Genomic DNA, 69,789 nt, shown 5'->3' with positions numbered 1-69,789 from the left:
TTTATAGATCTCTTATAAGTTATATACTTCAGCTTGGATTTTTAGCACTTTTTGAGATGTGTCCATATTTATATCTTTAGCTCAAGTTCATTCATTTTAACTGCTTTTATCAGATATTGTGCAACTTTCAGTGAACTATGTAACATAGAAATAAATTCTTCATTTTGTCTGGGTGCACACTTAAGCTCTTTTTGACTTTTCACTATTACGTACAGTGCTATAATGAACTTTCTTATGCTGTAATAAAAGTTACACTCACCAGATGTGGTGGCACAGGTCTGTAATCCCAGCACGTGGGAGGCTAAGGCAGGAGGTTCTCCATGAGTTTGAGGCCAGCCTGAACTACATAGTGAGACTGTCTAAAAAAACTAAGAAAAAGTTATGCTGAAAAGTGGCATTGCTGGGTTGAAATGGGTGCCTTGATATTATTCTTAGCTTACTTGCCCTTTTTAATTCTGAAAATGTTCCCTAGGTTATTATGTAGGTTTTAATAAATAAATAAATAAATATCATGTTGAGAAGACTATTTCTTGGTAGTAGAAAAGATTTGAATGCTAGTGCCACTATAAATGAATGAAGTGATTGCTGTAGTATAAGTGTAAGTAGATGACAGCCCTCCAAAATAACAGGCAGGCAAGAAAAGCATAACAAGCCTTTCGCAGGTTGGGGATATAGCTCAGTGGCAGCATACTTGCCTAGAGTATGTGAGGTCCTGGGTTTAATCCCCAGTACTGCCAAAAAAAAAAAAAAGACCCTTTAGTTTGATTTTTCTTTGATGCCACTGAGGAAATACTGCTTTTAAGCCAAATAAACCTTTCATTAAGCCAGGCGTGGTGGCGTACATCTATAATCCCAGCACTTGGGAGGCTGAGGCAGGAAGATTGCTGCAAATTTGAGGCAAGTGTGGGTTATATATTAGTTAGTTCAGGGGCAGCCTGAACTATACAGCAAGACCCCATCCCCAAAAAACAAAACAACAACAAAAGCCTTTCACTAGAATGACATAGAACATGGGGTGAGGGAAGAACTTTGGCTTTATACTTTGCTTTCAGTTATTACATTAAAATAACGTAAGTATTAGCAGAGTAAAGCTAACTCCCTTAAGTCAGTATGGAATGAAAGCTTTTGAATGCTTGAAGAGCTCCTAAATAAGTAAAAGAATCCTCCCACATTACCTAGGGATCTATGTGAGAGTGTGTGTACAAAATATACAAAGGGAAATACATATGTATATATATATATAGAGAGAGAGAGTCATAAAATATATTTCTTGCTATGAGTATCAAAGGTTTAAAAAACAATGTTTTATATGACAAAGGTAACTAATAATTTTAGTCTTGCTAGTAAGAACATGATACTATCAACTATTACAGAGCTAGAGAAAATTATGTTCTAGATTTGAGTATAGGGTAGACTTTTTTTTTTTGTCTTTTTTGAGACAGTCTCACTATCCAGGTCAGGCTGGCCTCGAGCTCACTTTGTAGCCTAGGCTGGCCTCGAACTCGAAACAATCCTTCTGCCTCAGGCTCCTGAGTGCTGGGATTACAGCCGTGCGCCACCGCACCCGACTGGATAGACTTCTTATTTTGCTTTTTTATCAGAATGTGGACACTAAAGGAATGCGAGACCAGAGATTGGATCTTCAAAGAAGAGCTGTAGAAACCAGTGATGATGACCTTATCCCATTTGGAGACCGACCAACAGTGTCTCGGTTTGGTGCCATCTCTCGAACTTCCAAAACAATATATCAGGGTGCTGGCCCAGTGCAGGCTATGGCCCCTCCGGGAGCTCCCACAAAGTCTGTTAACATTTCAGGTAAGACTCAGAGGAAATCTGATCTGGAAGGTTCATATTCTGGAATCCTGGAATCACCCCTCCCTATTTTCTATCCGTGCGACAGTAATCTTCAGGGCAGTCATTTTCCCTATAGAATTATCCCTGTAAGAAAGGTAATTGTAACCCAAGGAATTTAAGTGGGTAGATGAAAATTAAATGTCTGTATATTAAGATTCCCTATGCTTTTTTCTTTAAATAGCTTCATTAATTTTTAGTTATTATTAAAAAAGCAGGAAATATAAAAGCTGAACATTCAGCAGGAAGCAAATATCAGCACTACTATTTCAGTAGGTATTTTTCTGGAAAGCTGTACACAATATGCCTGTGCCTTCAGATGATGAGTACCTGAGGAGAAGACTCAAAACGTGAATTGCGTCACACCACAGTAACTCATTCCTTTACAGATTATAGTCCGTATGGAACCCATGGTGGCTGGGGAGGCTCTCCATATTCAGCGCATCAAAGCATACCTTCTCAGGGACACTTAAGTGAGAGGTATGAGTCATTTTTTACTTGTACAGATCCTTTAAAATTACTCAACTTCTCTTACCTTGTTTTTCTAATCAGTAATATTTCCACAAAAATTCATTTTGTGCTGTCTTTCTTATGAAAGGGAGAGAATATCCATGGCAGAAGTGGCCAGTCATGGAAAGCCCCTTCCATCTGCTGAGAGAGAACAGCTACGACTAGAATTACAACAGCTGAACCATCAGATTAGCCAGCAGACCCAGCTGCGTGGATTGGAGGTACTGGCCAGTGGATGCTACTTCATTCCAGTTTTTTAAGGGTTCTTGGAGATTTTAAACAAAGGAACTTCTGAGGTACTCCTAGAGCTCAGGAAGCTGAGCCCAGAGGAGGATCACTGCAAATTCAAGGCCAGCCTCAACTACATAATGAGACCCTGTCTCCAAAAAAAGAAAAAGAAAAAATTAAATAGTTAATATTAAAAAAAGAGTTCATATAAATATCCATGTCCATTCTTCAAATAATTCAGTGCTAGGTTTAGTTCTGGGATAATGGAAAACAGAATTACTACTACCTAAGGATAGAAAACAGATTCCCATTAGAAGTTTATTTTATATTTCCTGATAGCATATTTAAGATTAAAGTAAACAATCTTTATCAGTTGATTCTTTCAGCTTTTGCGAGATTGGCTTTTGTTTTTCTTTTTCCCTTTTCTTGTTTCCTTGTTGACATTTAGAACTTTGGCTTAGCCACACATAGTGGCATACACCTGTAATCCTAGTACTCTGGAAAGCTCAGGCAAGAGGATTGCAAGTTCAAGGAGTTCTAGGGAGTTTAGTGGCTTAGTAAAATTCAACATAAAAAAGGAGTGATCATGAACTTTAAAAATAAAAGCCCTTTTATAATATGAATAGTTATACCTTTCATTTAATAGTTCTTGACAGTTTGTAAGTTACTGTCACAGATCTTATTTGACCCTTACTGTATTCTGACTAGTATGTTAAGTAGGTGGTATTGTACTCCTTTTTGATTGAATGGTACAAGTGGTTTTTGTTTTGTTTTGTTTCTGTCTTTTGAGCTAGGGTCTCACTATACAGTTCAGGCTTGCCTTGAGCTCACTTTGTAGCCCAGGCTGGTCCCAAACTTGCAACAGTCCTCCTGCCTCAGCCTCCCCAGTATAGTTTTTGTTGTTTTTTTTTTTTTTAATCATAACAGAATGCTGAGCCAGGTGTGGTGGTGCACAAGGAAAGCTGAGGCAAGAGGATTGCCGTGAGTTCAAGCCCAGCCTGGGCTACTTAGTTCAAGGCCAGCGTGTACTACAGAGCAAGACCCTGTTTCATAAGGAAAATAAATAAATAAAACAGTGTTATGGGGGGCTGGGGATTTAGCTCAACGGCAAAAGCGCCTTCCTGGCAAGCGCAAGGTCGTAAGTTCGGTTCCCGGTTCCAGAGAAAAAAAAAAAAAAAAAAAACAAAACCATAAAACAGTGTTATGTTTGCTTATGTTGGTCTTCAGTTCATTAACTTTTAAAATATTTAGATCTTCATTCCCATAAGGTGCATTACTCCTTTCCCTCAAATTAAGGCTTTTTATCTTAGTTGAAGTAGGGTAATTTTGGTTTGGTTTGGTTTTGTTGAGACAGGGTCTTGCGGCGTACTCAGACTGGCCTTGAATTCACTGTGTACCCTGGGCTGGCCTGAAACTGGCAGCAAATCATCCTGCCTCAGGCTCCTGAGTGCTGGGGCTACAGACATGTGCTTTATCTGGCTTTATCTTAGTTGAAGTTTTGAAATTCATTTTCTCTCTTCAATAGAGTATTGGCATTACAAACAAAAGAATATCAGTATTATTTGGAAGTTCACTACAAATTCTATATTAAAAATCCTTGCCATTATTGAAATTTTATTAAAATAAGTTGCAGGATTTACTTCAGAGAAAATTAACCAAAACAGGAGAAAGATGCCTATGTATAATTGACTTCTCTTTCACATAAGAAAATAACAATAGCAATATATATCTAAGATGTTTTTTGTTTGGTTTTTTATTTTGAGAGAGGGTCTCACTGTGTCGTTCAGGCTGGCCTTGAACTCACTATGTAGGCCAGGATGGATTTGAATTTACAGCAATCCTTCTGCCTCAGCTTGCCAAGTGCTGAGATTACAGGTGTGTGCCACCACACCTGGCATTGTATGTCTAAGATGAAATAGCTAGTCATCAAATTTAAATCCTCTATATTTTGTTGTTTTTTATTCAAATGATCCCCAGAGATTGTGTGTTATAGTTGCATTATTTTTATTGTGACTACTTGGGTGATAAGCATAAGTAGCTGTAGTCTGCAGTGGGCCTGGTTTTCTGCATGATGTGATGTGTTGAGTTGTGTATGTGCTTGGCTTTATGTACTAGGCTGTTAGTAACAGGCTGGTGTTGCAGAGGGAGCCAAACACCCTGGCAGGCCCACCGCAGCCGCCTCCACCACCTCCAAAATGGCCTGCAATGATCTCCAGTGAGCAGCTGAGCTTGGAACTGCACCAAGTAGAAAGGGAAATCGGGAAGAGAACCCGGGAACTAAGTATGGTAAGTGTTATGGTGCGAAAAAGGAAAGGTGAAATGAAATCTAGGGTTATGTCGCTGCTCTAGAATTGTAGAATCATCTGGAGCTCATTCTAGGCTCTCTGATGAGTGATTAAAATTTAAAATAGTTCTCACCAGGCATGGTGGGTTCAAGGCCAACCTGCGCTATATAACATGACCCTCTGTCCAAGAAAAATCCTCATAAAAATGAGCTCCCTCCCTGTTCCTTTCATTTGCATTTGGTTTGAATGTGTTTCTCTCATAGAATTCTTCATTAGCTTTTAAGGAAAACAAGGTGGTTAATTGAAAATTTTTCAATTTCTCTTTCTCCTGATTAAGAAAGCAGGTAGGATAATGCTTACTATTTTTGCAATATTACCATATATAAAAATATATTTACCAAATAACATTCTTGCTTTAATAGCCTTTAAATGATTGATGATGTATTTATATGAATTTCATACCCTGCACATTTTTTTTCTGTAATAGTTTGAGGCATTCTCCCCGTATTGTCCAGTTTAGGTAGTGAACAGGTGGGTTATACTCTGTTGTATTTTTGTGTAAGTCTCTCTTCTAGTCTGCCTGTTTCTTTAGTTTTATTATAAAATTGATTGTGATTTCTGGATCAAGATGTTTGTGTGATTTAATTATTTGGTAATACCATTAGCTCTATTAAATAAAAGATAACTGACTTTATTTCCTTGTCTTTTCAAAGGAGAACCAGTGTTCTCTGGACATGAAAAACAAATTGAATGCAAGTAAGCAACCAGAAAATGGACAACCAGAACCACAAAACAAGGTTCCAGCTGAGGACCTTACATTGACATTCAGGTAATGACATTCAGGTAAATAAAGAACAAAATAAAATAGGCAGTAAGGAGAGAGATTGTTCCTAGTGAGGGAGGAGATGAAGAGATGGAGATGGGGAGGGAAGGGATAAGGGATGAAACAGAGAAATTGAATGTGTTATGTACAGGTACCAATTCCACACAAGGAATGTAAGCATGATGTACTATACACGTGTACTAATAGACTAAAAAACAAAAAATATATCTTGCTGGTGTGATGGTTCATGCCTGTAATCCCAAGCTGTCTGGGAGGCTGAGGCAAGAGAAATGCAAGTTCAAAGGCCAGCCTGAGAAGCCATACCAACTTTGCAAGACCCTTTCTCAAAGTAAAAATTAAGGGCTGGTGTGTGTGAGGCTCTGAGTTTGATCTGAGTGTGCACACCTTGCTCCAAAAACAAAACAAAACATTATCTCAGAATAGTCCTAGGTTTGAATTATGTGTTAATTCCTAACAAAATTTTCTTACTGTATTTTCTTTTTGCTTTTAAATTTATTTTAAGTACAGCCTTATGTTTTTAAATTATAAAAATAGCCAGGTGTGGTAGCACACACCTGTAATCCCAGTACTCAGGAGGCTGAGGCAGGAGGATTGCCACAAGTTGGAGGCTAGGTTGGGCTACATCGTGAGTTCAAAGCCATCCTAAAGTACATAGTGAGAACCCTGCCTCAAAAAAAACAAAAAACAAAAAATTACGAAGTAATATATGCTTAATGTAAAAACAGTATTAAAATTTAAAAAAAAGAAAATCAGAGGACAACCCCACCACTAACTTTATTTTTTCATGCTGAGGTTGAGCCCAAGGCCCTCATACACACTTGCTGTACCACTGAGCTATGTCCTCAGTACCCCTTTTATTTTAAATATTTTATAAAAAAAAATAAGTTGGAAGAAATTGAAAATTTTCGAAGTAGACAAATTTTAAAACCCCATGTAATTCCAACACCCAGAGAATAGTCATTATCAGTATCTTTCCCGTTTTTTAAAGTGTGGGGACATTTAGCCAAAATTCCAACTCTGTTTTTGTTTTTTTTTTAATGTTAACAGTGATGTACCGAATGGATCAGCCTTGACACAAGAGGAGATCAGCCTCCTGTCAAACAAGACCAGCTCTCTGACCTTGTCAGAGGAATCCGAGGGAGGAGGGGAGAACAGTGACTCCCAGAGATCAGGAGTCACTCCCAGCTCTGCTCCCTAAAATATGAGGAGTTCTGCTTTGATCTTCTGCTCCTAATCAATTTATGGGGCACGAGTGAAAGAACAGATAACTTCTAAACTTTTTCTCTAAGAGCAGTCAGCGAAATCCAGGATAAGCACGGAAGGCAATGTGCACCAACACCACTACTAAAAACAAACCCTGCACATAGTTCACATTAATGCATTTTTTAATTTAAAGAAAAAGAAAATTAGCAGTATCTGCAAGCAATTCAGATTAAATTTGTTTTTGTTCTGTGAATGAACTTTATTTTAATAACTTTGGACGCCTTGGATCCAGGGCTTTAAAAAAAAGAAGAAGATATTATATATACACTCTGTTTGATTAATTGTATGATCTTAATGAAGTAGGTTTCTCTTGTACTTTGGTATTATTACATACCCAGTGTATAATTCCTTACCTCCAGTCCTTCCCAACTCTCGCCACCACATAAACTAAACCAGACAAAAAATGCACTGGCATTTCTGAGACTTCTGTGGTGCTTAGAGACAGTGATAGACCAAGTTATTAGAAAATGTGCAGCAAACTAAATTTTCTCAGAGCTGTTCTGTGGAATTCTTTCCTTTCTGGACCACTAGTTTGAGTAGATTATGTTTTCCTTAAAACATTGAAACTTTGAGTTCCTCATTTGCATGTTAAAGATCTTCTGCATTTTCTTAATGTAATCAAAAAGTTGATACATTGTTTGATTAGATTTATGGGAAGGTTACTTTAGGAATGAACTGGAACTTGCTAGCTTTGAAAATCTACAGCTGGTGTATTGCCTATTGAACTCATGGTTATAATTGGAATTTGGAGTTGTGCTTTCTAACTTGCTGAACTCATAGGACAGTCAACCGTGTTTTAAAAACCAATTTTGATTTGATTTGAGTACAAATTTGATTTGAACTTAAAATGAATAGAAAGGAATATATTATTTCAGTGGATGTTTTTGTCTTTACTTTCAAAACCAAAAAGCACAAAATAAAATTCCTGTGTACTGGAGCCCCAGGCTTTCAAAGAGACTTGGCAAATATCAGCTGAATCTTGATAGTTTATCAGAATTACTGGCATAAGTAGGTAGTAAATAACTTACAGTCATAGAGTTGGCTTTCTACTATTAAAAAACGCGCTTCATAGCTGGGTGTGGTTGTACCCACTTGTGATCTCAGCACTGAGGGCGGCTGAAGCAGAAGGACTGTGTGTTGGAGCCCAGCCTGAATGACTTACTATTTTATTTTTCAAAATAAAAATGAAAAGGACTGAAAGATGTAGCTCAGTACAGAAGTCCTAGGTTCAGCCCCTAGTATCTAAAAAAGAAAAAATTTCTTCATGAGAATGTTGAAAAGAGGAAGATTTTTTTTTTTATTACTTAGTTATGCTGCACATATTCTGATGCCACGAGTCTATACTTAGCCCCTAGAAAATATTTACTGGGGATCGTTTTTTATAGTCACTCTCTCTCTCCATCCCTGTATTTGCCTTATATTTTCAGTTCCCTTTCTGGATTATACTATTAAATCAGAAAGCACTGGTTATGTAATAAGTTACTGCATTGCTTTGGTTGGGTAAAGCAAAAGTTTATATTTTTCTTGTTTCTTATATTCCTAACCCTTAACTCCTGCTGAGGTCGTAACAACCTCAGTCTAAGCTCTGTGTCCATCATATTAACTGAAACAAATAGGGGGTGGGTGGGAAGGGTAATACAGTCCTGCCATTGCCTACCAGTAGGAGAGTCCAAACAGAACACTCTTTTGAGTAGCAATTATTTAATTTGCCCAGTCAAGGCACCGTGTTTATATACTATTTCACATTGAATTTGATTATGCCCTACAGACCTGGCTGGTCAAGGATTTGATATACACATATTGGCTTGGGATTCGAGCTTTCTTTTTTATTTAAATAAAAATTTATATATATATTATATATACATATATACATAGCTATATCTGTATATATATTGGGTATGTTTTACGGATTTCTTCGCATGAGCGCAGCTGTAGCGATAAAATGACCGATTGGGAGGTAGAAGCACTGAATGAAGGTGAGGCGGTTTTTTTTGTTTTGTCTTACTTTATTTTCAGTTGAAACATACATTTTCCTTTCTTTCTCACATCTATACATTCACTTTTTTGGCCTTTTTTTTACTTAAACCCTCTTAATTTATACTTTAAGTACTTCATTGGGAGAAGGAAAAAAACTTTCGTTGTGTGTGACAGTGTCTTAAGAGTTTTCATTTCTTTCTGTAACTATAAAAGACAACATTATTATCCTCTTACCTTTAATAGGCAGATTGGGGCAGATCTTATTTCTTCTTTGGATGTGTCAGATAATTTCTAGGTTTTATAAGCAGTTCGTTTACTTTGGAAGTTAGAGTGATTGATTTTGGCATTGGGAAAGAATTTGTGGGTTTTGGGTTGGTTGAGAATCAGAAAAAAATGAAGTTTCATTTTGAGTATGTATTGATTGAGACTCCTAATAACTCAAATTCTGTTTTTTTGTTCTTCTTCCTGCAAATATGCTAATATCTTTTCAAAGTAATTTCATTTGGGGGCAAAATAATTTTTAAATTTTAATTTAAACTTTAGCTATACTCTTCAAAGACCTGTACTGTAAATGCAGTCTGGCTGGATAGAAAGAGTGGTATACTCTCCCATTGTGCCTAATTCAGCTGTTTTAGGTTGGTCATTCTGCCTGATGCCTAATGAAAATTTTTACAGCTTTCCTAGTACCCTCCAGCAGGTGTATGAAGTGAATAAAACCCCCAAGCTTTGGGATTTGTTTTGGTTGGTTTTGAGTTTTTCCTTTTACTTTTTTCTGATATACTCTGTGCTGTGAGGAGCTAGTAAGGGTAAATGGCCTGTTGAGGCATAACTACTTGACTCTTCACCTGCTTTTAAAATCCAAATTCACAAAGCATTCATTGTTCTTCTGGTGTTTAAATTTCATTCATGCCTATAGAAACATTAAGATATGAAACCAATTAGGTAATACAGTTTTTATGCTTTCTTATTTAAATATTAATATCTTCTTAATAAGACTATTTGCTTTTTCCTGAATTCAAAAGCAAGACTTGGACATCTCAGATGAACATGAATACTTCTGAAAGGATTAACGTAGGAGATAGTAATGAGCATTATGGTCACTCTTACTTAGGTAACAAAGCCGGGGGGTTTATCATAGTGAGAAAGTACTCTGGCTTACTCTGTTTTGAAAAGATATCTAGACAGGAGTAGAACTGCATTAATAAGACATCTAGAGTCTCTTTCCTGTCTTACATGTAGTCTCTTGACTAATTTATAGATACTGATGTAAGATAAGTATAATAATTGCCCTGTGCTGGGTAGTATAAAGAGCGCGAAGTGACCAAAGATCTATTCTTTATTAATTTTCTAATTAGTTATAACATAGGTTTGTAGTAATATTACTCATATGATAAGCACTATTCTTAATGTCAAGTACAACTACTCAGCTACTCAAAATATATAAAAAATTTGTTGGGTACAACATTATTGTGGGTGATTTCTTTCTCCCATCTTACTTCCCTCCCCTTTACCTATTCTTTCCCATGTATGTGTTCTTTTGCCTAAACTCAGAAAATTGCTAATGTTCCCATTTGCTACTTTGGGTGCACAACTCCATCAGACTTTCCCTGGGTCTTCAGTTTGGAGCTCAAAATTTAATTTCTTAGTTTTCCCATAAACAGCTTTTTTTTCCTGATCCTTTTCCATTCCAGTTTCCCTTTGACCTACCCACTGCCCTTCCCAATCTGTAACAGTGACAGTTTGCTGCCTCAAATCAGAGCATTCAAATGAATTCGCTTAGCCAATAACTTCTGTGAAGTTGCCTTTTCTAATGGTGTTATTACTCAGTGATGCACAAATGTGGTATTTGCCCTACTGGTAGGCAAAAAGGTCTGGTTAAGAATGGTAACCTGCTGTTTTCTTTAAAGGAGAGCCAAAGACTTGTGCTTTACTCTGTTTTTGTTTGGGGGGAAGTAGTAGCCATTTTGATTGTGAAACTTTTTAGTGTCTGTGAGTTCATTGTATCGTTTAGAATTATCTAAAATCAGCTGTTATATAGTTGGCCTTATAAAATGAAAGAGTAATGAAAATTCATTTGTTTTTCTAAACTAGTAAATGTCATCTTTTACAGTATTGTAAGCAATTCCCCCCACCTCCACTTTTTTTGTTCATTTGCGATTACATTGTTGTGATGGTATCTTTTGTGTTTTTACGTTTTTTTCACGTGTGCCTAAAGGATGATATACCATGAGTATGGTTAGGTGATGAGACTGGGTAATCTTGAGCATGTGGCCAGGGAGAACATAGTAAACTGTAGTCAGTTTACGTGGAGAGTCCAAAAAAATGAGAGTCTCTGCACTGAAGAAGATTCAGGTACACTTACCTATATACGCAACGGTGATGGGTAGAAGTCTCATTATCTTCCACTTTCTTTTTGCTTGTTTTAAATGACTGAGTAGTGGTTTCACAGATAAAATCTCTCAGTGGGGCTGGGGGTTTAGCTCGGTGGCTCAATGCCTGCCTGGCAAGCCTGAGGTCCTGAGTTCAATTCCTGGTATCCCCCCAAAAATCTTATCTGTAAAACCCACCTGTAATGATTGTTTCATAAACAGTCCAACTGCTTTCTGTTTAAAAATTAACTGCAGTGTTTATTTGCATTTTTTACCCTAAAGAGTCCAACTGTGTTGGAATTTTAACTCTTAGTACATGGTTACAGTGTTACAAACTGATCTCTTCCTCAAAAAATAAAAATTAGAGCTGCTAAACTAAAAACAAATTTTACTGTCTGCCTTAGGCATTGAACAAACAAGTATTGTGAGAGAATTGCAACTAATACATTTTTTGATTTCTTAGTTCAGCTTTTCTTTGTCGTTTTCAGACAGAGTCTCACTGTGTAATTCAGGCTAGCCTTAAACTCAACTTTCTAGCCCAGGCTGGCCTCAAACTTGCAGCGATCTTCCTGCCTCAGCCTCCCGAGTGCTGGGATTACAGGTGTGCACCACCATGCCTGGCCTCAGTTCAGTTTTTCTGAGCCATTTCAAAAAGAAAGCTATTTTTTGTCAAAGGGCACTTACTATTAATTATAGTGAATAACAAGATTGGAATTTTTAGATTTTATTTCTGGTTGCTAAAGGTGTTTTCATAAATCATAGATTCTAGTTGACAATAGTAGCCATGATGTTAATAAAAAATAAGGAACTGCCAACACCAGGAATAAGTGAAATGCCTTTTAATAATAAATGTGTTCCCAGTAGGTGTGTTTTTAATACTGCACTGAACAAAGTGCGTAGAAGAGCCCTTTGAAATCCTGTTGCGATAAAGGCACTTAAGCTCACCACTGGAATCCTTGATTTCATAGCCTCTGGATTTTCAGCCAAACACTGAATTTCCCCTAAACTTTGTCCCTGAGCAAAATATCCTTAAGGTAACCTTTCACAAGAAAGTAAGGTACACTAACCCAAGGTAGAGAACTTAACCTCAAGACAATATTATATCCAGAAATGTATATTTTAAAAAAATAAAATCCTGTGGAATTTATTATCCTAAGGCATCTACTAGATAAGGTGACTTGTTTTCCTATATTAAAGTCCTTGTATCTGGATGGTTTTTCTGCTTGGTTTGTGGTGGTGGTTCTGCTGCTGCTGCTTAAACAGAGCTCACAAGTCTTTGGCATCCACTTCCGGTTGTACACGCAGAGTCATCTTATACCTGGAAACTGTCAGGTGGTGCCCCGCCCCAGTGAGTATAAGGTCGAGAAAAGGATGGAGTAAACGTTGGGTAAATAATTGGTTGGGTTAGGGGAGGGGGTTTTTCTGCACTGGTTTATGCCTGATTTTTAAAAGTCACTGTTTGTTAATGTAATGTCTCTTCATTGATTGGTTGCCATTCTTACCTGAACCATCTCATAAAATATTCTTCTGATTTAAAGACATTTAAAGCTTTTGCTTTTCTTTGTTACATTATCTGTTCAACTCAGAGACTGTCCTCAGAGCAGTTTTTTCCCATGCCTGTTTTCACCCACCCTTTTTCATCCTTTATCTTCTTCCCACCTTCCGGGAATGAAAGGAACTTGAAATTTTTTTCCATTTTATTCATTGCTAATGGACCTCATTATCTTACTTTATGATGAATCCATGACTTTTTGAAACAGGAGCAATGGCAAATGTGAATTAAGGTAATGAATAAAACCTGTCATCCACTTAAACATTTTCCAGTTGTGGGACTCCTCTCTGGGTGTGTGGTCTCTTTCCCTTGTGGTCTGCTGCTGCCCTTTTCCCTGACAATGGTCAATTGGTCTTAGGCTCATGCCGGTCTGTCCGAGACATGCTGCAGTCATATCACCTTTTTGGGTGGATTTTATTTTTACTTTTTTTTTTAAATAACTTTTCAACATTGATGCATATTTGCTTGGGATAGAGCTTCTGTAATTTACCAATCGTATTGATTGTATGTGATTGTGCCCTGCAGAGGTATACATAACAAAACAAAAATAATCTAGGTTAGTAAAGGAGCCCATGAGATTTGAGTCAGTTTTACATGACTTAGGGAAATACAGTTTTGAATAGTGACAGTTCTGTCTCCTCTTCTTCTAAATTAGTGACTGACAAAATACATTTTTAAAGGTTTTCTTGCATTCCTGTTTTTATTTTTTCATTGCTTCAACTCTGTTCTTTTCTTACCTGTCCCTACCCACCTCTTCAGAAATAAAAAAGAAATATTGAGCCTTAGAGTGACAACTAATTTTTAAATTGCTGAGCTTTGTGAAATTTTACTTTTTCCACATGTTCTAGTTTTTTTTTTTTAAGTGAAGACTAAAATAGTGGTTTGGAATTTCACACACTGAATAATTTCTCAGCATCTGACAGACTCTGAAATCTTACTAAAAGACTATCTTCTGAAAGTTCGTTTGAATGGAGGGGGGGACTGTGTTTGAAATGGACCATTTTTTCCTCTTTTTGGATGTTTAATATTTCCAGTTTTTAACCAGCCTTCAAAACAAATGTTCTGGGAAAAAATAGTAATTAGGAGTGTGTTTAGGGCAGCAGAATTCTGGGTGTAAGTTTTGTTTCACCTGTTGCAGATTTTTGAGAGGATTAAGGCCATTGTTTTCAGTTTTGTATTACCTGTGTGCATGTTGTTTGTATCAAAAATGCCACATTTTGTTAAAATGCTATTTCTTTCTTTATTATCTTGGAATCTGACTCAGCCTCTTGTTGCTCCTACTTAGTGTTTAAGGCTCCTGTGAGTTGCAGATAAAAGGATTTACTTTAACAAGTAGAAGAGGTGATTCACCTTTTGGACTGTAAATATGTGAAAGTATCTATAAGGTCTTTATCTGCTTTCTGTCAGCATTTATATTAAATGATAAATTAATGAGGAAAAATGTACAGTCTTTTTTGATTCTGCGCCATCTTAGTCTAACTTTTGGGTTATTTTCACACCTTTTTATGGAAGTTTTCTTTCTCAGATGAAAAATAAGTGCCTGCTTTCCACAAGCAAACACACAGTAAGCAGCTCTATGTAGACATCGTGGTATTAGTCCATGCAGTCTAGATCCCACCACTGTACAGCAATCGTACACGTAGGAGTAAAGGTAGTGGTTCTGAGGTAGGTGAGTTAGTGTTCATGGAGACACCTGGCTAATAGCCAACATCTCTTTTGTGGCTTCTCTTTTAAGTCAAGACCATCTTCATGCTAAGCAAAATGGTCTTGCTCTGGGTACCTTCATAAGGCAAAATATTTGTCTTTCTACTCTTACTGACTTGTAATTGTTTTGAATTCCCTGGCAGTTGGAGGGTAAATGTAAGTTTATTGTCTTGTAGAAACCATACATCAGTCAAAGGAAGGAAGAGGATTTTTAGAGGATTTTATTCAAAAATTTTAGGGGAATTTATACAAAAATCAAATGTAACATTTGTTGGGATTGTGATTGTAACAAATACACGAAGACATTTTGTATATAATTAAATAAGTAGCCGGATGTGGTGGTGCATGCCTATAATCCCAGCACTTGGGAGGCTGAGGCAGGAGGATAGTTGCGAGTTCAAGGCCAGCCTGGGCTGCATAGCAAGACCCTGTCTCAAAAAGACCAAAAAAAAAAAAAATATATATATATATATAAAATTAAGTAAATGTATAAGCATTATTAGTAATACCAAAGAGTGACGTTTTTGTGCAGTGTGATAGCAACATAAGGAAATTGCATATTTTGAAAGATGCGCCAAAACTGACAATGTCTAGAATTTTGTTTAATATTTCATTAATATAACGGAAATGAGACATCATAGTGAAGATTGTAAATCTCTCCTCCCAACAGTCATCAATTAGGTGTCCATTGGTATCATCTGACTTTAATATATAAAGAAGCCACAGTAAAGTTCAGAGATTAAATGTAGCCAACTCTGAATGATTGTACTATCTATAGTCGGAATTCCAAAACCAGACTGCTGTCTTTACCACTTGCCTAGACATGTACATGTACCAGCTACCCTCAGTGTGACCTTTACGTGTCACATACATGAACTAGAAGCAGTAATAATGGGGGAAAGGGATCTAGAGAGGGAAGGGGGAGACAGGTAGGGAGAGAAAGGGAATAAAAAATGTTTCATACATGTACTGTATAAGAAGAATTAAAACATCATGTATTCCAAAGAGAATGGAAAAAACCCACAGTGGGCATTTTTTTTTTTTTTTTTTTTTTTTTGAGACAGGGTCTCACTGCAGTTCATGCTGACCTTGAACTCACTGTGTAGGCAAGGCTGGCCTCGAACTCAGTGATCCTCCTGCCTCGGTCTCCCAAGTACTGGGATTACAGGCGTGTGCCACCATGTGTAGCCTGGGAATTTCAAAACTATTTATACTTGCTGTTTTTACCACTTGGCCTAGGCCATTCCTGCTCATAAGTACAAGAGATGATCAAAATACAGTGGATGTTGCTTCTGGGTGCCATCCCCGGGAAAGGCAGGCTTGTAAAAACATTGTGTTAACTCATCCACCAAATTCAGTACATCTGGCACCGTGCAATTCTGGCTCTTCTCCAAAATGACCGTGAAAGGTAAAAGTTTTTAATACATTCAGGACTTTAAGGCAGCCATAACAGCACAACTAAAAGCACTCACGAAAAAGGATTTCCAGAACTGCTCAGAAAGTGCAAGAACACAGGGCATGGTGCATGCTTGTAATCCCAGCACTTAGGAGACTGAGGCAGGAGGATCCCTGCAAGTTCAAGGCCAATTTGAAGTACATAGTGAGACCCTGTCTCAAAAAAAATGTAAGGGTCTGGGGATATAGCTCAGCTGCACAAACGCCCACCTGGCAAGTACAAGGTCCTGAGTTCAATTCCCAGTACCAAAACAAAACAAAAAAAAACAATGAAATGTGCTCAAAGTGGGAGGGGCAGAGAGAACTATTTTGAAGGGGACTGATGGCACTGCCTTCTACTGTAATAAAATTTTAAGCATTCACTATATTTTGGTCAAACTCTAGTACATTACTTTATGACCTCATCTGAAACTCTGACTAATAGGAATTTGGTTTTTGTGTTTCAGTCCAATCTGCAGTGATCAGTTAGTAAGTCTCTGGTTTCTGTGTGATGGTTTATCAATAAATGAGTACCACCATTTTTTGGAAAACCTAACATTAAAAAACTGAGCAACTACTTACTGAATAACCACTACAGTGTGCACAATAATAAAGACAGAAAACACTGTCTCTGCCCTCAAGGAGCCCTAATTATGGATCTTGGCAAGTACCTAATTTTAAAATGGTAAAACAGTGGCAACACTATACAGAATTACCAGTTATTTAACCCCATTATCCTCAAAGGAAGCCAGGTGAGGAGGTGCCGCTCGTCTGTAGTCCCAGCACTCTCGAGCCGAGCGGGAGGGTAACGGGTTTGAGCCCACGTGGGAAAGCTTGCCTTTGCGTGACAGGTCGCTTGCCTGAGGAAGTTGCCTCGAAGGTAGGAACAGAGGTAGGAGAGGGGTGGGAGGGACCGAGGGGTGTTGGAGACCAGTGTCTCCTAGGAAGAGAAGGAGAGGGCCCGGCCACGGTGCAGTGGCTGAGCTGGCCTGGCATGTGCAGAGCCTTGGGCTCAATCCCCGGTGACGTGTGTACACACACACAGTTTATCACTGTAATCCCAGCGCTTTAGGAGGTTGAAGCAGAAGGCTCACAAGTTCAAGGCCAGCCTGGACAACAATAATTTAGTAAGGTCCTATTTTAAAATACAACGTAAAATGAAAAAATACTGGGGTACGTGTAGTTTAGCACGTCGGCTGAGTTAAATACCCATTACTGCCAAACGAAAGACCCTGACGGGTGCACCCTGTAATCTCAGCCACTTGAGAGCTGGAGCAGTTTGGTGAGACCACATCTCAAAAAAAGTACAGGTTGGGGATGGAGCTCACTGGCAGAGCTACTCACCCAACATGCAGGTGGCCCTTGACTTCGATCCCTGATTTAAAAAAAGAGAAAAGGACCCACAAGAATCAGGAGACTAGACCTGTGCCTGTGCACGGTGGAGTGCGGCCAGCCCAGCGTCTCGCGCTCCCGGCAGGCCTTGCGGTCTGACGAAGAGCACACTTGGCGTGTAAGCTTCACCAGGGGAAGTTGTTTTTTGAAGACCGCGTTCAGCCTGTCAGAGACCTTACTGTGAGTGAGTGAGGTGGCGACCTAGTTAACCCTCTCTGGAGGCAAAAGGGAACGTGGTGGCAAAGCCTGGGCTTCAGCGCCGAGCACTCCACTGAGGCCCGAGGAGCGCTGCAAGTCCGAGGCCGACCTGAGCGACACAGCAAGACCGTCTCAAAGTAAAAAGGTTGAAATCTTTACATGCCGTTTTGAGTCAGTTGCCAGTTCCTTAGCCTTAAAAGCCAGGAAAGATCTGAAGCTGGAGTGGGAGTGATAGGAGTATCCCAATCCGAAGGCGCATAGGGCCCGAGACAGAAAGTCCAATTAGTAATTTGTTGCTGTAGACTTAGAATGATGACACCCTGCACCGCGGAGATGGGGAGAGGAGGGCGGAATCCCTGCGACTCTAATTGTGTGCTAACGGGAGGACAGGCGCGAGCACGACTGCTGCCGAACACGCACAGAATTGGTTGGTGACAGCTGCTTCTCTTTGTCTCCTTAGCCAAGCACTACATCCGTTCCTGTATGATCAGTTTAAAGGAGGAAAATGACTTTGACAGTATCAAAGCACTGGAAAATGCTCAGTTGCAAGGAAAACTTAGTTATTTTAGTTTAGCAATAACTTCTTATCCTCCCAAATCCAACACTGCTCAAGTTGTCACCTGCAGGTGCCCTCTGCTTTTCCTTAGTCTCTGCACTTGCCCCTGGTCTGCGCCTGGGCTTTCTGCTCTGCTCTCACGGTCAGGGAAGAGCACCTTGCCCTGCAGACTGGCCTGTTTCTCTGGCAGCCGTGAGCCACATGGGGGTTTTGCCTCTAGCACCTTCCCCAGGGAGCCGAGCCACCATAGCCACGCAAGCTGTCAGCACTGAAGCCAGTGTTTCCGTGGAGTCAGAGCTTATCCCCAGGCAGCACCTGTGTTCAGCACATACCATTTGGGAAGGGGAAGATTGGTTTGCTGCATTCATTCCCAGGCCCGCCCTCCTCACCCCGAAGATGGACTAGACCAATTTGCTAGAATCAGCCTCGGTAGACCGGGCAAGAAGCACCAGACATCACACTGATCTGCTAAAGCATATCAACTCTTAGCTGAGTATGATGGCATGTGCCTCCTGTAATATCAGCTCTTGGGAGGCTGAGGCAGGAGGATTTTAAGTTCAGGACCAGCTACATAGCAAGATCCTGTCTCAAAAACAAAACAAAACACTCTTAGTCCTAGCTTTGCCAAAAGTTTCTTTCTGTTGGTTCTAGTTTTGTCTGAACTGTTTTTTGTCTCTCCAGGCAACTATTTAAATGTGTTTTTCCTCCCAGAGAACTTTCTTCCACGTCTGCTCTCTGGTTTCCCACTCTTATTTTTCTTTCACCCCCTACAGCTTCTGAACTAATGTACAAGCAATGAGCTTTGACCTCCACGCAATTCAGTCTTGCTCAACCTGCCAGGGGGACCCTCCCCCAGCATTTGTGTTCAGAGGGGGTACAGGTCCTCTGGATAAATGAGCAGTTGGCTCAACTCACTCCATAATCTTAACTTCCCACCTGGGAGACATTTGCAATATGTCCTATTCAAGCATGTGGCACGCTCCAGTCCCGGCCCTTGGGAGCCTGAGGTGAGAGGGTCACTTGAGCCCAGGAGTTCAGAACCAACTCTGGCCACATAACGGGACCTTGTCTCAAAAAAATAGTGACACAGCAGTATTGGCAGGGCTCAGCGAGAACAACTTGAGGGGACAAGCAGGTAACTGAACTTCACAGTGAGAGGAAAAAGGTAGCCAGGCATGGTGTCGCACGCTTGGGAGACTGAGGCAGGAGAACTGAATGAAGTTTGGGGCAAGTCTGGGCTATATAGTTCAAGGCCAGCCTGAGCTACAGAGAGACCCTGTCTCAAAAACCAAAAACAAAGAGGAGAAAGGTAAACGAAGCTGTGAATTAAGAGGGCAAGCTGCTGCATGTGGGTGTGGTGGCAAATGCCTATAATCTCCACACTCAGGACGATGGTGAATTTGAGGCCAGCCTGGGAGATCCTGGGGGCAAGGAGGGAATGTTGGGGAGAGAGTCACTGCAGTTCTGGGATAGAGTGGAATGTAGCTGGGAGTGGTGGCACATGTGGGTAACCCCAGCACTCTGGGAGGCTGAGGCAGGCGGATCACAAGTTAAAGCCCAGCCTGGGCAACCCAGTGACTCCATGGGAGGCCCTGTCTCAAAATAGAAAAGGGCTGAGGATGTAGCTCAGCGTGAAGGCCCTGAGTTCAATTCTAAGTACTGCGGAAGGGAAAGGAGGGTGAGAAGGCGGGGCGTGCAGCAAACTGGACGATTCCGGGAAAGCAGGCGGCGATGGGCAGAGAATGACCCCGCGCACCCCGCACTGTCGTCACAGGGTGGCTCCTGAAGGGTCTCCCACAGGGGACAACATGTTCTAAATCAAACCCACTCCTGCACAGTAGCTAAGCTCCACCTGCCAGAGACACCTGCCCTTCCTGGGGTGGGCAGAAGGAAGAGAAGGAGGGTGGGAGGGAAGACCCTGCCTGTCAGTAGTGAGCTTCTCTGGGGCCGAATTTCTTCAAACACAAATGTTTATTGAGTGCCTGGGACATTCAAGGCCCAGAGCTGTGTGCACTGGACATGTTCAATAAATATTTGCTGTTTTGATTTCCCTGAAACCAAACTGAACTTTCTAACTGTTGTAAGGATTAGGGCAAATTCCAGTGTGACACTTTCTGAGTCTCAACTAAAAGCTGCCGAATAATCATGCAGGATTTATTTTGATAAACTTTATCTCACCTTAATGAAGACATTATCATCGCCTAATAAACTGGAAACCCAGGGGAGGCGGAGACTCTTTGTTTTTGTGCTAGATTTCTTGCCAGATTTCCAAGGAAGGGTTCATCCTTGAGTTACTCAGTAGCCATGGGAAGAGTTGGATCCTACTGCAGCGTTATGCTGGGAAGTAAGGAAGAGAACGGACACCAGGATGCCAGGCACTGGGCGGGGCCCGCTGACTGCCCTGTGCCAGGCTGGAGGCGGGGCTGGGGGAAGGAGCTGCTGAGTTTGGAAGTCCTAAGATCCAGAGGGTGAGCTGGGTGTGGTGGTGCACGCCTGTAATCCCAGCAGGAAGATCGCCATGGGTAGTGTAGGCTACATAGTAAGTTCAAGGCCAGCCTGAACTACATAGTGAGACCCTGCCTCAAAAAACCAAAACCAAAAGCAAAATTTGGCCAGGTGTGGTGGCGCACGCCTGTAATCCCAGCACTCGGGAGGCTGAGGCAGGAGGATTGTTGCCAGTTCAAGACCAGCCTGGGCTACACAGTGAGCTCAAGGCCAGCCTGAACTGCATAGCGAGACCCTGTCTCAAAAAGACAAAAAACAGAAACAAAAACCAAAAGCAAAATAATAATAAATAAAATCAAGAGGGTGATCTCTCCTCTCCATGATTCCTCAGCCCACCCCCATCAGCAAAGCACAAGGACCTAGTGCCCCTTCCAATCCTGTTCCCACTCACAGTGGGGAGAAATAGGGCCACACAGAAGTAGAGACTCCTGCAAAAATCAATTTTTACCTGAGAAAAGCTCTCGTTTGCTGCACATTCCAGAAATGATTAGAAGTTTCTATAAAGAACTTAATTTGGAATGCTTTTACTATATTTAAATATGCACAATTATGCCAAGTGTGGTGGCACACCTGATACTACAACACTCAGGAGGCTGAGGTAAGAGGATCTCCATAAGTTCAAGGCCACCCTGGGTCATGTAGCTCAAAGCCAACCTGAACTACATAGGTATGAAGAAAAAAAAAAAAAAAAAAATAGAACAAGGCAGCTGGGTATATAGCTCAGTGGCATAAGCGCCTGCTTGGCAAGCGCAAGGTCGTGAGTTCAATCCCCAGTACCGCAAAAAAAAAAAAAGAACTATATAAGTATGACCCTGTCTCAAAAAAAAAAACAAAACACAAAAAACCCACAATTATTAAAACACTATATAGGAGCACATGCCTGTAATCCCCACACTCCAAGAGGGTAGGGCAGGAGGATCCCAAATTCAAACCCAGCCAGCAACTTTCAGATTTAGAGACCCTACCTCAAAATGAAAAACAAAATTAAAAGGTGGGGGTATAACTCAGCACAAAAGCCCTGCATTCAAACCCCACTACCCCAAACAAAACCGTACTTTACAGAGTATCAAAAACATGGGTGTATTTATAACATATGCTGCTGTGGTGGATTAGCTAATGGGTGTAGCAAATTAGCTAATTTGTAACACCCAGCTGAACGGAATCAGCCTGGTGCTGGGTGTGGGAGGCCCACCTGAGGATTGCTGCCAACAGGGTAAAAAGAGAACAGGAGGGAAAGGTGGTGCGCTGTTCGTTCTCCTGGAGAAGCTTGTCACGCTGGCTTTCCTGATATGAACTTGGCTGTTCTCGTCACTGGAGGAGCTTGGGACCTCGCTTTTGCTGAGGATGGCTGCGGTTCTCTTCAGGGGAGCTCTGGTCCTTACTTTGAGTGTTGCTTCCTGGCTCCAGTGCAGATCCTCAGCCTGCTGGCACAGATCCTTCATCCTGCTGGTGCAGACTTCCTAGCTTCTACCCATGACTTTTGGGCCTTCCCAGCGCAGGTCCTTGATACAGACTTGCATGAGACATTGTCCTAGGCTCTAGGCCTCCAATTGGACTTGTGCGGGACATTGCCGTGGGATCCAACGTAAACTCTTGAAGACACAGCATAGGAAAGGACTTTCTTTCTTTCTTTTTCTTTCTTTTGTTATTACTTCCTTTCTTTCTTTTTCAGACAAGGTCTCACTATGTAGTTCAGGTTGGCCTGTACTCACTTTGTAGCCCAGGCTGGCCTCAAACTCACTGTGCTCCTCCTGCCTCAGCCTCCAGAGTGCTGCGATTACAGACATGTGCCACCACACCTGGCTTCTTTTTCTTTTCTTAAGCCAACCAGTAGAAGATGAACCAAGAAGAAATGAATTTGAGGTCATTAAAATCTACACAGTGAAATCCAAGAAGAGCTGTGTTCAGAGTGTACCAGCGGCTAGACTGGTGTGTCCCGCCACGCCTGGCTTGGTTCATTCTTTCACTGAGGACACCCGTGAGCCTCTGAGCATCCTGGGGTCCTTTGGACAATTCCTGGAACCTCTTCACACTGCACATGCGCTATCTCGATGAACCTCCAAGAACGTGGATGTGGGTCAGTCCGGATGATTTCCTCCTAGTGAGTAAAGAACCCTCTAAAATTCTTATCACTGCAACAGAAACTTCCAAACCCTCGGTCATACAGAAGGCGCCGTATCTGTTCTCTGAGCGCTGTTGCAGCAGTCCTTGTGATGCTGTTTCTGGCTAGTTAGAAGAGGGGAAGATAAATAAACCTGCCCTTCATACTATTAGTCTGAATTTACTTAATGGCCCAGGAACTAGTAAAAGTAACAGTACACACAAGCATAGCTTGGTTTATTTGCTCTTTAAGAGGAACTTCATTCACCCAAATATGGTGGTGCAGGTCTGTAATCCCTGCTGCTCAGGAGGCAGGAGGATCACAAGTTAGACACCACGCTGGACAAGTTAACAAGACCTTGTCTCAAGAATAAAAATAAAAAGTGTTTGGGATAGAGCTCAGTAGTAAGCACTGATCTGACATTTACAAGGCTCTGGGTTCGATTTCTAGCACTCCCTCCCAAAAGAAGCAGTTGCATGTATGTTTTTCACCTGCCCCCTCCTCTGTCTCCTAATCCCCAATAGAATTTGGCTGAGTATTTCCCAACCAGCTCCTTGCCCGTAAAGAAACTCTTGGCATGCACCCCACTCTTGGGTCACTGCCCAGCACTTCCTGGATAAAGGAAGTGGGCCACAGTGCTTTTCTTCGTTGTGGTTGCTGTTGTTTTTTGTGTTTTGGTACTGGGAATCACACTCACAACCTTGCGCTTGCCAGGCAGGCACTACCCCACTGAGCTACGTCCCTGGCCCTGTGGGCCACGGTTGTGACGGTTGTGGTGTGCCTGGGTGTAGGCTTGGGACACCTCCGCTCTCAGAAGCCTGAAGGTAGCAGCTTGTTCCGCCTTCCCTCCTGAGTAGATAGTAGTCTCCCTGTGTCTGCACACAGGAAACTGTGAGGGAGAGATGGGGAACGGATTGCACTGAAGACGTAGAAAGCTAGATTCTCTTTCTTTCTTTTTCATTCTTTCTACCTTTCTATCTTTTTCTTTCCTTCTTTCTTTCTTTCTTTCTTTTTTTTCTTTTCTTTTCTTTCTTTCTTCCATCTCCTTTCTTTTGAGACAGGGTCTCACTATGTAGCCCAGGCTGCCCTCCAACTATGGCGACCCTCCCGCCTGTTTCCCGAGTGATGGGATTACAGGTGTGTGCCACTAAACCCAGCCAGAAGTTCCTATACATTCAACTTGTTCTGTATTCACCCACAGTATTTCTACCTCCTGATGGGGTTAACCTACCACGTCCTCCTGAGTCAAGTGGTTTCCTAGGCAAATCTGAGCTCATAACATGTTCTTCTCCTTTGGGCTCAAGTGAAGAGGGGCCTGAGGGACGGTGCCGCGGAGAGGTGGGTCCTGCTTTCCCCAGGCCTGACTGAACTTTAACTTCTCTGCTCATTGAGCAACACGGGGCTCTGCACTTTGCTTAACCCTGGGGAGTGGTCATCAGCCTTTGACCTCAGCCCTCCCCTCCTGACCAGCTCCCAACCCCGCTGCGCCGGGACCTCAGTCCGGTTCGCAGCGCAGAGCCAGTGTGCAGGGCCTGCCTCTGCCCCTACCTCCAGCGGCCAGCCCCGGGCACACCGCCACCATGCTTCCCAGGGCTTCGGGGAGAAGGTAAGAGGCTGAGCCCTCCCGGGCCGCGCCCTCGCTGGCTTCTCTGAGCTCTGAAGAGCTCACGGGATGGCCCCCGAGGCCTCGAGCAGGCCGCTGTGCGCTCGCTGCCTCCCCGGGGGAGGCCCTCCCTCGGCCGCGGCCGCCCGCGCTGCAGGCCGGTCCGGCCATCTGGAGGACGCCGCGGAGCCTGCCGCCGAAGGGAGGGCGCACACTCACCCGCAAGGCCCTCCTGCCCCCGTTTTGTTCCCGCGTCCATGGGGAGCCCCTGCCCGGGATCCCCGCGGGCTCCCGTTAGACGCCGGAGCCCTGTGCGCTTTTCTCGGGGACGCCACCCCGTTCCTTCTGCACCCGGCGTGCCGAGGGGGCGCGAGGCGGGATGGGGGTCCCCGGCATTGTGCTGGCGGAGCTCGGCGGCGCGCAGCGCGCAGGCCGGGGCCGGGCCGGGGCCGCTGAGCCGGGCGCCTGCAGCTCCCGCCCGCGCGCTCGTTTCCCACGTCGTGTCCACTTCGCGCCCCTGTTGGAAGCTGCTACGTGCACGTTCCGGGCAACAACAGCGGACGAGGCCGAACTGAGGCCGTGGGGGCCGCGGGCGGCGGGCCGGGAGGCGGGGAGGCCCGGGGAGCGGACGCGGGGCCGTCGGGTCGGTCCGAGCTCCGGGGAAGGCGCGGCCGGAGCCAGGGTCCGGGGTCTCGAGCGCACCGGGCTGTGCGCGTCGCTCCTTGTTCAAAAGCCCTTCCCGGGCCTAGGGTGCAGGTTGAGGGCCGGCCCTCGGGGGCGCCCGCCTCACCGCGCGGCTGCGGCCGGCTCAGGGCCCGCCTGGTCTCCGGGCCGCGCCCCGCACCCCGCCGCCTAAGCCCCGTGTGTCCCTCCAGGCAGCTCTGCCTCCTGGGTGTGCTGCTCGCCGGCCTCTGCGGCGGCGCGGCCGGCCAGGGCAGCCCCGTGGAGGACATCTGCGTGGCGAAGCCGAGGGACGTGCCCGTGAGTCCCATGTGCATTTACCGCTTCCCGGACAAGAACGCCACCGAGGAGGAGGGCGGCGAGCAGAAGATCCCCGAGGCCACCAACCGCCGGGTGTGGGAACTGTCCAAGGCCAATTCCCGCTTTGCCACCACCTTCTACCAGCACCTGGCCGACTGCAAGAACGACACCGACAACATCTTCCTGTCGCCCCTGAGTATCTCCACGGCCTTCGCCATGACCAAGCTGGGGGCCTGCAATGACACCCTCAAGCAGCTGATGGAGGTATCGGCCGGCGCTCGCCCGCCCCTCGCGGGGACGCCTTCCGGGCTCCGCCGAGGTGGAGTTTGTGACTCCGACCCAGCGCTGGCACTCCCGGGGCGCGCTGTGGGCTGTGGCTCCTCTGAATCGCTGCTTCCTCTCTTGTGATTCCTTTTGGAAAGCTTTTTTTTTTTTTTTTTTTTTTAATAGGGATATAGCACAAGCACTTGCCTGGCAAGCTCAAGGTCCTGAGTTCGATTCCCGGTACCAAAAAAAAAAACAAAAAGAAAAAGAAAAAGAAAAAAATAGGGAAGGAATTACTACCTGGGCGTCTCTCTTTCACATCTAAGTTTCTTCTTCTAGGTTTTTAAATGGGGGAAGGCCTTACTGTCTTACAACTTTTCTAGTCATTCCTCACTTACACATTTATTCATTCATTCCATCACTTGTGTATGTTTCCCCATGGGCAGCGTGCTGGGCGGGGGAGGCCTGCTGCCTGCCCTGGTGGGGAGGGGGAGCTCACACCACAGAGGGCTGCGGCCCAAGGCTCTTGGAGCTCAAGATGCCAGGACTGTATTTGGAGACAGGTCCAGGGAAGCCCAAAGAATCCTCAACTGTGAAACAGTTTTCTGGCTCTGGGAGGTTTTGATCGCTTCAGATCAGTGATTGGGTTTTTTCCTTGTTTTGGTGGGAAGGAAGGCAGGATAAAAAGAAATGACATTCATTAATTCAACACTGATACCGCTATAATAAGTCGCAAGCAGACACGCTCGATCCTTAGTCTGCACTTGGCTTGGGTTCCTGGCTGGCTTCCTTCAGGTTGGGTCTCTCTGTGGAAGCAAAGATAAACAACAGGGAGGCACACGACCCAGTGAGCACCTCTGAATCTGGACACTGAAGTCCACGAAGAGTTTCGCTCTACTCTGATGGCCAAATTCCACTGAACTTTATTAATCTGTTCAGTCCCTGTAATGAGCTGACCTGCCCCTTCCCTCTGAAAGAGAGCATGCAGTTTTACAAATTTTTCCTTTCTTTATTTTTTGGTACCAGGAATCGAACTCAGGACCTTGTGCTTGCCGGGCAGGTGCTTGTGCCGCTGAGCTACATCCCCGGCAAGTTTGAGAAATTCTCTGTGGGCTGCCTGTCCTGCTAATTTAGTTCTTTTGTGTGTTTCTCCACCACCATTTGTTGAACGCGGCATCCTTTCCCTATTTTGTACTCTTAGTACTCCTTGTTGATGAGCAGTTGCATATATCTTAGGAGTCGGGCAGGACACGTACTACTGTCTTCCCTAGGCCTGTCCATTACCTTGTGGACACCGGCATTGGCCTCAGAGCGCTTCCGTAGACCAGGACACAGACCCTTTCCGCAAAGAGAACAGAAACAGCTGGAGCGAATCTCAGTGGTGGAGTGTGCCTAGTGATTGATCCCCAGCAGAACAACAACAAAAACAGAAAGAGAACATTTCCACAGCACCGTGCCCCGTCATAGATGAGGAAATGGGGTGGGACTCTAGAGAAGAAACTCGGCATCCAGCTTTTAGTCAAAGCGTGGGGTTTTTGTTCGTTTTTTGAGACAGGGAATCGCTATATAGCTCAGGCTGGCCTCAAACTCATGGCAGCCCTCTTACCTCAGCCTCCCAAGTGTTGGAATTACAGGCATGTGCCACTATATCTGGCTATCATGGTTTTTTATTTTTTTGTTTTTTCTTCTGGTACCAGGAGTCAAACTCACAATCTTGCGCTTGCCAGGCAGGTGCTTTGCTGCTGAGTTAAATCCCCAGCTCCTGTCACGGTTTTTTAAAAATTGCAATCCGGGCTGGTGATGCACTCCTATAATCCCAGCACTTGGAAGGCAGAGGCAGGAGGATTGTTGTAAGTTCAAAGCCAGCCTGGGCTACAAAGTGAGCTCAAGGCCAGCCTGAACTGCATAGCAAGACCCTGTTTCAAAAGATAAAAAAAAAAAAAAATTGCATATTGAAACAAAGGAAAATCAAAACCAGAGCCTAGAAAAAACCAAAGTGCCTTTGGCACCTTGGTACAGAGCTTGGAAAGGAGGGAGAAGGTCAACTTCACTGTTATGCCTGGAGGGTGGGAGTGACGGCTCCCGCACAAATGACTCCAGTCCCTTTGAGCCCTAAAACACTGGTTCGAGGCCTGTTTATTTCCTTGGTAAGGGAATCGCTCTTTTCCTTTCTCAGCCCTACCACAGCCAGTATCCCAGAGCTCCAAGAGCAGCTGCCCCTATAGATGCCAGGAGAGTGTTGTTCCAAGGAAAGAGGTGATCGCAGTCCTCTCCCTGTCCCCAGGACCAAGAGGACTTTTCCTGGTCTGTTAAGAAGATATCTGCATGTTGGCCTGGAGTCCTTCGGGACTGGGTGGTAGCCTCATCCCACTGTCTTTCCTTTTGCTTTCGTGCTTCCTGCCCTTTCTTCTCTTTTGCCCGCGCACTCATCCTCAAGTCAGAGTCGGGCACCGCTTGAAGGAGCTGGCACTCAGGTGCTTCGCTCACCCCCGTGCCAGCCCACCAAACCCACCACCATTTTCTTTTGGCTTCCACAGGTTTTTAAGTTTGATACCATCTCCGAGAAAACATCTGATCAGGTCCACTTCTTCTTTGCCAAACTCAACTGTCGACTCTATCGAAAAGCCAACAAGTCCTCCAAGTTAGTATCGGCCAACCGCCTTTTCGGAGACAAATCCCTGACCTTCAATGAGACCTACCAGGACATCAGCGAGGTGGTCTATGGCGCCAAGCTCCAGCCCCTGGACTTTAAGGTGGGTTGCAGGCGTCACCTCTCACCCCGGAGCTCTTCCTGTGCATGTGGGGAGTGAGGAGGGAGAGGGAGAGGATCCCAGTCAACACTGCTCTGCCAGCTGAAAACCAGGGCGGGGCTGGCCGCGAACCAGAGCCCTGAATGCTGACCTTTCTGGAAACCTCAGAAGTCAATGGAATAGACAGCTTTGATTGCAGAGGCTGCTCTCACAAAGCTGTGTAATAATCAGTCCTTTATTCCACCCACCTAGTTCAGATATATAACAAAGGTATACCGGACATGCCAGTCCTACCAGAGAATTTACTCAGTGTGAACAGTTGCTGAGGTCAAATAAAATTGGTATCCGATACATGCTATTGGGGATTCATGAAGTGCATGAGTCTATTAAGGGGCCCGAGAAGTTCTACAACAGAGAGGTATACTGCCTCTGTTCAGCCAGAGTTTCTCAAATTTATTTGAACACATAGGCCCTTCCCTCCTCTTCTGTCCAAAGCGTTTCCAAAAACAGGCCAGGGGGCCATCGCTCGTTGCTTCCAGTAGAGCAGGTTTTTGGAAACGCTTCTTTTGTGGGTTCAGATGTTCTGAAGTTAGAAAAGATCACATTTCTTTTCTTTCTTTTTTTTAGTACTGGGGACTGAACCCAGGGATTTTGCACTGAGCTACATCTCCAGCTCTTTTCTGTTTTGAGACAGGGTCTCTCTAAATTGCCAGTTTGCCTAGGCTGAGCTAGAATTTAAGATCCTCCTGCTTCAGCCTCCCAGAATGCTAGGATTACAGGCATATGTCACCACACCACACCACACCACAGCTTTTAGCTTCTTTTTAAAAGACTTTTCTCCCCTTTTCCTTCCTCTTCCTTGATCTCTTATTTCTTTGCCTTCTTATATTTATTAAATATATAAAAATCAATAGTACCATGTTAGACCTATGAGGTTTCCTCAGTTTGGGTTAAAGTGATGGCTTTTTAACCAAACTGTGGAAAGGGCCAGGGGATGATGAAGGAAATCAAATGCAGGCAGGTGAAGAGAAGTCAGTGGATTAGCACACATGGGCAGGTTTGCTTTCTGTTCCCCTTAGGCACATGCAGAGCAGTCCAGAGAGACCATCAACAAATGGGTAGCCAACAAGACGGAAGGCAGGATCACTGACGTCATTCCCAAGGGAACCATCAACGAACTGACCGTCCTGGTGCTGGTTAACACCATTTACTTCAAGGTACTGCACCTGGGCCTGGGGAGACCCCAGCGACTTCCTCTTACGCTTCAGCACCTGTGCTTGCACCCCTTTGGTCATGAGGAGGTAGCTCGCCTCTGAGACACGGTCCATACATATATGTGACAGTGTGGTCTATATTTTTGCCATCCAGTTAACTCCCTTTGACATTTGGAACAAAATGCTAACAACCCTCAGCGATGGGAACCTTCCTAGTGTCTACAGCAGCTTCTACTGTGGCCTCAAGTCGCCCTTGTGGGAGTGTCTGAACATCCAGCTGCAGGCTCCCCTTAGACTCAGCAAAGAAAGGCTCAGCCCTTGGACCGTGTGCAGCAGATGGCCTTGTCTCCCTCAGACAGGCCAGAGTGCTGAGGACTATTCCAGCTTCACTGCTTTAGGGAAGGAGATGGGAACACATAGATCGCTGACACAGATCACTGACACGTCTCCCTTCCATGCAGCCTGGTCTCGGGGTTCCCATTCCCCTGGAACAGAGGAGATTGCATTTCCACAGCATGTATTACTTTTTACAGTTTGCAGTGATGTAGCATTTATTATCTTTTGGGGTTTTGTTGTTGTTTTGTTTTGTTTGAGACAGGATCTCACTATGCAGTTCAGGCTGGCTCTGAACTCACTATGTAGCCCGGGTTGGCCTCAAACTCATGGCCATCCTCCTGCCTCAGCCTCCCGAGTGCTGGGATTACAGGCATGCGCCAGCATGCCCAGTGATCTACCATTTATTGTCCTCTTGATTCGCACAACATCACAAATGAGAACTTGAGCTACTCATGTTCATTTAAATTCTGACTTTTTGTTGAGTATTTGAATTTGGGTGACTTACCTGGGACTTTTCTATGCCCCAATTTTTGCATCTATAAAATGGTGATAATGGTATATCTACCTCATAGGATTCCAGAGGGGACTGGGTAAGTTAATGTATATAAAATGCTTGGAACACTGCCTGTCCACCCTTACTGTACAAGCATTTTACAAATATTAGCTGTCAGCAGCTCCTGGTCCTACAGATGAGAAACCATTCCGAACGTTCAGTGACTTGTCTCCAGTCCAAAGAGCCAGAAGTGCTCAGGAAAGAAAGTGAGGCTGTCTGGCAGGGCTGCCTGGAGGGACCCCTGGTTGTTACCATCTGGCTTCTGCCTGTCGGGCAGAGCCAGAACTTTGGAGGGTAGCCCTTAGGAAATAGACTGGCAAAGAACAACTAGAGGTAAAGCAGGATGAACTTGTAAGGAAGTATGTAGGCTCTCCTTGGCTGTAGAATTTATTTTTTCATTACAAAGACAATAGTCACTGCTAGCCATCTGAGAAATACAGAAAAGTCCACACTACAAAACCCACTTCTAATTCTCCTGCATCGGCACAGTGATGCCTAACCTTTTCATGCCTCAGCCTCTAGTCTTTTTTTCCTGAGAACTATATAGATTCCTGTAGAAGGTAACGTGCATGAATGTCCCATGTCGAAAAGTACTTTCCTATGGATTGTTTTTTTGTTTTTGTTTTCGTTTTTTTGTGCCGGGAATTGAACTCAGGACCTGGCACTTGCCAGACAGGTGCTGTGCCACTGAGCTATCTTCCCAGCCCTCTGGATTATTTTTCTTGCGTGTGATTCTTCCACTCTGCGCTTTCCAGGGCCTGTGGAAGTCGAGGTTCAACCCTGAGAGCACAAGGGAGGAGCCGTTCCACAAGGCCAGCGAGGAGACGTGCTCAGTGTCTATGATGTACCAGGAAGGCAAGTTCCGGTACCGGCGCGTGGCAGAAGGTACCCAGCTGCTGGAGTTGCCCTTCAAGGGTGATGACATCACCATGGTGCTCATCCTGCCCAGGCCCGAGAAGAGCCTGGCCAAGGTGGAGCGGGAGCTCACCCCGGAGGTGCTGCAGGAGTGGCTGGACTTGCTGGCGGAGACGATGCTGGAGGTCCACATGCCCCGCTTCCGCGTCGAGGATGGCTTCAGTTTGAAGGAGCGTCTGCAAGACATGGGTCTGGTTGACTTGTTCGATCCTAAGAAGGCCCATCTCCCAGGTTGGTACGGGAAGGGCTTTCTTCCGCTCTCCGCGGTTTGAATACAGGCGAAAGAGTTGAAGAGTAGAAAGGAGCAATGAGTCAAGGTACCTGGGTTCTGCTCCCGGGGCGACTGCGACCTCGTGGAAACCCTTTGCCCTCAGCGGGGGCTCAGCCTTCGTGCTACAGAGGGGTTAGTTTGCTCTTCCAGCTCCGTGGGCCCAGCCAGCACTCGCACCTTGTCAGTCTGTCTTGTAGATGAGAGGAAACTGGGTGGAGAAGGACACAAAAGCAGACGGGAATTCAGAGCAGAGATAGACATTAAGCACCGGGGACATCTGGGCCCCACAACGGGCCTGGCTGACATTTAACAGCCCTTCCCCTGTCGTGCCACAGTGCTGCTTGTTTTCTTTAGCGTCACAGCCAGCGCTTCCCCAGTGAATGTTGTTAACCTGGTATGATTGCTCAACCCTCCATCCTTTAAAAAATACGAATCTAAACTGGGTGTGGTGGCAAACGCCTATAATCCCCGCACTCTAATCCCAGCATTTGGAGCTGAGGCAGGTGGGTTGTTTTGAGTTCGAGGCCAGCCTCAGCCACAAAGTGAGCTCAAAGCCAGCCTGAACTGCGCAGTGAGACCCTTTCTCAAAAAAAAAGATTGAAAAAGTTAAAAATAACATATAATCATTTATTTAATACATATTTACTTAGACCATGCTATAAAATATAGGGCCTCTCTGTTCCTTAAATGCTTGCAAGGATGCACCTGTCAACTGCATGGACCTTGTGTCATGTTTTTCGCTATTGCTGATATTACATTTATAACTGCTGATGCAGATCTTTACTGCTTTATTTCTTTTTGAGTGTTATATTTTCTACTTTACTAAGGTTCTAAAATTATTATATTCTCATACAATTTTATTCACTTACGTGCAGCAAAAGCAAGTATGTTAACTTTTCAGTTTGCAAATGAAAACTATGTAACTGTGGCAAAAAAATACATAAAAGAATAAGTTTATAATACCAGGTAAGTGGGTTTATCTTTACTGGGCTGTCTTTAAACTAGTTCTGATGCCCAGTGTGGTGGCGCATGCCTGTAATCCCAGCACTCGGGAGGCTGAGGAGGAGAATCATTGTGATGAGTTTGAGACCAGCCTGGGCTACAAAGTGAGCTCAAGGCCAGCCTGAACTGCATAGCAAGACCCTGTCTCCAAAAAAAGACCAATAAATAAGTAAATAAATAAATAAACAAACTAGTTCTAAAAGCCAGCCCATCCTTAAAATGTTGCTAGATTGGCTGGGGATGGTGGTACACACCCATAATCCTAGCTACCTGGGAGGCTGATGCAGGAGGAACCTAGATTGTAGGCCAGCCTGGGGAAGTTAGGCCCTGTCTCAAAATAAAAAGGGCAGGGGATGTAGCTCAGGGGAGGGCGCTCGCCAACCCCTAAGTGTGAGGGCCGAAGCTTCAAACTCCAGTACTGGGGAAAAAATAAGTATTCTTCCCAGACAGGAAAGAAAGATATCTGCAAGGATGTGAGGTTTTCCTTTAAGAATGGGGTCCCACCTGTACCCCTACCGCTACCCCCAAAGAGCTAAAGCATGAGATTAAGTCCACAAGAGCCGCGCTGAACAAACCCAGAGTTCTTTATTACTTTTAACACATATTTATTGTGGGAATATCATTAGGCGAAGTTCCAAGATTTCTTTCTACTTTTCAAAAAAGCCCCAAAGGACCTCCTAATTCAAACTGATTTCCCCCGGGAGGGTGAAGCCGGAACTCCTGCGGGTTCTCAGCGTCCCCGCTGCTCCCCTAGGTATCACCACTGAGGACCAGGCTGACCTCTACGTCTCCGATGCGTTCCACAAGGCGTTTCTGGAGGTGAGTCCCCTCGCGCGCTCCTCCCGGGCTGGCTTCAGAGGTGCCGGCTGTTGCAGGATCTGTAATTTCCGAGAGCGCTGCCCTGGCCCTGAGGGCACAGGCGGGACGGACCCGTGGATTCCCTCTCCCGGAGCTAACACTACCCGAAGGCCTGGGGCTGGGGCCTCCCCAGAGGGCGGGCGCAGGGACAGAGCAGGGGTGGGTGACACGGGAAGGGCACCAGCAATAGCCACCAAGAAGGAATGCAGCAGTACTCGGGAGGCTGAGGCAGGAGGATCACTGTGAGTTCGAGTCCAGCCTGGGCTACAAAGTGAGTTCTAGGCCAGCCTGAACTGCATAGCGAGATCCTGTCTCAAAAAGACAAAAGAAGGAATGCAGGACCAGAAGAGTGTTAAGAAAGTGAAAAGCGTTCCCTAAGAACAGACGGTAGGGGAGACCCTCACTTTTCCCCAGGAAGCTGGAGTGGGGGGCGCATGCGGACCGAGTGACGGCGGGTGCGAGAGGCACCGCCGAGCGGATCGGACCCTGCGGTGGATGTGGGGCCCAGGGCGCTGGGCTGCAGTGCAGGGCAGGGCCGCAGGGCAGGAAAGCTCTGGCTTCTCCCCGAGAGGTTAGCTGTGCGCCCGGCGGTCAGGTCGGTCGCCGCAAGGAGACAGGCGCTGTGGCTTCCTGTGCCCCCTGACCGCGCGGGGACACTCCGCTCCGCGTCTCGGGGGCGTCTCCCTCTGAGACCCGGCCTGCGGCCGCGGATCGGTTTCTGTGCCAGCTCCTCAGGGGACTCTGACCTCCAGTTGGTGTCGATGTTCTCAGTGGGAGACGGGCCGAGAGGGACGGAGGGCGGAGAACCTGCGCCGGCGCCGTGCGCAGAGGGCAGGTCCCAGCAGGAACCTGGGGCTCAGGGCCGGGGCTCAGGGACCCCCTTGGCTCTGAGGACAGTGGACCGATGAGGGGAAGAGGGGAAGTCGGGAGACAGAAGGATCCCGATCTTACGGAGCTCTGAGCTGCTCGTAAATGCAGTTCTGGCGGGAGAATGGAATGGCACCAGGGAGTAGAGGGCGAAGGAGAAGGGGGCCGAAGAGCCGGGGAGGGGGACAAGCATCCTTAACCAGCTCCACGAAGCCGGGTGCAGGGGCGCGCGCCTGCCACCCCAGCATCGGGAAAGCTAGGGCAAGAGGACGTTAGAGCACAGCCTGGATTACAGAGTCTGCGAGTGGGCGTGGTGTGCACACCTGTCATCCCAGCACTCAGGTGGCTGAGGCAGAAGGATCACGGCAAGTTCAAGGGTGACCTAAACTATGTAAGGAGACCGTGTGGCAAAAATCAAGCAAGTTGCCCAGTGGTGGCGCACACCTGTAATCCCAGCACTCGGGAGGCTGAGGCAGGAGGATAGTTGTGAGTTTGAGACCAGCATGGGCTACAAAGTGAGCTCAAGGCCAGCCTGAACTGCATAGCGAGACCCTCTCTCAAAAAGACAAAATAAAACAAACAAACCAGAAACAAAAACAAAACAAAAACCCCCAAACAAGCAAGCAAACAAACATAAGTAAATAAATAGAGTTTGAGGCTAGCCTGGACACACAGCCAGATCTGTCTCAAAAAAATAAACCAAGCCGAGCAACAAACCGAACCAACAAAAACCAGCTTAACTCAGGGGTCTAAAGTGCTTCCTTCGGAAGCAGGCGCACCCGGTGCTCTGGGAGGTGGACCTACGAGGGATCGCTGAGTGTGAGGCCAGCCTGGGCTACCTATCCAGATCTTATCTCAGAAAACCAAAAATAAAATAAAATAAAATTCAGGAACAGTCAGTGATTTTCTGAGTTGCTGGGGAATATTTTCCAAAGATGTGCGGCAGTTCTGCGTATCAGCCAAGTCTAAATTCCACTGTCTGTTACTCTGATGAAAACTCATCCAGCCCGCCAGAGGCCCTTCTCTTCCTGAGCTGGAGGTAGTTCTATCTGGAATCCTGATGCCCCGCTTCAACTACAGAGCACTGATCTTGAGTCAGAATCTCTTTTAGCAGCTGGTACATACTGTGTGACACCACGTTGTTCCGGGACACCAGCCGGAGATGGGGCCTTAGGTACATTCAGATTTCTGGCTCTGGTTACATGAAGGGCGCGTCCCGAACTCGGGGCACCACAAGCGTACTCCACTCATGCGGGAGGGCAGGGGGGGAATGGTTCTCCAGGAGGCGCGATTTGAGCCCAGCGCATCTGCTTCCTGAAACACATGGCATGAGCAGCAGCTGTGTCTGCGGACGGCTCACCTGCCGGTGGTGACTCACGGAGCAGCTCACGTGGCCGGCGTCTTGTCTCCTCTTGACCTGCAGGTGAACGAGGAAGGCAGCGAAGCAGCAGGGGCCACCGGCATCGTGATGGCTGGCCGTTCGCTGAACCCCAGCAAGGTGACCTTCAAGGCCAACAGGCCCTTCCTGGTCCTTATAAGGGAAGTTGCTCTCAACACTATTATCTTCATGGGGAGAGTAGCCAACCCTTGTGTTAACTGAAATAGTCTCACTCTTTGCACCCATTCCTATTCTGGTTTGTGAACGGAAATAAAGACAGATACAACTGCTTCCATCTCGCAATTATGAGTGGACGCAACCATGTGAAATAAAGACCAGGGATGGAAACACAGAGGCTACTGGGGCATTTATTAAAATGATGCTTTCAACTGTTCTCCACCCAGGGTACATACCTGCGTCAAGAAAATAAAGGGGAGTTATGTCACTATTTCCTCTCAAAGTGGCAGACTTCCCACATGGGGAAGCTTGACTTCTCAGGGTTCCCATGGTAAAAAAACCCGCCAAAACATGTAAGTGAGTAATCTCTCCAAGCACAGATAAGACAGATTCAAATTTGAGTATTAAACCATTTAATTCTCAAACCACTCGCATGCATAATGTTCTTTTACACAGTGTTAAAATAAAGAGGAAAATGCATTTTTTATACAAACAGAATTTCAAGTATACATTAATAGACTTTTCAGATTACTACCCAAGTTGCTAAGATCTCATTCACATTGTTCTTAAAGCTGTTCAATGAGAAAGCTTTTGCTAAACTGCTTTAAATATGTTTATATAAACCCATATCTTAACTTTCTTTGCATCTCCCTCCCCCAACCCTAGTCTTGGCCCACCCTCCCCCACCCCGACCCAACAGGGCTCCTGGGGCTCCAGGGGACATGCTACCCCTCCAAGGACTACTGGCTTGTGGTCAGGGGAGGACAGAACCTGCAGGAGGAGAGTCTGAGCTTCAAAACAAGGGACACCAGGCCTGATACTTAGTGACGATGCAATTCTGGATCGCCTGTGTTTGCACTTTCAGTCAAACACATCTCAGCCTCCCACTGAACACAGAAATTTATGGCAATTCAGTAGCTGAGAAAATAAATTATCAGCTAATTTTATTTTTGGGTACCGGGAACCAAACTCAGGGTCTCGCGCTTGCCAGGTAGGCACTGTGCCACTGAGCTACATCCTTGGCCATCAGCTAATTTTAGCCCAGTGTGGTGGCGCACTCCTGTAATCCCAGCACTTGAGAGGCTGAGGCAGGAGGATCGCAGAGAGTTTAAGGCCAGCCTGTGCTACACAGTGAGTTCAAGGCCAGAATGAAATACATAGCAAGACCCTGTCTCAAAACAAAAAAAAAAGGTAATTTTAAAATTAAAAAAAAAAATTTAAACCAGTGAAACTTCCAAAATCAAGGTAGGCCATTTGAAGTCTTTTCAATTTGGCTGCTTCTTTTTCCCTTTGACAGGGAGAAGGTGGGGGCTGTTTAAAAAAGGATGTAATTTGTGTGTTCACATTTGGAAGCTTGGTTAACGTTACAGGTCTGCCTAGCGTTCTCCCTCTTCAACTCTCCTCCTGAAGCATTCTGGCTTCAGGACCAGGAGCGGCTAGCCATTCTCCTTAGGATTTAAAGTGCATTATTTTCAGTAAAGGGGGTGGGAAGAGGTGGTGGTTTACATGTAAGTGATAATGATTAAAGAAGGGTGGGGTGAGAGAAAGTCCTATTCCATATATATAGGTATTTATACTTAAGGTCATAATAAAAACATCACCTCAGGAGATAAGATGCATAAAGCTAGTTCAGCATCGTAAAACCAGTGACAGCAGAGTGCTATCCTGGCTCACTGACTTTGCATCTTCACATTAACTGCTGCACACAAAACACACAAATTTCAAAAGTTAGGTTTTTTCCCCTCCAAAGGGTAAAAACAGACTGGTAGGCTCTTTAACTATAGTTAAAAATATGCTATCTCATTCCCTTTCAGGGATGACATTTTAGAAACTGATTGTCTGTTTTACTACGAGTCCTCCTTGATCAGCAAGCCGTGAGAAGCTGTTCTTAGGTACACTTGTCTCCAGGTACTACAGGGGCCTTTGGAAACTCGGGCAGAGGGGGGCACAGTTGGGTCTTGCTATTTATCAGTATCAACCGAGGGGGAGCGAAATCTCCCTGTGATCTCTTTATTTGATAGCCACCACCAGGGTCTTATTTCTCTTTTCTTTTAAACAGTTTACTGTTTCTTGCGGCTGGGGGGGGACCCCAAGTTTCTCAAAGAGAGGTAAATGCTACATTTTCAGCTGTAGGGAGAAGTGATGGGCTCAAATGAGAAGGGGGAACTTGTCCTGGATTCTGGCCTCTGAGTCCAGTGTGATCTGCATTTCACAGTGACCAGGGGAAGGCACAGTGCCAGGGACAGGTGGATGGGAGACAGCTGTCACCCATCACGTAAGCACCATAGAGAACAGTTGGCAGCTTTCTTTCAGACGGTGTCCGTCTGAAGGAAGCCAATTTTCTGCTACACTGACTTCACTACCTTTGACTCCTCAGCCTTCTCTTCACCTCTTGGAGGCAGAGCAAGAATGGGTCCCACCCTGAAATTATGAGAAACCAGGAAACCTGAATGCTCTTCCAATGTACTTCTCCTTTTACTGATTTAAGATTTCTTAAAGGAGAAGGAAGCCATTGGTTCCTCACTGAACTAGCAAATCTGTTTAAGTTCTGCAGTCCGAGCACAGAATAACGCAACAAGCTACAAATGTGAACACAGATCACAGCAGACGAAAAGCTAATGGACTGAGACAGAGACATTCCTTCTGCCTATAGTTTGGGAATGTTTTTCTTTTGTCGAGGGCAGGGGATGGGGCAAGGTAGTGAACTGCAATCAGGCTAACATTTAGTTGTTTCAGAAAGGAATCAGCAAGTCCACCCGTGAAGGTAGAGGAAGGTGACTTTAACTTCATAGTCCTGATAGGGAATTCCTTTTAGGAATTTGTTTTATTTCTTGCTTTAGCTACAACACGTGCTCATACATTGATCTAGCCTTACTTCCCTCTCCTCCTCCTCTCCTCCCCCATGAAATCTCAAAAATCCAGTGCAGTATAATTACATAAAGTTCAACAGGGTTCACAGTACTCTACAATATTCTTCAGCATGAAAACCCCTAGGGGCTACTCTTTTTGGAGTCATAAAGGCTATTGCTTTTTTATTCAACTCACAGACAGGAAGCCTTCAGCAGATTTTCTAAGGCATTGGAGGCACTGCCTCTGACACTGCAGCATTTACATATTAAGCAACAGCAAGGCCTAATGCTACTTGGAAAAAACTTCATAGTCTGAGTGTAATAGAGTCCTCTGAACTAAGAACCAATCTTTTCCTCAATCTACCTTTTCTTCTCGAACATACCACCTCTTTAAATTTCAAATGATCAATTACTTATAGGACATACACAAATGAAATTTTCTACGGGGTTCAGAATACTCTCAGAAAAGAGACTGCTACACTTGAACTTGCTCTTAAATATGTGTTTCTTTCATGAAGCAGAAGTTACCCTGTAGCTAGTTAGTCTGAACAGTGGTTCTCACTTTTTTTATGGGCAATAGAACAACTCCCCACTTCCTCTTATTGGATAAGAGATACTATAGGCAGGAGACAAATTACAGTGGCCATTATACCTTCTTTTCTGCCCTGGGTGAGAAGAAGGAAGATATGCAGCCTCATTTGGGGATTACTGGGTTAGGCCTTTTGTGATCCCTGGACAAAGATGCTTAAATGACTCATTTCACATTTCATAATGTCCAGAAATATTGAAGCCTTAGCAAGTACATTTCATTGACAAAAAAAAGTGAACCACTTGGAAACCTCTCTGAGAAGACAGGCTAAGAGACAATGATCAAGGTATCACAGTCATTTCAGGCAGGATCCTTCCTTTTCTCTGTTAACCTTAACAACGTCACCTCTATGTTTTACCCTAGGTGGCTTGGCTCTTTTAATACATTCAAGTGCTCTATTTCAGCTAGCAATGCTGAGAACTCTCTACTTAATCACGAAGTTGAGAACTCTCCACTTAATCGCAAAGGAAAGAGATTCTAGAGACCAGACTCTGAAAATGTGTTCTGCTTACTTATGCACATTCTGTTTGGTTTAGACAGGAGTTTAAATAGATCACAATATCTCCCTCCACAATTACTCTGAGAAGTGGATGATTCATTTTACCACCCGAGCGCTGGCCCACTATAACCTCAATTGGGAAAGGAGTCATATGTCAAGAGAACTAGCTGCCAAAGACTACCAAAGATCACCCAGGCAGTGATCCCCACTCTGGCTGCCTATTACAATCATCGCTGCTGGGACTGAACCCAGGGCCTTACGCATGCTAAGTGCCTGCTTTATACCCCTCCGTCCACTGGCAGCTGTTGAAACTCCTGGTAGAACAACAGACGGGTGAAATGTGAATTTCTGAGGTGGAGCGGGGTTGGGAGTTCCAGGCAATTCTAATGTGCAGCCAAGATGGAGAACGACTGGCCTCGGCCAATGGTTCTGTAATACAAAGCTTAATGGCAGTGTCCAACCAAGCCAGAGACAAGTAAGCCTCACAGCTTCCTTCCAGATGCATGGGTTTAACAGGTCTCAATGAAATCGCCTAGTCATTTCTCACTGTTTTGTTTTTAAATAAATCACTGACCAGAATAGGCAGCAACACCCACAGTACTCATTTAGGTAAGGCTATACCCTAAGTATGTGTTACAGTGAAACATCAGGGGGCAGGCCTAAGACAAGACCCTGGGCACAAATGACAAGCCAGAGGAAAACATTTCCTAAGCTGAAATTAGTTCCTGAGACTAGTGCATTAGCATGGCTTATAGGCTGAGAACTACAGTTAAAAAAAATGTCGCAGTGAATAGATTAGTATGGTTTACCACCTCAGCTACCTGAAGGTTTCACACTGTATTCGGGCAGATAGTACTCTGTCAGTTGTCACGTATGACTAATATTTGTCCCATTACTTGGAATGTTACCATTCTCTTATTCTCCACTTGCCCTACCCAAAGTCACCAGGAAGGTAAATACTTATCAGTTAGTACCTAAACACAGGCAGCAACCCCCAATATAGATCCTTCTCTCGCCGTCACTGGTCTCCAGCGATCCCTGTTCAGGTCTTTCAAACCGTCAGGGATGAGAATGAAAAGGTGATGAGTGAACTTCTACAAGAGTTAAAGGACAACACTTTCTTCTCTGCTGTAACACATTTTCAAAAGGTAGGGAAGCTGACTTGGCCCGGAAGAGGAAATCCACTGAACACAGCACTGGAAATTTTGCTACTAAAATGGCATTTTCTTATACCTGAAACATTCAAGTATCAGCATTAAACAAGAGTATCCCTCTTTGGAGTGATTAAAAGCAAAATAAGTCCTCTGAAAATCCATGTCATCCAAACCTCCATGTAAGACAAGAGCAATAGGCTCTTTATCAGGAAAATATGGTTACTATTCCAGAACCTAAAAAATGAATTACAAATGGTGATTAAGAAAGAAAATTGCATCTCAAACAAATGTTTCACCTCATTAAAAGAGTGGGTGCATTTTTAAAAACAAAGACTCCACCTCCACCAGCTATTCTTGTCAAATAGAAGCCAGTGGATAAAAGCGCTAAGCATTGTGTTCTGACACTGATTTAGGCAATAAAATCAAACATTAGTATCTGCACCTGACAAGACTTTCAGCTACTGCAGCCTCTAGAGTGTAGGTCTGGTTTTCCTTAGCTTGCTACAGAAAGCGACACTAATTCTTCAGCCAAGGGATCAGAGGTAGAGGAGCTGAAGTGAGTAGTGTATAGAGAAGCATGCGGATGAAGTGGCTGAGAAGCTCGGCTTCCTGCGCAGGGCTGCAGACCAGTCTTAAACATGCTCAGTCTTTCGTGGGAGGTAGAATATTCCACATTGACTTTATCTGCCTTCATTCAGTATGTTTTTTGTTTGTCACATAAACTCCTACACTCACACAGCCAGCAACTCGCAGCAGTGCTGTAATTCACAGCAAGAGTATGCTTGTAACAACAGCTACTCTCAACTGAAATGTTACATTAATCCCCACTCTCAGGCAGATGCAAGCCAGGTTTCTTTTTTTGAGGTCCCGCTTTTTGCCAGGCTTTTAAACATACTAACACCTATATCTTGTGTCTCTAAAGAACAGCTTCACTATGTGGATACACTGTGTTATAACATCTTTATATGTGGAAAGTGCAAGAATTTTCTTAGCCAAAATACAAAGTTAACAAGATTCTCTCAGCCTACTATGGCCAGAATTTGATTTTTAGAATCAATAATACAGCTAATAAAATGCTTCCATGCTACCAAGGTCATGATGAATGAGTGAATATATTTATAAACATAGATTTATGAAAAAAGGTATTATGAAAATATCTAAACTTCCCACAAAAATTATTTGTGTGAACTATCATTAGTATACCATTCTGTGTTCAATGCACATGCATATACAATTGAATTATATTAGTGTTATTTTTATTGGGCCAGTCTTCCAAAAAAGAAAACAGGCTGTTTTAAAAATGGTTCTCAAAAAAAAAAAAAAAAAAAAAAAAAAAATTCAAGGTATACGATTTATAATTATTTCTGTAAAAATATTAGAAGTACCATATAAATTCTAAATATTTCTGCTATCTGATAGCCATTCCAGAGGTGGCTTTCAGCCACACTTTGAGTGACCTCTGTCTTAGCATCTTGGTTTCCAGAGGAAACACATTTTAAGCTTTGTTCCCTGCACAGCATTTCAGTTTCTGAGTGGTTCTTAACCACTATAGTTGGGATTCTATTACTTTATGGGAAACTCAGTAGCTCACCTTAAAATATGTCAGTAATATCTGCTTCATGATGTGCCTAAAAGCAGAAATCTACTCTCTTAGGTTGTTGTGATTGGCTTGAAATGGTTTGGACTTGTGACGCTGAAAAGAAAAAAAATATTTTGTCAATCTACAAGATTCCCTTTTTTCTGAGCTGCTTCTCTCTTGCAGTTCCAGACCACAGAGCTTACTTTCCATGCAACCACCAAATAATTTCAAACTTAGGGTCACAAGGAACTTCAGGGGCCCAAAGAGATGCAGTATAAGATGTGAAACGTTTCCATGGATTATCGTAAGATTTTCATTTCCTGTATTTTCAAGTTTTCTCTTGCACAAAAGGCAGACTTCACATGTGGATTTATTTTACCAGACTGAAAATGAGGCTCAAAAGAAAACTGTACAGCACTGTTTGAGTCATTAAAAATTTGCCCCAATCATTGCGTATTAAAATCTAACTGGGCCACTCTGTTCTCTCTGCACAGTGGCCCGCCCTCACGCTGTAAGGTGTACTTCTTTCCCTTTTTTTTTTTCTTTCCCTCCTTTTACCTGCTCCAAGCTTGTTCTTCAGATCTTGTTTCTTTTGCTACCTTTAGTAACCCCTCCCCATCTTATTGGTCATTATACAAAGAAACCCCGAACATCCCATCTCTGGTTATCCAACTGCAAATGCCTGTCTTTCCCCGCCCCAGTGTTGTTTTTTTGGTGTTTTTTTTTTTTTTTTTTGGTCTTTTTGAGACAGGGTCTCGCTATATAGTTCAGGTTGGCCTTGAGCTCACTTTGTAGCCCAGGCTGGCCTCAAACTTGCAATGTTTCTCCTGCCTCAGCCTCCCGAGTGCTGGGATTACAGGCCTTCCCAGTGTTCTGTAGAGCCCCAAATCAAGTCTTTGACCCTGAGTATTCCTTTTATTTCCTGTATTTACAATTCCTGAGGCCTGACTTAGGAACAGAGATTTGTTCACTACGTGTGAATTGGAGATGATCAGCAAGAAGCCTTCAAAACTAATTCTCCAGGAAACCACAGCACATGGAATGGGTAACCTCAAAGCATTCTTTTACAGGTGTTCTGTTTTGGGGATGATCATTCACAGCAGAGTTCCTTCTCTGCCCTTATTTGTTCTCAGGGCAGGAAGTCTTTTTTCTAATTATTAGAAGATACCGGGAGTTTATATAAACGTGACTTAAGTCAGACAAATCTAGATCAAAACAAAAAACTTAAATTTTTTTTTTTTAATGAGAGGCTGGTAGCAACTGCTGAATTTAAAAGATTAGCGACGTGTAAAGTTGGGCAAAAGATTTTCCTCTATGAAAGGCAATAAAAATGGGACGAACTAATTTGTCATCTAGCTCAAAGTGATGCCAGAGGAGGTGTAGTGGACTAAGATATACAGGTAAAACTTTTACTGTCTCAACACTGTAACTTATCTGGCCACAGCACAGAAACTCCTGTTGAGAGTAATTCAGTCCACACCACAGCCGCTTATTTGTAAACTTAAAATACACAAGGCATCCTAATAAATCAAATTCTCTAACAGTAAGTTTTTCACTCCCTGCGGAGTATTTCAGACTCAGCATGTATAGTTATTGTGGCTTCACAGCAAGTACAGGCAAATGGTCACAACTCAGAACAGGGTACATAATGAAAAAATGGAAAGTCCGCCGTAAATGAAACTTGGGAGAAGCGAGCAGCTAATGAAATTTGCTGCTGGCATCCATCTCGTTCTCCTTCTAGATCCTTTACTGACCCATAGTAAACACAAGCAATGGTTTCTATAGCATTATGAACTGACCACAGGAGACTCAGGAAAAAAACCAAAACCCTAGAGCTGCCTATAGGAAATTAAAGACGGTCCCAAATCTCTGACATGCTTTCATACACTGGGATGTTACCTCCTCTCCCACAGATCTGAGCTGACCAACAGTATGGCTGTAACTGTATGACGGTTTTAGGTCTGGCCTTTAAGAGGACTGGCACTGTCTGCCCAGCCTCTAGGAAGGCCTGAGCTGCGGGGTGAGGAATCAGACAACCTTTAGAGAAAGAACACAGCACAGTCCCAAGACTCAAAGCACAAGAGCCCCTGGAGCCACACTAGACCAAACTGTCACTTGTGAGAGATCTCTGGGACCTACTGGACCAGTCCAACTACCTGCTGAATATACCACCAGGCAAACTGAACGGCTGCCACAGGGAGTGGAACTGCCCAGAAAGCCCTCCCTTAACTCCTGACTCACAAAGTCATGATCTACAAAACGGAGGCTGTTTTAAATCAGCGAGCTTTCGTGTAGTTTGTTACACAGCAGTAAGTAAGTGGAAAATTATCTTTCAGTGTCTGCCTTGGTAGTAACTCATTCGTTCACTCACGAATGACCTCAAAGTGGTGATTCCTGACTCCTCTCAGTGAACAGTATCCCCAGCAAATATTTACCATTTAAATCTGCTCAGAGATCAAATGCATCATCTTTTGAAAGAATTCTAGTAACTTACTCTTGAATTACAAATTGAATACGATTACAAGCTCCTATATAATCCAGTTCACCCCAACTTTTTTTTTGTTTTTTTTTCTTCCAGTACCAGGAATCAAACTCACGACCTTGTGCTTGCCAGGCAGGCGCTGTGCCATTGAGGTAAATCCCCAGCCCCAGCCCCAACTTTTTATAATAAATGCAGTGCATGCGATGTAGCAAAGACAGTCTGGGCTTTGGAATCAGATTGGTAGATAATGGTCCTGGAATTTATAACCTTGGGCTCATCTGTTTCCTCATCCAGAAAATGTTGCCTCCACTAGAGGCAAGAGAGCCCGTGGAGAAGTGTCAGCCTCAGACTGCCTACGTTAAACTGTTTCTTCCTTTCTAAAATGAAGATAATAACAGCATCTACTTTCATAGGGATTGTCATAGGATTAGATGAGTTGATCGATTTAAGCACATGAACATTCAAGAAAGCCGGCCATTTTTAGTACTGCTATTATCATCTCATAGGATTATTTTGAGCATTAAGTGCAGTTACACCAAAAAAAAAAAAAACAGTATAGCTAATTCTGTCCCCTTCTTTTTGAACTTTTATCTCAGTAGTGAAAAGTGCAGGCTTTTTAAAAGCATACATCCCACACACTGATCAAGTGGATTTAGGAGTCTCAGTTATGGAAAGCTACATCTAAACTATGTCTAAATCCAATATTGCTACACAAATTCCAAGCATGTTGTCTGCTACTAAAAAGTACTTAGAATTTAATTAATGGAGCAGATTCTCCTACATATTACCTATCACTGGAGACAAGTGATTTCACAGAATAGGAGACCTGCTCCCAGGAGATATTTTAATTTCTGGCATTACAGATTATTTCAGATATAAGATTCACAGTATATTCAGTTGTGATGTAGGACATAAGAATTAGAGACAGTCACACAAGGAAAGATAGGTCTAAAAATAACTGAAATCTTCAGATGTTTCGTTATGTTGAAAACATCCAGGGAGGGAAAAAAAAGAGGAAGATTTGGCTTTTTAGTACCCGATGTAAGAACAGACTGAGTTTACTTTGGGAAAATAAAATGAAGACTTATAAGACAGGGGAAAAGTACAGGTTTCTAATCTAGAAAAACAGTACTTCTGGTAAGAAATGAAACTACTCAAATTATTTTTTAATTCTAGTGGGAATAAATTCATTCTGGCCATCAGGATGCAAACCAGTTCAAGTTAACTCAGAGGAATGGCAAAACTCACTTTTAAAAACATTACTTTTCAAACAGTATTTTCTGTAAACATGGTATCCACTTAACACCATATTATCATGTGTGGGAATTATTTTTAAGAATTATCTTGTTATGACCAGCTACCACCCTAAACTTTAATCTACCTGCCCCTTTAAGGCAAGAACAAATCATAATCCATTTTAAATGCCCTTCAAGCAATGGAAATCAAGAAATAGGAAAACAAAGTGGTTTGTGAGAAAAGGATCTGGAAAAAATGGCAAACTCTTTATAGACACTTATGCATAGTTAGGCATGGTGACACACACTTATAACTAGGAGGCTGAGGCAGAGGGTGGAAAGCTTAAGGCTAGCCCCGGTAACTTTGTGAGATCCTGCCTCAAAATAAAATATAAAGGGCTGGAGATGTGGTTCAGTGGTGGAGCACTTGGCTACCATGTACAAGGCCCTGGGTTCAGTTCCCAGCACTGCAGAAACAAGAAAATTAACAAACATGATACAAATATGACACTATGAATCTTTTTAAAATTTTTTTGTCTTTTTGAGACAAGGTCTCACTATGCAGTTCAGGCTGGCCTTGAGCTCACTTTGTAGCCCAGGCTGGTCTCCGACTCACAATGATCCTCCTGTCTCAGCCTCCCGAGTGCTGGGATTACAGGCATGTACCACCACACCTGGCTGACACTATGAATTTAAAGCCTTAACTATACCACTGTAAAAGTACGATGGCAGGAGTAAAAAATTTTGAGGGTAAGTACTCCAACTCAAGTTTAGGAGATGGTAAGCTTTTCCTGTCAAATTCCAGACAGTAAATATTTTCAAGATGTACCGGTCATGTACTTTTATCATTACACTAGAAAGAGACCATAAATAAGACCCAAATGCATAGGTGGGGCCCTGTTCCTTGATTCTACAAGTAGGTGACTTTAGGATTTGGCAGGAAGGCTGTGGTTTGCTGAACGCTGAAGTATTTGCCTGGCAACTGCTTGTCTCTTTTGGTAGGCAAGAAACCTTGCCTACCAAAATATTTTAATATTTTAAATTCTTCCTCATGTGGCACACGAGCTCCATTTCCAAAGACTAAATTCCACAATGACTCATCTGTTATTCCTTGAACAAATACATACACAGCTAAGGGGAAAGACATTTGAAGAAGAAATCACACTTGTTATAGGTGAAAAATGGAAAACTTCCAGGATTCTAACTCCTTTTTTTTCCTTTTTCTTTCTTTCTTTCTTTTTTTAAGACAGGATCTCACTAGGTAGTTCAGGCTGGACTCACAGCAATCCTCCTCCCTCAGCTCCCAAATGCTGGGATTATAGGCTTGTGCCACCACGCCCACCTCCAACTCCTTTTTTTTTTGGGTACTGGGAATAGAACTCAGGACCTTGCACTTCCAACTCCTTTTTGATTAAATACTTTTCCATCATGATTCAGAAGACTTTTGTCTGCTCAGTTTAATTTCCTTTTCATTATCCATTGCTTTGATTTTTCCTTTTTTGTTTTGTTTTTGTTTTTTGAGACAGGGTCTTGGTATATAGTTCGGGCTGCTCTCAAATTTGCTGTCATTTTCCTGCCTCAGCCTCCTGAGTGCCTGGATTACAGGTGTGCCCAGCTGATTACATCATGCCCAGCTACTTTCATTTTTAAAAACTGGATAATCTAATTAAATAAAATGTAGTTTTTACAATCTAAAAAAAAAAAAAAAAAAAAAAAACCTACAATTAGCGTCAAGTAACAGCTACAACTCTAAAAATTATTTCATGGCCAGAAAGTATTTAGTCATTAAAAGTGAAGGTTCCTATTTCATTCTTCCACCAGACTACCTAGCACGCAAACGAGATTTCAACTGTGAATTTAGAAGGAAAACAATCTATGTCTGCTCTCATACCATCTTTGGAAAGCCACACCTGACTTACAAGGGGAGATGGAAACACAAAAAAATGGAAAAACTTTCCTTAACTGCTGCTTTCTTCGTGTATCTATGTTGTACAAGCTAAATTATTTTTACATAGTCTTAATATAATAAAACGGTGTGGGGCAGTTTACAACTTATGTAAAATGAAACTCAGCTTAGAGGTAAATATGGTTCTGAGTAAAAAAGAGAACAAGTCATTAGAAAGAGACTCTCTGCCTAAGTTACTGTCATGCCAATGCTGTATTTCATCCTGGTATTAGAGGTTTTGTCTTTTTGAGACAGGGCCTTGCTATGCAGTTCAGGCTGACCTTGAGCTCACTTTGTAGCCCAGGCTGGTCTCCAACTCGCAACGATCCTCCTGCCTCAGCCTCCCAGGTGCTGGGATTACAGGCGTGCGCCACCACGCCCAGCTTTGGTATTTGAGTTTACAGAGAATAAAAGGTACATCTTAAAATGAAAACAGTATACTTTTGGCTTAGAATACTGGATAGGTAGGTCTTTGCTATCAAGTGCCACTCAATAAATGAAAATCATCCCAGTGGTTACAATTTCATGGCATTAATTTTCTTGATGATTTAGCTCTCAATGCTAATGAGTTCTCTTCACAAGGTGACATGTGCAAGTTAAGATTTGGTAATGAGTTTTCAGCATCAGCTAAAGTCCATTTAAGTATATCCTTAAGAGGTATCTTCCATGCACACACGATTATAGGTATTCACTAATGTACACAGAACAGCACTAACTCCTACAACCCTACAGTGATGTTAGCTAAGAACTAGGACAATGTCACAGTGAACATGGCTAAGAATCCTGGATATTTAGAATACTATCTCTTCTAACTAAAACAGGGGAATTGCTTTCAGAAGTTTTAACTTGTTTAATAGCTAGCCTGGCTTACACTTTCATGAATTTCATGGCTCTAGCTAGGCCAGTTAAGAGAGAACCAGCGAACACGGCTGTGCTGATGTGGTTCTAGACAACCAGGAAGCACTCTATTCACAGTATCGTTACAGTAAAAACTTACATAGAAGCGAATGAAAGGGAGGGGGAACCTACCGAACACGCATATTATTTCCACATGAGTTAGACAGTCCCTACTTCTTTTAAGACATTTGTTGCAACTCTGAAAGGAGTGCTAACAAATGCTGCAAAATGTTTTCTCTTTCCAGAAATCACCGTACTTTACCTTTCCAATTTGGTAACAGTTTAAAAAGCTCTATTTTTCCTACATGTAATCTAAAAAAGAAAGCAAGCAATAAAGAACTTTTCAGCATACTATTTCTCAAAAGTAGGATGGACTGAATTTTTTTTTGGTAGGCTTAAAAGCTCCACTTAAAGCAGCATCTTCTGTACTTCCCAGATCCCTGCCTATTTAACAATGGCGAAATCTGTCCATGGAAAGCCTTGACCATCAGCTGAAACGTACCCCTAAGGATTCCAGTCAAATTTCAACTCTATTTTTCCACAGGGCATAACCAATTCCCCTAAGATGGCTCTAGGAGACAGTTTTCACCCTATCATACTGTTATCCAACTACAAAGGGTGCCTCAGTCTATGTCTCCTAAAACATAGTTTCAATGCTGCCTTTAAGGTTAGGCTCTTATCAAATGGTAGCATCATGACACTCCTCCAAAAGATGATTTTCTATGCCTTTCCAGAAGAGAAAACCTTTCTCTAGCGATAGAGTGCAGCTGTATGTGTATGTGCAATTCTCAGATTGCTTAAAGCTACCCTTTGCATTCTAATTTCTCATCACTAAAAGTCATTCTTTTTTACCTACCTTCCACATACCACAAAACATTCTCAGAAAAGGAGCACACAACTAACATTCTCACAAATGGCTCTCCAGTACAGGTTTGACCAGGCCCTCTCCCAAATCTCTGTTACAATCATCTATGTCTCTGCACCAGAACAATTTCTTAATCCATTACATAGATATATTTTTTAAAAATCAAGAGAAACTAGAGTTTTTTTTTCCTCTTTTTCTATTTGCACTCTAAACTGTAAGTATCTATCTGCCTGCATCCCTTAGTATTCTTCCTTTTTCTCTGCATGCAAGACAGGGCATCTAAAGCTCTACGTGCTTGGTAAGTTCATTCAATGCTGGATTAAGAATCTCAGAAAAACCCAGAATTACTAAAAAGGTCCCTTTGAAATTTTAAAAATCTTAGGAATGATGAAGTTACCAGACCTGATCAAAACTGATCCTTTGATCATTTATTGCAACACGATTGTGCATGATGTTTTCTGGTAAGTGCCCTGTAGTGTATTAAAAAATCAAAGCTCTTGGAGTCATCAGCAAGGTGCTGATGGTTGGTTTATGAATAACTAGGTTTGCAGACCCGAGACAGATTAAAGTGAGGTTCTTCATTGGACTGAAAATATAAAGTACTACATATGTAGAAGGAAATGAAATTGTGGTCGCAGTAAGAACAATAGTGTTGAGTTTCTTCAACCACAATATTGCAGAAAAACTGTGTTTAAAACTTCATATAAAAGTTATCAAATATGGACACCTGTGGATTTAAAAATACAATCCAGGCTCATTTCACTGGAAAGTGACATTTGTGATGTAGAATATTGCTGCTGTGTGACAGTAGGAGCCAGACAGACTGGATGAAACTTTGGTAGTCAGCCTAACGGGTTAATTCATCTGAACTTGAGCCATTCCCTTAACACCAAGAATGGAAAAACACTACGGTTTACAGGTATCAGTCAGGAAGCTGCAGTACGGCTCTGCGTTGTTCAACATCTGCAAAACACACCAACACTTCCTTCCCTGCTCCTCCTTCCTCCATACAACGTTCCGGCCCCCAAACGCAGAAGTGCCCACTACACTTCGCTGCTCGGTTCACTTCCAGGTGCCTAAAGTGCTTCAGGTGATGCTGCCCACTAGAACACTGCTCCAAGACGGCTGATGACGCGACACAATCAGGCTAAGTACTGGCTGTCTAGTAAGGGCAAAGGAAAGTCTAACCTTCCAGAACAGGAAGAACCACCAGTATTCGTTCGTTTTCTCCTTTCAACGTGAAGATGCACGCATTCCGGCAGGGAAGGATGCCTCCTCCTCACGACTACCTCTCTTGTGGTTGGCTGCTTCCGATGGCTGAGGCTCCTGTTGCATTTTTTAGATACTGGGCAATGACAGCCACCAAGATGATATGGATCTAAGTACAGTGTTCAAACGTGACTGGCAGAGAAATGACGATTTATCATAGTTTCACTAAAAAATTTTTTTCTTATAAAGTTAACAAACCAAGGCTGTTGATCCCTGAATTAGAAAGTTGATTTGCTTAATTATTTTTCCAAGTGAGGTGGAAGGAGGAGGGGACGAGCCTTTAGTGCTTTTATGTATGTTGTTGACCCTCTAGTTTGGCAACATCTTGGGAACATCTGACCTAGCGATGTGGCATTTTGTGAATCTAAGTACCAGCCCATGGCCCTCACGTGGGCTGCTTATGGCCCAAAGGGGAAGAGGGTCCGCCCCCTCCCCCTCAATATTTCAGTCTGGCCCAGTAGTGGACACAGAGCCCTGCGCAGTTTCACCAGGAGCAACTGTCTCTTCCTGCGAAGGTGACTCTTCCTCAACTTGTCCCCGAGATGTGACAGTTGTTTCGGGTGAGATGCTGTGAGGCCCCTCCAGCGGTATACAGCCAGGGTGGTTTTTGCGAAAGTGCTGATTTAAGATGGCCTGGAAGGGGAAACTTTTGCCACAAACATGACAGTGAAAGGGCTTGTTGCCTGTGTGCTTACGGATATGATACTCCAGCTGATCCTTCCGGGTGTACTTCTTGCCACACATGCGGCAAACGAATGGTGTGATCCCCATGTGCAGGCGCATGTGGCGGTCCAGGCTGCCCTTCTGGTTGAAAGATTTGGCGCAGTAGATGCAGGTGAGCCGTGGGTTGTACCGGAACCACCGCTCCGACACTTCTTGCTCTCGGAGATACTCCACATAGCCACTTACCCCCATCATTGCTGACTCTTCTGCCTGGGCAGGAGAGGAAGACAAGCAAGAATAAACAAGTCTTATTAATTATACACATTAAAGTAATCCAATGTATTTCTGCCTATTACCAAGACACATGCGTGTGTGTGTGTGTGTGTGTGTGTGTGTGTGTGTGTTGCTCAGAACTGAATCCAGGGCCCCAGCATACTAGGTAAGCACTCTACCACTGAGCTCTCTCCAGCCCCTATATCCTTATTTTTAATAGAGAACTGAGCAAGCAATTACTACCAAAAAGTAGTAATTGGGAGGCTGGGGCAGGACGACTGCTGTGAGTTCGAGGCCAGCCTGGGATACAAAGTGAGCCCAAGGCCAGCCCGAACTACATAGTGAGACCCTGTCTCAAAAAATATAAAAAACAAAAAACAAAAAACGAAAACTCAACAACATAATAATTTACAAAAAAACTGAGGGTACTCTATTTCACTACCATAAAAGCAACATGATAAGGTTATTTTCTGGCTGACAAAGTGGATGCTTACTGAACCTTTGCTTACAACAAGAAGGAAATCTGGGCCCACTTATATCACGTTTTGGATTCTAGTCTTGCAACTATATTCCAGATAATCAGGTACTTAGTGCTGGTCCAAAAGAACTTCCTGTGATATAAATGTTTTATAATCTGCACCATCCAATATAGGAACCACTGGCCACATGTGGCTTTGGAACATTTAGAATATAGCTGGTGCAAATAAGGAAGTGAATTTCTTAATTGTTTTTCGTGAATTAAAATACAAATTCAAATAGCCACATATGACTATATCAAGCCAGTAAAGAATATATATTGGCAAACACTTTAAATTATATCTACGGCCCTATCATTACTAATGTATTTTCACCAGCAGCAGCTAACTTTATAGAAATATATGTAATCTGTAGGTGAGAGTATCCCTTTTTATGTAAACTATTTTGGTATCATGCAAACACAGTATCTTCAGTCTAAAGACTACTCAAAGTTCACCTGACCTTGGAGTAACTGGCTGGAGATGTGGGCTTCTCCTATCTGAAGGGTGAGAGGGAGTGGGAATATGTTCCTTTCAATAACTAATTTAAAAGTTTTACACTTATAAACAGTTCTGCTTCAAAATTCTGTAACAAAATATCAACATTCAGAAATTACTGTCTTTTAAGCTTACTGATTTCTAAAGTCATTATATTAAAATAAGTTTTTAAAGTATGTAGGTGGGAATTATGTAAGTCTAGTGGAAGCTAAACTACCAATGCAAAAGGTGTCAAAGTTGACTTCGGATTAAGAATTCACCTAATTAGCAATTAATCTTACACTGTTTTAATTTCTAAAAATGTGTCCTCTCTCCTTTCTTACATGTTAGCTGACATGCTCTTTTATTTGCTGTTTACTTATTTACCTACTTTTTGTTTTTTTGAGACAGGATCTTGCTATGTAGTTCAGCATGGCCTTGAACTCGAAGTGATCCTCCTGCCTCAAGCCTCCAAAGGCTGGGATTAGAGGCGTGTGCCACCACACCTGGACTTGACAGTGCTCTTTCATAAAGCATTTCTACCGCCAGGTGTGGTGGCGCATGCTTGTAATCCCAGCACTCGGGGAGGCTGAAGCAGGAGGATCACTGCAAGTTCGAGACCAGCCTGTACTGGTCTTGCCAGCGTGAGCTACGTATCGAGGCCCTGTCTCAAAGACAAAAAAAAAAAAAAGCATTTCTAATAGAGACAGTTTGCAAGAGGTTGGGAAGCACTATGTAAATTCAAGAGTTGAAGAGTAGGATTGACACTTGAGATTATTCTGATTTATGTAACATTTCTTTCTGCTTCATGTTTTTAGATAATCAAAGCAGAACTCACATAAAGAATGAGGATTATCCCATTATAAAGTCTTGATGAGCCGGGCGTGATGGTACACGCTTGTAATCCCAGCACTCCAGAGGCTGACGCAGAAGGATTGTTTGTTGTGAGTTTGAGACCAGCCTGGGCTACAAAGTGAGCTCAAAGCCAGCCTGAGTTGCACAGTGAGACCCTGTCTCAAAAAGAAAAAAAAACCCCAAAAAACAAAAACCTCTCTCTTATTCAGTGTCAGAACCCAGAATTTTGTGCACAGTAAGTAAGTGATCTACCACTGAGCTATATCTCCAGCCTTCTTTTTAAATTTTTATTTTGAGACAGGATTTTGCTAAGTTGCCCAAGCTGGTCTGGAACTTTGGGGCCTCCTGCCTCAGCCCTGTGCAGCTGTGATTACAGGTTACATGCCAACATGCTCAGCTGAGTTCCACAATTTTTTTCCCTTAATTCTCAAAACCTATTGACACCAAAAGTGTATCTCTGGCATGCTCACAAACAAGACTAGAAAAAAACAGTTCTGTAGGATTTATTTACTATCTACAGTGCTGTGGGTTGAAGCTGGGCCTCTACACTAAGCTGTATCTCCAGCTCTTTTTCTTTTTTATTTTGAGACAGGATCTCAGAGTCACTAAACTGCCCAGGCTAGGCTCCAAATTTCCATCCTCCTGTCTCAGCCTCCCAGAGTGCTGAGATCAAAGGACTGTACCACCATGGATGGCTAAATATAGTATTTCTTTAATACATAGTTACCTCTCCTTCATCTTTCTTTTCTTACTCATTATTTTCTCCCATACGCACTGGCAATTCCTCAACCAAGGTAGCAACCCTGTGAACCACAACTACATACCTGTGAGCTGGGTTGCTTGGGCTCATCCATTCTCCCAGGAGACTCACTTCTTGCTCTGTGTCTCTCTGTCAGGGGAACCACACTGCCAGAGGGACTAAATCTGTTGGAAGAGGAGCATAAAGGGGACTAACAGAAAAGTAGTGTCAAAGAACTTAAAAAAATGATGATACCTGGGCATGGTGGCACACGCCTCCCAGTAGGAGGGAGGCTGAGGCAGGAGGATCACTGTGAGTTCATGGTCAGCCTGAGCTAAATAGTGAGACCCTGTCTCAAAGAACTGATATAAAACCAAATAAAATAAAATAAAACAACAACAAAAAAATAATAAGCAGAAAAGATGGTGCTTCCCCTCTTTATAATATGTCCGAGGAAAGAATCCCAAGCAGCATGTAACTGAGAAATACTTCCTTTTATGGACTCAATATAGGAACTGGTTGGAAATAAGGTAAGAAAGGTCTGTCTTAGTATGTTTAAAAAATACAAAATGGGGCCAGGGATATAGCTCAGAGCCACAGTACCTGCCTGGCAAGCGTGAGGTCGTGAGTTCGATTCCCAGTACCAAAAAAAAAAAAAACAACCCAACCCAAAAAACAAAATGGCAAAGGACATAGATCATATGAACTGGTAAAACTAAAGCCAACTATAAATTGACTGCTCTTACATAAGTACTGGGAGAGAAGTAAAAAAATAAATAAAAATTGGGTCTGCAATTTTATTTCCTTCTATTTTACTATTGGTTTTTTGTTTCCTTTCACCAGAGTCCATGATAACCTGTTACATATTTCAGACTGCTGATATTGATTATGGAGATGAAAAAATTTTTGCATTTAAACTGATCCTACTTTTTTTTTTGTCTTTCTTGAGACAAGGTCTCACTATGCAGTTCAGGCTGGCCTTGAGATCACTTTGTAGTCCAGGCTGGTCTTGAACTTCAAGGATCCTCTTGCCTCAGCCTCCTGAGGGCTGGCATTACAGGCATGTGCCACCATGCCCAGCACTACTTCTTTTTTTTTTTTTTTTCTTTTGGTTTTTCTTCGGTACTGGGAACCGAACTCATGACCTTACGCTTGCCAGGCAGGCGCTTTTGCCGCTGAGCTAAATCCCCAGCCCCTTCCAGCACTACTTCTGATACAGTTCTAACACAGGATAAAAACTGCTAACACTGGGGGGTCAGTAAACTGTGCTGAAGAGTATTTTTTTTCCTTCTTTTTGAGATAGGGTCTCACTATATAGTTCAGGTTTGCTGTTTTTGTTTTTGTTTTATTTTTTGGTACTGGGAATTGAACTCAGGACCTTGCACTTGCCAGGCAGGCACTTGTGCCACTGAGCTACATCCCCAGCCCAGGTTTGCTCTTTTTGTGTGTGTGTGCGCGTGCGTGCGTGCGTGCTAGGAACTGAACTCAGGACCTTGCACTTGCCAGGCAGGTGCTTGTGTCACTAAGCTATATCCCCGGCCACTCGCTATATAGTTCACACCAGCCTTAAACTCACTATGTAGCCCAGGCTGGCCTCGAACTTGTGATCCTTCTGACTCAGGCTGAGTGCTGGGACTACAGGCATGCACCACCATGCCCAGCTAAGAATATTTTCATTAAGTGCACACAAAGGAAAATACTCAAGTCAGGATTTCCTCAAGTGGACACAGTAGACAGTACAATCTGAACGCCTGCAATACTTGTGTCTCTCAACATCAGTTAGAAACCAAAGAAATAGCTTCTTTAACTGTTATTGCTCATTTAGTCCATTTTAATTTATTCATAAGAGGGGAAAAGAACAAAAATTACCAATGCAAATTGGTCATTTTTTCTTTCAGTTGACTTAGATCAAAATCAGTGCTGTTTCTACCAAAAAGAAACAGCGGCAAGCCTTGCAGAGCTTTCAATGATAATAAACAGCCAGCTGCAGCATGCGTGCAGTAGATTCGCCACCGCTGTTCTAACACAGGCGATGTATTAAGAGAAAAGTGGCACAGCAGCACTGGTTGGAAAGAAAAGGACATCTCCAAAAATAGGGACTACATCACCAAATGACAAGTGATAGAAGGCATGAAAGATATCCCAAAACTTGCCTTTGGAATTACTGGACTGTGTTGACACTAATTTAAAAAGAACAGTCACTGATGCTACTATAGTTTCTCTAATTTGGTAGATGAGGGCAAAGAAAAGTAAATAACACCCCAGACCAAGTGAACTCCCCAGGCCACCTACCTGTGCAATAACCGACCAAGGAAGGGCAATGCTGCCAGGCTCCTGGCTGAGGTCAGCTCCCTGCCTGGAATCCCGCGGGAGCCCTGGCAGTGACCGATCTAGTGTGGCTGCAGGTGCTATTCTGATTCATGGAAGTGTCTAACTTTATCACAGTTCTCTCAACACTGTGAATACTTCAGGGCTAGGAGCTTCACGCTTTAAAAAAATAAGAATGCAAGTGTTTTGTCATACCTCCAGTTTCCCCAAAATCAACTCACTGTAGTTAAGACTGAAGAAGCGCTAAAAAACAAGAGGGCCCGCTTAACGGTATGTGCACATTAGCCATTAGATGGGAAAAGAAAACCAACCTTACCTGTCGACTTCACTGCTTGTTGGCCGAGCCACCTTGGCTCCTGAAGACGCTAAAGTGTAACTCTCCTGTCCTACAGCACCATGGCCTGTGGTGTCAATGACCATGGCTGTGACTTCCTCTGCACTACTCCCATCTTCTCCAGAAGGCTGATTCTCAGGCCCGAGCCACTCCTCCAGGTTTTCCGTTTTGATGTGCACTGCTCCCAGGACCCTGACTTCATCATCACTGCGGCCCCCCCTATCCGCTACTCCTGTCTCCACATACCACTGTCCTGCTCGGTTGATCCGGAGAATGGGCTCCCGGCTCTCTACATCGGAACTCTGTTCAATGATCTGAGGGCTGGTGGATTCCTCAGGGGGACTTAGCTCTCTGATATCCAGCACAGCACTGACCTGTCCTCGCCGGGTTCCCTTTGGGGTATTATGTCGTGGGCTAAGGGAGCGGCTTAGATTTGGTGTGACCCTGTGAGACTCTGGAGGTCTCTCCTGATGCTTGGTCCTTGTTTGACTTAATTCTGCTTCAACCTCAGCCACATTAATTTTGAAATGAATGCCCTCCAGGATCTGTGTGCATTTGTCTATAATATGCTGCATCTGCAGAAAACTGGCAGCTGTTAGGTAGCTGATGATATCTGCCAGTTGCAGGCATATCCGCCCTGTGTAACAGAAAGAAAGGAGCTGTTCAAACACAGTAGGGTTCTTGATGACTGAAATGGAGACAGTACTCATTTCATTCAAGGACATGTGATCCCGGAAATAGGGGGAGCTGGCAGCCAGTACCACTTTGTGAGCCCGGAAAGCTTGTCCTTGCACATTGACCACAATATCACAGAGACGGCCCTGCATGCGCAGCTGGTTTAGATGGCTCAGGACAGAGTTGCTGAAGTCAGGAATCTCCAATTGTATGTTCCCTCCTTTCTCCATGGTCATGCCTGAAGGAGCAGGCACACATTCAACCCTGCTGAAAGAAGAAACCATATTCTCATCAGGAATTACAATTTTACTCCCCTGATGCTATCTAGTTCAAACATACTTTCCTAAAAACTTAGGCTGTGACTTTACTTTCATTACTAATACAGTACGTAACATCAAAATAAAAGTTCAAGCTGGGCGTGATGGTGCACACCTGTGATTCCAGCACTCAGGAGGCCAAGGCAGGAGGATCACAGCGAGTCAGAGGCCAGCTTGGGCTACACAGTGAGTTCAAGGGCAGCCTAAACTACAAAGCAACACCTTGTCTCAAAAAGTAAAAAGTTTAAGAGGAAGAGGTTATTTGGTCACCGATTATACAATCCAACGGCAACGTTACCAACTTTTCTCTAAGAAGAAAGAAATAAGCTTTATGAAGAAATTTAATTATACCCAGATGGGTTGATTAGATACCTAACATTTGACTACGTGCTGGCTGAGTTATATTTATTACTTTATAAACTAATATCCCACAAGAATGAAGGGCAGTATTTCTTAGCCTTAGGAGTCAGGGCTCCCACAAAAGCCTTTGGATGGGAGACTCTGAGGGGAACTCTAGGAAGAATTCCACAGCCTTGTCAGGACTCAAACTGCAGAACACCTGAAGTTCAGTTCTCAGAGTCAGGAAAGGCTATGTAAATCTGCCTCTATCCAAATTGGAAGTTGGGAATTTCAGGGTCGTGGGGATCAACCTCGGCTTTGCACATGCATTTCAGAAATTTAGTTCCCTAGACCTGGTCTTTTAAAAATAGAGCATTTGTAAGTATGGCCAAACTTTTATACTGAAAGATTGCAACTGCATCCAATAGAGTTCAGTAGCTGAAAGTACACTTTGTGTAAATCCCAACAGGACAATAATTTAAGCCCAACGTGCATCCACTTATTCTATAAATCTGTAAGACATTACGTAGTTGCGTAAAACCTGAAACTTCAGAACAGCGGCACAAGCGCCTGCCTGGCAAGCACAAGGTCCCGAGTTCGATTCCTGGTACCAAATAAACAAACAAAAACCTATCCTGACAAGCCCACAGAATTGCCCGGATCTACAAACACTTATCAATAAACAGGGAAGTGTATACACTGTTTTCAAGAACCGACTTTAGCCAATCTGACCTTTTTCCAAAGCGTTATTGTTTGTTTTGAAACTTTTAATCCAATAAGAGCCTCTGTCGATGCCATCATGAATGCAGATGTGTTTATTTTGGAGCCTACACCAGCGCCTTTTTTGTTTGCTCTTTCCGGCAATTCCCCAGTGAGGAGGAAGCCCTTGGAGTAAAGTCTCTGTCTACCGTCGGCACTGGCGGGTGAGAGCTGTAAGAGGGAGAACCGGGAACGGCATGGGGTCGGCCACTCTGGAACCCGAGCAGCTTCGGTCTGCGTGAGGAAGCGTGGGGACAGGGAACGGGCCGAGGAGCGGACTGTCACCGAGGGACGCGACCCCAGGGGCGCCGAAAGCCGGCCGCGGAGCGAGCGCAAAGGTGAGCGCGGAGGGCTGGAAGGGGGCGGCGCCCTGGGAGCGGCTCCGGGCGCGGGCGCAGCGGGCGGGAGCCGCCCGAGGTGGGTGTGTGCGTCTGGGTGTGTCCGCCGCGGGGAGGGGGCGCCCCGCCCGGGGTCGCGAGGGAGGGGCCGCGAGGGGGCGGGTCCCGCGGCGCAGCCCGGCCCGGGGCCAAAGGGGCGGAAGGTCGCTGAGTGCCTAGAGGGGAGCCGGAGGGCAGCGGCTGCGCCCCGGGGGCGGGCTTCAGCCAAGACAGGGCGAGGCGGCCGCGGTGCAGGGCCGCGGAACCGTGGTGCGGGGCCCGAGCCCGGTCAAAGAGCAGCACCTACCTCCGGGGGTGGAAATGGGCCGGAATGGGCCGGAACACCGTCCCGGAAGTGAAACCCCCCGCCCCCACCCCCGGAGCGGGCGACGTGCCGGAAGGAAATCACTCACCCTTACACCGCCCCTCCCCTCCCCCACCTCTTTCCGTCCTCGCGCCCCCTCCCCTCGGCTCTTCCTACTCCCGCCGGAGGAGCGCGGGAACCCTGCGTCACTCGGACACTCCTGTCCCCGCCCACTAGGGCGAGAGGGGCGGGGGCTGGGGGCGGGAGCGGGCGGGGCTTGAGGCGGAGCTTGAGGAAAGAGTGGTAGGAGCTAGAGGGGACGCAGGAGAGCGCGTGCGCCGTGACGTCACGACGTGTCTTTATATAAGGGAGTCGCAGGCGCCATCTCGCTCTTTCAGCGGTATGAGTTGGCTTATGGTAGGTGGTGCAAGTCTTTATGTAACGTAACGGGTTTTTTTGTTTTTGTTTTTGTTTTTTTTTTTGAGGTGATCTCCAAGGCCTTAATATATGTAAAGCGAGCTCTCTGGCGCTGAGCCACACCTTTAGTTGGTCTTTGGGGACCGTAAGTCGTTTTTATTTTGGGCCCTGATCTTCCCGTTGAGGTCACCCGGCGCTGGCTGGCGTTTCCAGGCCAGTCGCTTTCGCAGGGCTCGTGACGGTGGGGAGCTTGCGCGCTGGCACCGCCGCGAGCTGCGTTACAAAGCGGGTAGTGGCGGCTCGACTTCGGAGGACTTAGGCTCGCGTGCCCTGCTAGTGATGAAGCTTGAGTTGGTAGGGACATCTGAGTGCTGATGAACGCCAACGGCTCTGATGGCGGCGCGTGCCGAGTCCCCCGAGTAGGCCATCGTTGCAAAGCGAGGCCCGCGCCCCTAGGTGCTAGAGCTCTGGAATGGTCAGTGGGTGGAGCCCACGTGTTTCAGAGGTAACTGCGTTCCGCAGTGCTGCACTTGCTTCCGGTCCTGGTTCTTAACTGAGTGAAATATTTTTTGTGTGTGTGATACCAGGTGCAGCTTAGTTTTTCTTAGGCTAAAAATTGCGTGTCTGCCAAGCGCTCGCGCGCTGAGCTGCACCCTCGCCCTTCGACTGATGAAATCGTGGGTCGTATGACGTAGCTGCGTGAGTGATAGAAGAAATAAATGGTGTAAGACTGAGTTGAGCACATACTGTAAGTACTTTTGTTTTTTTTTAATTAGGAATGCTGCTGTATACAGGTGGGATGTGGCGTTCGACGTTTTATGACCAGGTAAGAATCTGGGGAAGGAGGAAGGTAAAATGTGCATAGAGAAAGTTTTTATAATAAGCCTGTGATGGTTTAATAAGAGTAGTGGACAGAAGGGATTTCTGAAACGTTTCATACTGAGGCTTTGAGACGTATCAGGTGGTATTTAATTTTTGATCCGAAGATATTCTTATTGTGAACATTTTTGTTTTGTAGTTATGTGCCAAAAGAAGGATGAAGACGCAGGTAAGTTAATGAAATTTTCTCAGAAGAGTAAAGTTAACAATATAAGTGCTACAATGATGACATTTTATTTGCTACTCTTGACTGTAAGGATGACGATAATCTTAACCACCATTATTCTAACTGAGGCACAGAGAACACTGATGTGGGGAACATAGAGATTGCATCTGAGTTCATTAAGCTGTTTCTTTCTAGGTCCTAACAGTCAGCCTCCAGCCATGGCCATACAGGTGAGAGACTGTCATTCATACAGTGCTGTACTTACCTGAGCGTTTTTTCTTTTTTTTTGAGACAGGGTCTCGCGATGCAGTTCAGGCTGACCTTGCCCTCACTTTGTAGTCCGGGCTGGTCTTGAACTCGCAAGGATCCTCTTGTCTCTCAGCCTCCCAAGTGCTGGGATTACAGGCGTGTGCCCCCACACTCGGCAAGTTTTTCTTTCGCCTGTGCAGGCTAAAGTTAATACTGGTGGGAAGGAGAAATAAACAGATACTATGATGGTTGCATAGTTCAGCAGATAAGTCATGAAGAGATTTACCACTTGTCTGATGTATCTGGGATTGGTGATTGTGTACCTACTTGTAGCATTAAAAGTTTAATTAAAAATTTAACGTGTATTAAAATTCTTTTGTAGGCACCAGAAAGCCAGACGTTTAAATGGTGAGTGAAATTGTCCAATTGAGCATAGGTAACAGGGCAAACTACTTAAGATACAAAAGAGTGGCATTTTAGAATAATGCAGTTATCTGCAGTAAGCAGTCCTACTGTGGCAGCTGAATGCATTGCCAGATTCTTGGCCAGTTACTATTCATCAGTAGGACAGTTGTTGTAAGTGGAGCCTGGATGATGATAAGCAAATACTGACTGAAATATGAAGGTCTTAATTAGCTCTAACTGATCTCGGGCGTTGTTAGCTTTGTAAGGAAAAAGTTCATCTTTGGCTATTCTAAGCCATCCTTTCTTTGTAGGTGGAGTCTGACTTGGCTGGACAAGCTTTATTTACTTGAGTAAGTGTTGGGCAACATTAGATTGAAACTGAGAATGCTTGTAAGTGGCATGCGTGTACTGGTTGGCTTAATAGCTCCTGTTAGATAATGGGTGTTAACTTTGCATTTTCTTTGAGCATGCTCTGTATGGGGTTTTTGTAATGATGTTGATCAAATGTCTGACCTGAAGTGAGCATGTAGACGAATTTAACACTGAATAACCCTATGGTAAGAATTGAGGAAAGATATAATGGCTTTTAGCATTTTAATGAAAGTTGTCCTGTTTTTATTCTAGGTAATGAGTACACATATGGATGACTTGATTTGGTAAGGAAATACATGAAGGTGGTTCTAGTCTCTCCTGGTGTACAGTGCTTATTTATAGTTCTAAAACAAGCTAATGTTAATCTTTAGTACGTGTGATTGCAGTTAATATTCATTATGGGAAGCTATTAAATGTATTTTTAAAATAATGGTAACATTTCAAAAGATTGTAGCAGAGTAACAATTGTTACTACATTGGGTATTGTTGCATGACTTTGTGTGAGGTCTTTTTTTGTACCAGGAATCAAACTCAGGACCTCACGCTTGCCAGGCATTCGCTGTGCTACTGAGCTACCCCGGCACATTGTGTATTTTTATCTTCAGAGTAGTTGCTCATATTGTAAGATACAGGCGTGAAAGATTGATCAAACAATACAGGCATAAGCCTTTCTTTTCAATGAACCTAATAGCCGCCATTACAGCTCTTTAACTCTCCTTTCCCCCATTCCTATTTCTCCTTTTGAGCAATGAGTAATCCACTGTCATTGTGTTGTTTTTTTTTGGGGGGGGTGTTCTTTTTGAGACAGTGTCTCTATGCAGTTCAGGCTGGCCTTAGCTCACTTTGTAGCCCATGCTGGTCTCGAATTTGCAAGGATTCTCCTGCTGCAGCCTCCCCAGTGCTGGGATTACAGGTGCCATGCCCAGCCATATTTTTTTTAAGTCTTCAAACTTCGTGCTCAACTGTAATGGGTGTCTAAAATTTGTTTTTCAGGTCCAGATTATGAAGACGTTATAAAGGTATACATGTTTTGTTAAAATTTTAAGTATTTAATAAGGTAACTCAAGGTGCTGTTACTGATGATGAAGTTTAAACAGATGGGAATCTCTCTGAAAGAGAATGAAGCTTCATTTTAAACTGAAACAGTAATTGGGAGATCTTTTAGGGAAATTACCTATGAACACCCTCCTTAATTAGACTAAAATTTTGCAGGAATGTGAAGTCCCCTTGGCTATGATGCACAGTGCAAGAAGTTTTCAGAAAGGTGAGCAATCCCAAATCTTTGGTGTTGGAGATTGAAACTAGGCAGGGTATGCTGCTAGGTGAGTGCTCTACCACAGTTACCTTCAGCCTTCAAGACTGACTTCAGTCACCTAAAAGCTGATACAATGATGATAACATAGTTCAGCAGATGAACGCTGATGAACAATCACAAGTCTTTCGCTCCTATCTGATGTATCTGGCTGCAAAAATAACTTACTACCTGTGAATTTAACTTTATTGTCTGATAGAAAGCGTTGAGGGAGTTTGTCTTACAAATGTCTGTTTTTGTGTTTTCTACAGAATTAAGAATTGAAGATTAAGAATCCGGGCATAGTGGCTCATGCTTATACTCCCATCGACTAGACAGGTTGAGACAAGATGATGAATTGAGCCCAAGTTCAAGATCAGCCTGGACAGTGCAGGAAGACTGAACTTCACCTCTTGAAGGAACTCACAACTGGGGAAGTGGAGGTTAGTTTATATTGTGGTGCATATACAGCTTACCTGGGATATACCACGTTAGTTCTGCTTACATGGTTAGAAGGACTAAAGAGGGAAATTGAGTAGGACCAATTTTTGAGGGGTATGAGGTTGATCACAGGGCCTCATGCAAGCGAAAGTCACATGCTTTACCACTGAGCTATGCCTCCCACCCAATGGGCCACACATTTTAAGTAGATTTTTCCTTTTTCTGAACAGGTAACCCTTGTTACCCTGAAGTCTAAGGTAAGCTAGCTTGCTGTGTATCTTGATTGCCTTTGCTGTGTATGTGTAATAACTCGGAGGGTAACCGATGATGTGATGATTCTGCCAAATGAAGTAAAGTGATATCACCTAAAAAGCCGTTCCATTTTGATTCTGAGGTTACAGTACTAATAAGCATCATAGAATTCTTTTTTTCCGTGATTTAATACATAATTTAATTTTTTTCAGGACTTTGTGCCATCATTGGGCGTATAGCTTAGCCTTTGAAAGGTGAGGATTGAGAATATCCATACTGCTGCTATTCCAGAATACATGATGATCTCACCTCAGCTTGAACTCTCTCACTGATTACTTGATGAGGAGAAAGATCTGATATTCTGTAGTCCCCAACTGTATGAGTGAAATCTGGAAATAGGGCTAAAACCGGTGTCTTTATTATTGCAGGCAATCAGATGGATATTCGTGGGAGACAAGATTAAACATGTTGATTTTAATAAATTTGTGCAAACTATCTGGAGAGGTGTATTTTTTTGGTGTTAAGGATTGACCCTAGGGAGATGGGACTGTGTATTTAAAATACTTAAAGTGGTAGGATTTTCTTTTTAATACCTGTCAGTCATTCTAACCATTAAGTATGCACATGTGTGAATTACAGACTCCATAGTACTGCTTCATCTCAGAAGAGCCATTTTAGGCTGGGCATGGTGGCACATGTCTGTAATAGGGGTTGAGCACTCAGAAGACTGAGGCAGGAGGATCTCTGCTTTTTTGAGACAAGCCTGGGCTACAAAATGAGCTCAGGGCCAGCCTGAATCGCATATTGAGACCCTGTCTCAACACCTCCCTCCCCAAAGCCATTTTAATGGCAACAAAAACTTGGAACAGGCAGAGGTTTGGGCTATTTCTTCTATGTATGAACTAACTGAAAAAGGCAAATTTGGTTATCTAGTTAGACAGTAACAGTGAGATAGGTACGGTCCATTGTGAAGTGCCAAGTGACAGACTTGGCAAGCAAATGGGTGCTAAAATTCGGTGTTCAGAACTGGTGGTCGGTCAAGGTGGTCTTTCCCAACAGGGTATGTTTATGGGGATCAGTTTGCTAATGTGCTTGCTGTAGCACTTGAGCCTATCCTTGAGGCTTTACGTTTTTATTGTAACTTTGAGTTTCTACAATTAAGCATTTACAGCTAGTATGACAGTTACAGTAAAAGTTTTGGTGCATGCCTGGAAACAGTTCAGCAAGATTCCCACCCTTTGGCTTAGACAGAGGCCATGGGTTTAATTCCCAGTGAATGAACCTAGCTCTTAAAATGATTCTAGTCACAGTCATGGGGTTGAGAAATGTAAGGTTAACCTTGAACCTAGATATTGAATTTGATATCAGACACTCAGTTTGTGGCGATAATTGCAGGAAGATAAGTTGAGGTATCATGGTTAATGGAGGTCTTCAGTGACTCATTCCTTCTGTCTGGAGCCTCCTAAATACGGGGATTATAGCTGTTGTGCCACCACATGGATCAGTGACTTGCTGGCCATGAACTCACTAACCAGTATGTGCTGGTGATCTGCTTGCCTCCCAAGTAGTGAGGTTATAGGACTGCCACCATGTTTGTTTTCAATGACATTGTAAGTGAACCTGAAAAAGTTCGAGAACTATTTTAGATGAAATGGTAACCTAGAGGTCAAGTAACTGGGCCAAGGTTATGTGTAAAGGGAGTGGTAAAGTCGGGAATTAATACCCAGAAGTGTCCCCCACTCACAAAATTTTAAAATAGTTTTAGACAGCTGATTTAGATTTACCGATACATACTTTTGGGGAGTGCTTTTTGGGACAAGGCCTCACTAGTTCAGGCTGGCCTTAAACTATGTGGCACAGGGTTGCAATGATCTTGTCCCAGCCTCCTGAGTGCTAGGATTACAGGCATGTGCCACTACAGCTGGCCCCAGATGGAACTGTTATGTTTTAACTGTGTACTTGGTTAACTAAGAAAAAAGTACCCATAAGGCAACATCCTTAAAATTGTGCTTAAAATCAGTATCATTGTTACACATTACAGTTTATTTCTTCACGGAAAGAAATAACTTGAAAAAAAAAAGAAAAAAACCAGGTATATACTGTTATTTCTTTGCTTGGGGAGGGGACTGGAAAAAGAACTTGGGACCTCACACTTGCCAGGTAAGGCACCTTGCTGTGGAGCTGTATCTCTGGCTCCAAAATCTTTCTCAATGAAAGCCTAAGAGCAAACACCAGTTGTAACACTGAACATCTGTTCCCAACAAGGAGAAATGTTCACAGGACACAGCTGTCTTTACATTAATGACTATTGCTGTTGTAGCTGGCAGTTGCTTTTCTTCTTTCAGTGCTGGGCATCAAATCCTTGACTAGAGAAGCACTCTCCCACTGAACTGTATCTCCAGCCCCACAGAAGTACTAAATTTTAAATTTTAGCCCACTGCAAGGAAAACTTTATAATCTTCAGGATCTTAGAATAAGTGTTATTTTTCTTGACAGTTCTTGAAAAAAAGTACAGAGTAACGCTAATGTGACATGAAGACAGGGTTGTTTGACTCTAGGGGACCTAGGACCTTTGATATTTATAGCCTAGGAAGTTTCTGGATTATGGGTGTTACTTGTAGTTCAGTTCTGAGATAGAATGACAATTGAGCCGGGGCTATAGCTCAATGGCACAAGTGCCTGCTTGCCGATACCAAAAGGAAGAATGACACTTTAGCCAGAATTAGCATTTATTAGAAATTAGGTAATGGATATAAAATTGTATTTCCCTACCCAATAAAGGATATCTAGAAATTCTGTACTGAGAAAGGGCAGGCAGAACTGGACATCCCTGCCAGCAAGGTGGTTCTGGTTTGAATACTCAAATGAGGGAAAGTTTAGGCAAAAAAACTCAGGGAAAACTACCTAACCGCAACCAGACCTCTGTGGCAGGGAAGGACGTTGATATGTATACAGCCTCTAAGTATCACAAGTTACAGTTGTAGTGGAGATGGTTTTCAAACAAATAGTATCCTATTGCTTAGCACATTGAGAAAATAGGGGTATAAAACATTTAACGTTTACAAATCGAAGGCAACTTGAAAAGGGAAGATAATTTAAAAATCATCAAGGCCTTATTGCCATTTTGTGATACAGCTTTTATTTGTATCAGAATTTACAAGAAAATCACAAGCTTCAGTTCATTTTATGCATTTGAAGTTGGTCAGTTAGTATTTCCAGTTACTGAGTCAGGCATGATGACACTTGCCTGTAATCCCAGCACTCGGGATCCTGAGGCAGGTGGATCACTTCAAGTTCAGGGTCAACCTGGGCTAATTATTAGTAAGTTCAAGGTCAGCTTGAATGGCACAGTTGGACCCCACCTCAAAGAAGTATTTTCAATTATAATTGAGAAAATATCCGGGATGGATGATTACCCTCACAAATAAAAATATACTCAGAATACTAATTCAAGTAACGGTTTTGTTTCAATTTGTTTTGTACTGGGGTTTGAGCCCGGGGTCATGTGCGTGCTAGCTAGTCAAGCACTGTGCCACTAAGCTACAACTCAGCCTCTTCTGTATTCTTTAACCCCACTGACTTCTCCATCAAGCTCAATATACCACTTTACAAATAAAAGCCATCGAGTGCTATTGATGTATAATATCATGAATAACTATGCCAGTCTTCCCCAAAATACCTATAGATTCCTCATTTACTTATGTCCAATCTTTTTTTTTTTTTTTGAGACAGGGTCTCGCTATGCAGTTCAGGCTGGCCTTGAGCTCACTTTGTAGCCCAGGCTGGTTTCAAACTCACAACGATCCTCCTGCCTCAGCTGCCTGAGTGCTGGGATTACAGGCGTGCGCCACCATGCCCAGCTTTTATTTATTTATTTATTTATTTATTTATTTTTTGCGATGGGATCTCATTAAGTTGTCCAGGCTGGGCTTGAACTTGCAATCCTCCTTGTTTAGCCTCTTAGGTAGTTATGGTTACAGGCTTGTTTCCTCTTCAACTATATAATATAGACATCCTTGAATCTGTTTATGGTTAACATTGAATTTGTGTTCTCTGCAACTAGAAAATATATAGATATCTTTTATCTGTTTACATATGGATAATGTTGAATTTGTGTAACGCTTTGTGTGTGTGTGTGTGTATGTATGTATGTACGTGTGTGCTGCTGGGGATGGAACCCACGGCCTTTCATGGCAGGCAAGTGATCTACCACTGAGCTAACATCTCCAACCGCGATTCAGTTTTTCAAAGTATTTTCATTTACGTTATTTTCGCTAAGTATCTCCTCTGATTCTGGCAAGAGCCCTAACAGGTAGCCACAGAAAGTACTGTTTACATTTTATATAAGTAGGAAGGGAGGCTCACTGAGGTTCATGTGATTTTCTTAAAGTGAAACACTGCATAAGATTTTTGTGACTTACTTCAGCACTGTTTCCTGCATTGTTATTACTACATTGTGTTCATAGTTGAACTGTCACCATAAAGCTTAATTTATCAGTCTCTCGAGGCTGGATGAACCACAACATTCCCTCCATCAGCTCTCTACGGAAGCAAGCGTTTTCCTTCATGATTTGATTTTCTGTCTTATGTGAATAATCTGGGTATGGAATACATGATTAGAAAACATTAAGCCACTACATTAGTCTAGTAAAGAGCTATCTTTTACAATCTCCAAGTAAAAAGGAACTTCAAAAAACTCAACCAATAATTAATAAAAGCCCTCAAATCAAAACCAGGTATCTTCTTTTTTTTAACTGTGAAAAATATTGCCTGGATTACTTCCATCTAAAGACTTGATTGTCAGATTGATGGCAGATCTGAACCTGATTCTAGCACTGGCAAAGCAAAGAGGACAAAACTCAAGCTCAACTTTCTGGATGGTGTGAATGATTCAAAGAATTTTCTGCTTCTGAGTCTGTTGGCCAGGAGACTTGGATATGATAGGGCTTCAGTTCCTCAGCAGGGACAGAATCTGGGGCATTGCTCATAAGATCATGTCCCCGGAAGGATTTGGGGAACGCAATGACATCTCTGATACTTGGAGCTCCAGTGACAAGGCAC

The 69,789-nt window shown here is 43.7% G+C and overlaps 4 protein-coding genes and 1 long non-coding RNA gene across 13 annotated transcripts in view; 3 read left to right on the top strand and 2 right to left on the bottom strand.

Moving 5' to 3' along the window:
- Nucleotides 1-7,174, top strand: part of Rc3h1 (ring finger and CCCH-type domains 1) — a 69,902-nt gene extending 62,728 nt beyond the window's left edge. The window contains exons 15-20 of one of the 2 annotated variants that reach the window (XM_005374883.2): nucleotides 1,602-1,815; nucleotides 2,241-2,331; nucleotides 2,450-2,582; nucleotides 4,732-4,875; nucleotides 5,588-5,703; nucleotides 6,766-7,174. In XM_005374883.2, the coding sequence (XP_005374940.1) occupies nucleotides 1,602-1,815; nucleotides 2,241-2,331; nucleotides 2,450-2,582; nucleotides 4,732-4,875; nucleotides 5,588-5,703; nucleotides 6,766-6,916 (849 nt within the window). In that variant the 3' untranslated portion in view covers nucleotides 6,917-7,174. Of the gene's footprint in view, nucleotides 1-1,601; nucleotides 1,816-2,240; nucleotides 2,332-2,449; nucleotides 2,583-4,704; nucleotides 4,876-5,587; nucleotides 5,704-6,765 lie in introns of both variants that reach the window. The other variant, XM_005374881.2, reaches the window with a different exon arrangement.
- A 16,915-nt stretch (nucleotides 7,175-24,089) lies between these two features.
- On the top strand, nucleotides 24,090-36,113 carry Serpinc1 (serpin peptidase inhibitor, clade C (antithrombin), member 1). Its single transcript, XM_005374876.2, has 7 exons — nucleotides 24,090-24,375; nucleotides 25,248-25,617; nucleotides 28,155-28,370; nucleotides 29,447-29,584; nucleotides 31,226-31,616; nucleotides 33,413-33,477; nucleotides 35,807-36,113. The coding sequence occupies exons 1-7, from the start codon at nucleotides 24,350-24,352 to the stop codon at nucleotides 35,981-35,983; spliced, it is 1,383 nt and encodes a 460-aa protein (XP_005374933.1). The 5' UTR covers nucleotides 24,090-24,349; the 3' UTR covers nucleotides 35,984-36,113.
- Zbtb37 (zinc finger and BTB domain containing 37) lies at nucleotides 31,623-60,293 on the bottom strand. Of its 8 annotated transcripts, none has more exons than XM_013520843.1 (5): nucleotides 59,549-60,014; nucleotides 57,468-58,424; nucleotides 54,909-55,008; nucleotides 51,997-52,234; nucleotides 31,623-31,864 (listed from the first exon to the last, which is right to left on the bottom strand). In XM_013520843.1, the coding sequence occupies exons 2-5, from the start codon at nucleotides 58,394-58,396 to the stop codon at nucleotides 31,779-31,781; spliced, it is 1,353 nt and encodes a 450-aa protein (XP_013376297.1). In that variant the 5' UTR covers nucleotides 58,397-58,424; nucleotides 59,549-60,014; the 3' UTR covers nucleotides 31,623-31,778. The 8 variants fall into 8 exon arrangements, 7 of the variants coding, with proteins under 7 accessions (XP_013376297.1, XP_013376299.1, XP_005374937.1 ...); XM_013520845.1 differs by lacking the exon at nucleotides 31,623-31,864 and adding an exon at nucleotides 42,363-42,722; XR_001236439.1 differs by lacking the exon at nucleotides 31,623-31,864 and adding an exon at nucleotides 42,686-42,722 and having other exon boundaries at nucleotides 51,221-52,234.
- Nucleotides 60,294-61,418: 1,125 nt separating this feature from the next.
- LOC102010445 lies at nucleotides 61,419-65,223 on the top strand. The gene is made up of 12 exons (XR_001236437.1): nucleotides 61,419-61,499; nucleotides 61,692-61,721; nucleotides 61,914-61,948; nucleotides 62,350-62,375; nucleotides 62,684-62,722; nucleotides 62,997-63,028; nucleotides 63,738-63,763; nucleotides 63,957-64,008; nucleotides 64,308-64,478; nucleotides 64,707-64,733; nucleotides 64,941-64,982; nucleotides 65,157-65,223. It is a non-coding gene; the product is annotated as an uncharacterized LOC102010445 (long non-coding RNA).
- A 3,381-nt stretch (nucleotides 65,224-68,604) lies between these two features.
- Dars2 (aspartyl-tRNA synthetase 2, mitochondrial) overlaps nucleotides 68,605-69,789 on the bottom strand; it is a 27,605-nt gene continuing 26,420 nt past the window's right edge. The window contains exon 17 of the mRNA XM_005374874.2: nucleotides 68,605-69,789. This exon is cut by the window's right edge and continues 16 nt beyond it. Coding sequence (XP_005374931.1) covers nucleotides 69,594-69,789 — 196 coding nt within the window. The 3' untranslated portion in view covers nucleotides 68,605-69,593.

The sequence above is a fragment of the Chinchilla lanigera genome, unplaced genomic scaffold (genome assembly GCF_000276665.1).
Source record: "Chinchilla lanigera isolate Chin_1 unplaced genomic scaffold, ChiLan1.0 scaffold00005, whole genome shotgun sequence".
Classification (NCBI taxonomy): Eukaryota; Metazoa; Chordata; class Mammalia; order Rodentia; family Chinchillidae; genus Chinchilla; species Chinchilla lanigera.
Note: the sequence above shows the minus strand (reverse complement) of the source record. Positions and strands in the feature narration are given on the sequence as shown.

Excerpts from the sequence above, each read along its gene's own strand:
- Serpinc1 (XM_005374876.2), top strand. The coding sequence starts at position 24,350 with ATGCTTCCCAGGGCTTCGGGGAGAAG. Across the intron at positions 24,376-25,247 it reads CCCAGGGCTTCGGGGAGAAG|GCAGCTCTGCCTCCTGGGTG; the intron begins GTAAGAGGCTGA and ends GTGTCCCTCCAG. Across the intron at positions 31,617-33,412 it reads TAAGAAGGCCCATCTCCCAG|GTATCACCACTGAGGACCAG; the intron begins GTTGGTACGGGA and ends CTGCTCCCCTAG.
- Zbtb37 (XM_005374880.2), bottom strand. The coding sequence starts at position 58,396 with ATGACCATGGAGAAAGGAGGGAACATACAATTGGAGATTCCTGACTTC. Across the intron at positions 55,009-57,467 it reads ACAAGCAGTGAAGTCGACAG|ATTTAGTCCCTCTGGCAGTG; the intron begins GTAAGGTTGGTT and ends CTCTTCCAACAG. Across the intron at positions 52,235-54,908 it reads CCAAGCAACCCAGCTCACAG|GCAGAAGAGTCAGCAATGAT; the intron begins GTATGTAGTTGT and ends TCTCCTGCCCAG.